Source organism: Miscanthus floridulus, chromosome 1 (assembly GCF_019320115.1).
Source record: "Miscanthus floridulus cultivar M001 chromosome 1, ASM1932011v1, whole genome shotgun sequence".
Taxonomy (NCBI): Eukaryota; Viridiplantae; Streptophyta; class Magnoliopsida; order Poales; family Poaceae; genus Miscanthus; species Miscanthus floridulus.
The window spans coordinates 149577892-149649980 of record NC_089580.1 but is presented as its reverse complement, the minus strand read 5'-3'; the positions used below and the strand labels follow the sequence as shown (position 1 = coordinate 149649980).

At 45.1% G+C, this 72089-nt stretch overlaps 1 protein-coding gene and 1 non-coding gene across 2 annotated transcripts; both read right to left on the bottom strand.

The window, feature by feature from the left end:
* Nucleotides 1-21553: 21553 nt before the first annotated feature.
* On the bottom strand, nt 21554-22000 carry LOC136465262 (uncharacterized). Its single transcript, XM_066464071.1, has one exon. The coding sequence runs from the start codon at nt 21998-22000 to the stop codon at nt 21554-21556; it is 447 nt and encodes a 148-aa protein (XP_066320168.1).
* A 20101-nt stretch (nt 22001-42101) lies between these two features.
* LOC136511320 (small nucleolar RNA R71) lies at nt 42102-42205 on the bottom strand. The gene has a single exon (XR_010772680.1). It is a non-coding gene; the product is annotated as a small nucleolar RNA R71 (small nucleolar RNA).
* Nucleotides 42206-72089: the final 29884 nt, after the last annotated feature.

The window sequence follows — 72089 nt, the reverse complement described above, 5'->3', positions numbered from 1 at the left end:
TCTTGTGCTCAGAGAAAGATATTGAAGTATACTATTGTATAGAATTTTCTCATGATTTATGATTGTTCAAAATCAGAGATATAAGCCAAAGAGTGCAGGCTGCTCCGAAAAGATAGGATAGAGGAAACATAAGGAAACCATAACCCAACTATTTATTGCACTGATCCTTATACCTTAGGCCTATAAATTAAATGAAATTATGGGAACACCCAACAAGATCATTGCGATCATTACAAAGATGCAAAACAAGCATGACAAATCAACAAAGCACTAAAGATGCACAACTCAATCAATGACTCAACTTGTGATATTATCGTTTTATTACATAAAGGGCACAACCTCCTATTCCTTAACTAAGGATCTTGGGTAGTCTAGCATGATTTCTTCATTCGTCAATTTCACCAAATGCTTCTTTAGGGTTGGGTATCACTGACACTTCTTGGTGGTAGTCTGGCAATGATCTGACTCTGGCTACTTCCATGGTATAATTGTTGATTCTTCTGTAGGCAAAATTTAACATAATGTCCTTCCTGTTGGCATTGATGACACCTTCTCTTAGCTGGATCTTTTGTGATGTCATACTCAATGGAATTGTTGCTTGGTGTTTTGTTAGCTTTTTGACTCTGAAGATTCATCTTGGTTTGAGTAATCTATTTTATTGCTTGCTTGGTCTTTCAAGGTTGAAACTCCTTATAGGTGATAGTCCACCCATCTTAGAATACCTCATGTGAAGTAGTTTTAGCTTGATAAGCTTCTAACTCTTTACAGTTTAGATTCATCTGACTAGGGATTAGAGCTAGATGTGACAAATCCAAATATTGATTGCTTCCCAATACTTGCTCTGTTGAGACCCCCCTTTCTCTTCTTGTCCATCTTAGCTTCACAACTCTAGTTCACCTTAACTTCCCTCTTATTAGACTTGTCATAAAAATAGGGAAAACCATAATGTTTATAGCATTGACATGGATCCTGACTTCCAAGAGTCTTGCTATGAACACCCCAATTGGACATCATCTTCTTCCAAGCTTCTGCCACTTATCTCTTCACTGGTCCCTTTGGTATGTTGGTTTGACCTTGTAACAAGCACTGTTGAAAACTCCTATGTTGAGTTATTCCTTCTAGTACTTGTTGTTGCATAGCTACAAGCTTCTCCTTGTTGAATGCAGTCAAGGACAACGTAGCTTGATCCTCCTGATCTCTGATGCTAGTGGTTTCTTCATTACGACCCATCTATTTAGACGAAAAGAGACGATTTAGAATAGAGACAAGGTTTTCATAACAGAACAGAGGCCGAAGTGAGCTTAACTTTTAGCAAATAACAAGGTTAGAGAGAAAGCAAGAACTAAGCAAAGGTGAAAGCATGCTAAAACATCTAGTTCTATCTATGCTTGCGTCCTACAGTCAGCATTGCTCTGATACCACTTGTAGCACCTGGTTTTAAAGACAAAACAAGATACACACTATATGTGAGCCTAGGAAGTCAAATCTCACGTATAGCCACAAATAAGGGTAATATCAAAAGACAATACTTATTACATAACATATTAGTTTAAGGAATATAACCTCAGAGTATAGACAGTGGAAAGACAACTCGGGTTCACCTTAACTTCCCTCTTATTAGACTTGTCCTAAAAATAGGGAAAACCATAACGTTTACAGCACTAACATGGTTCTTGACTTCCAAGAGTCTTGCTATGAACACCCTGATTGGACTTCATCTTCTTTCAAGCTTCTGCCACTTGTCTCTTCACTGGTCCTTTTGGTATGTTGGTTTGACCTTGTAACAAGCACTCTTGAAAACTCCTATGTTGAGTTATTCCTTCTAGTACTTGTTGTTGCATAGCTACAAGCTTCTCCTTGTCGAATGCAGTCAAGGACAACGTAGCTTGATCCTCCTGATCTCTGATGCTAGTGGTTTCTTCATTATGACCCATCTATTTAGACGAAAAGAGAGGATTCAGAATAGAGACAAGGTTTTCATACCAGAACAGAGGCCGAAGTGAGCATAACTTTTAGCAAATAACAAGGTTAGAGAGAAAGCAAGAACTAAGCAAAGGTCAAAGCATGCTAAAACGTCCAGTTCTATCTATGCTTGTGTCCTATAGTCAGCATTGCTCTGATACCACTTTGTAGCACCTGATTTTAAAGACAAAACTAGATACACACTATATATGAGCCCAGGAAGTCAAATCTCACATATAGCCATAAATAAGGGTAATATCAAAATACAACACTTATTACATAATGTATTAGTTTAAGGAATATAACCTCAGAGTATAGATAGCAGAAAGACATCTCCAATCTTTAGGTGAAGACTCCAAATCCATAGGGACAACTGACTGGTTGACCACAAGCCTAACTCCTCCAAACTAGCAATCTAGTACCCATCTGGGATTTTTATCCAAAGTATAGAAAAGTAAAGCAAGTGTAAGTACATATCGTACTCAGCAATATAACATGGGGTTTATGAGGCTCAAAAGGTTGACACTGGTTTACTACAATTAGCTTTTAATAGGTCATCTTTTTTTAGCAATTGAGTAGCAACGAATTTATCATAAGCCCATAACCACATGATCAGGTAAACATGAATAATGAACAGCATAAACAATTAACCATTAGTGCTCATCTCTATTCCATAAGGGTTCCAGGACCACTCGTGTCTGTGAGCACGGCTGATATACTAGTTTTACATTCTACAGAGGTTGTACACTTTCACTGTGAGTCATGATTTACCCTTTCGCCTGAGGTGATCAGCCTCTTGACCCACTACCAAGGAAGGTCGGTAGGGTTCACTATTAAGCCTTTCAATGGTTCATCTAACAAGTTAGGGCCGCTAAGGTTTCCCCATCAATAAGCATAAACCCCCCCTCCAAGGAGTGACTAACAAAGAGCACCCTCTTGGTAGGCCGAGATCATACCTGTCGGAGCCCCTCTTGCGCCATAAAGGTAACCAGTAACAAGCTAGAAAAGGTCCTCATACTGAGCTAAAGCCAGAGCCATATAGCTTTCATAGCTATACTATAAGTCCTAGATGATCACTTACAGATAAGTCCTTAGGGAGAGGAATCTAGAGCATTTAGAAATTAGCTAAACACTCCAGCCCCCTGTTTCCAAGTCGCTAAAAAGCATCTTTTAGTGTTTATTGCATATACCACTAGTCAAGTTACAAGATCATGGTTGTAGTTGAGCACTAGCAAAGCTACCCAATGCAGTACCCCAAAGGTGTCAAGGTACAAGATGTCAAATATCTAGGATATCCTTTTTGGCAACAAGGTATACACATGCAATATGAATTAAGTGATTAAAGGTGAATAGGTAACAAGGATGGTCTCATGCTATACTTGCCTTAAACTCTGATTAGATCTTTTTCTGGTCCAAATCTTCCAAGAACTGCTTCTGGACTCCTCACGTATAGCTCACCGACTGGACTTGATCATAGAACACCACACAAGCATCCAAACAGACATGCGTAACATACATACATAGCCATATTAGGGCAATACACCAACTAATGGAAAAATGATTTGAAATAGATTTACGTATTGCTACGAACACACAGACACGGGAAGCATGCTAATCGGAGCTACGGTTGAAAAGATACATCTACCAGAAGATTTTGCTTATAAAACGGAAAACCATAATCTTTATTTATTTTATTTTATAAAAGCATGTATATGATATTTCAGAGAAAATACTTAAGTTGAATTAAGTCAAACTTATATTTGGTTTTCAAAATCGAAGTGGAATTTATTACATTTTATTTTTAAATCTAGTGACATAATTATTATTCATGTTGGGATTTAAACCATGAAATTCCTGAGATTTTGACATAGAAAACATTGATACTAATGCGTAGGTCACGTCGTTATGAATCCAACGCAACTTGTACGGACTATTTCAGAGTTAAAATGAATAAGTCATGATTTAAACAAGTTTTCCTTTAGTTAAATAATAGCTTAAATCTACCTATGAATTTTAAATATTGAAAACAAGCCTAACAATAGTATAAACACGTAGAAAACATAAATACAGTCCTAACGCAATTCAAACGGGTCAAATCAGAGTTAAAATGATAAAGTTATGGCCTAAACAAGTTTGATGGCATTTCTATAATTAAATGAACTCAAATTTGAATTTAAACTAATTAATTCTGAGTTTTAAATGCTAACTAGACTGCGGGTACTAATACTGAAAACTATAGGGGCTAAAATAGAAGAAAATAGGACCAAAAAGAAATTACTTTGAGCTGGCATGGAGCGTGGGTTGATTTCTAGAAACTACAGGGACCTAAGCACAAAAGGCGCGTAGCTGATTGCGGGTTGACCCGTCGCAGCTAACTAGGCACCACGCGGCAGCCTCTGGTTGGCGTGGTGTGCCACGCGTGTGGCGGACTCGCTGACATCAGCGCGGTGCACCGTGTCCACGGTCCACGGTGGACCGGTTACACACCGAAACGGTGCGATCTAATCCTGGCCGTCCATCCAAGATCCGACGGCGCAGGTGTGTGCGAGTGATCCTCCGGTGGCTTCATAGCGCCTTTGGTGAGCCCGCCATGGCCAACGGTGAGGCAAGCATGGTGGTGGATGTCAGGATGGTGATTCCGACCATCCCACTCGAAATCGAACACATGAAAATGATCTACTGGCGCTTGCGAACTCGCTAGGGTACCGAAATGGGGACAGGGAGCACGTCGAGGCGATGGTCCCCATGGTAGCGCCCTTGCTGGCATGACAGGAGCTTGCCAATACGGCGTTCCAGGGCATCGTTCAACAAAATGGAGGCACGGGGAGGTGAAGAAGCTCACCACGAATCCAACGACGGTGGTCGTGGCGTCCGAGAGGGCTCCGAAGGCATGGGTCGATGGCGATGGTGACTAGAGAGAGAGATAGAAGGCGCGGGTTAGGGAAATCCAAGCGATGGTTGACCAAAACAAGAAATTGATGGTGCCTACGGCTCCGGTGAGTGACGGTGGATCTCTGAGAGGCGTCGGCGATGGCGTTTGGGCTCAGGAACGGTGGATTGAAGGGTGGCGGTGAGTGAGCTCAAGCACGGACAAGAAAAGGAGAGAAGGAGGGGGTCTAGCTCGGGTTTTGTAGGCGGCTGGCGCTGTGGTAGAAGGAAGGGAAGCAGGAGGCGGGCAAGATTGGTCACCTTCGATGCGGGCGTAGTGGCTCGGCGGCTTGCTGTGCATGGCATGCACCATTGTCGGGGCGAAGGAAGGAAAGGGAGCACGGGGGAAGAAAAGGAAGGCAAAGGAAGGGAGCGGGGTTGGCTGACGAGTGGGGCCAGTGACGTAGTGGGAGGGAAGTGGGCGAAGCGCATGCGGGCGTGGGTGCATGGTGAAGGGCAAAGCGGGCCACGGCGCCGAGTTGGGCCGCGCAGTGAGCAGGAGCGCGCGTGCGGTGTGGAGGAAGGACGTGGAGCGGGCCGTGAGCGGGAAGGCGGGAAGGATGGGAGGCGCGCGGGACTGGGCCGCCAGCAGGCCAGGCCGGGAAGGGGAGCGAAGCAGACTAGAGGAAGCAGGGGCCTTCGGGCCAAAATGAGAGAGAGGAGGTTTTTCTTCTTTTTATTTTGTTTTCTTTTATTTCAACCCACTTTTCAAACTCATTTCAAAAGCATTTGAATTTGTTTTGAATTTTGATCAAAACCACATATCACAATAAATAAAATGCAACAGCATGTATGCTCACACATGTTACTACCTTATGATAAATTTTAATTTAATGAAAAATTATTATTTCCTATGTTTTCATGAGCACCAAATATTCATAATTAAATCATCCTAGCTATATTTTCAAAGGAGCAAATTTTAGGGTGTTACACTCACTCTATCTCTCTATCTCTAATACAAGACTAGATCCTATTATGGACTAATCTTCTCTTGATTGCTAGCTCTAATCCTACTGTAGATATGGATTAGGGTTTCTGGCTCCTAGGCTCTCAGGATCAAATGCCAATTCATGACCTAGAGGGGGGTGCAGGCGGATATATATAGGCCAAAGCGTCAATCCTGAGCCATCGGATCAAACCAACTTGAATAAACGGCAGAGATGCAATCCTTAAGGTGGTGGAGAACCGACATAGCAACAAGGGGCTGCTAGGTGGACCCCACAGGCCAGCTAGCCTACAGGTGGGGCCAGCCGGCCCCACTTGTCAGTGGCTCAGGCTCCACTTCGGTGATTCACCTCCTGGAGTCTTCTAGAGTCTTCCCACGCTATTTACGCGGCGGAATTTCATGATATTCTTTGACGAATAGGTCCTTGGCGGTTTTTTGATTAAATCCTGCTGACAATACAGATTCACCAAAACTCGTGGAATTTGTCAGTTTAAACCCCTAGGTCTATGTTGGTGATCCATTTTAATTATTTATGCAAGGTAGATTGACGGTTTATGATGAATGTTAACTACCGTCAACAAACTCCCCCACACTTAGGCTTTTATTCATCCTTGATAAATGGATGGATTACTTAGGACATAACCTTAAGTCAAGACATCAACATAAAACCATTCCTAGTCATGCATGCATTGCGGGATTCAAAGCATCTACCATGAAACTTTGGGCGGTTGAAGAATATAACAGCTTGAAATAGATTACCATCTTCCTTTAGTCAAGTAAATTGGAGAAACATTTAAGATTTTTCAAAACAAAACATAGCTTACCTTCTCCTTTTGTGGTTATCTCAAATCACTCAATATATATAGTATTTTTGGATCCTCACCAAGGCATTAATGACTTTGCCTTCTTTTTGCCTACTTCTAAAAGATTATTTGGACCTCAGGTAGGGATGAATATGAAAACATACTTTTTATTGCATATATTGTAAAGTCAAAACAAGGATCCAAGGAGAAAAATGTCATACTCTTAGATCAAGATGCGCATGTGTGTGGATATGTATATGGTGGCTATCCTAATTCTACTATGCTCCTTGAAACATCTCTCTCTTGATTGAAACTTGAAAATACTTTGCAAGAAAACATGGGCTATCTTATTCATCTCTTTGTTTCTTTAGGCGGGCATCTAAGTACCCATTGTTTTTTATATCTCAGACACTTGTCCATTTTTTCAATACTTTTTCTTTCATGAATAACTTTTGCATAGCCCATGCCTCTTTTTCTGCAATTGAAACTTTTCAAGAGAGAATTTTACAAGAACTTGGAACATTTATCCTAACAAACTTATTTTTGTGTCTATTCCCAATGCAGGAGTAGAACATTTTTGGGTGGATGGAAAACATGTTGTTGCATACTCCTAGCATTGGAGCAACAAATATATGTGGTGTATATGATCTTGATCTTGAGAGCATGATAAGTTTCTCAACAAGGGTCACAGGGTTTTACCAAACTCAAAACAATAACAAGTAGCATATGTAGAAGATTTCCTAGTCTATCATATCATGTTTGGCTCTGGTGGGATATTGCTTACCACAAAGGAGAGGTGTAGCTATTCTTTTTACTTTTTGAAATAAAATTCTCCAATTAACGAGACATCAAGAATTAATTTCTCATTATTCTACTATATCTCATTCCATAACAACTTAAGTAACATGAGGTCCCTAAAAATAAGTTCCCAATAGTTGCAAGACTTCTAGGAAAAGAGTTATGTGAGTCTATCCTTTAGTCATGACTGAAATAATCTTTCCTCATGTTTTAAAGTTGTTTTATCAAGTGATTTTCAATTAGGTTCAAAACGGAAAGTGAAACTTGTGAAAATAGAACATATTGGGCTCAAACCTGACCAAGGACAAAGCTTGGGGTGAGGTGGCACCGTGATGGGCTGTTTGGACCAAAGAGGAGGCCGGGCGGCCTGCTCCAGGAGCTGCTCCAGGCCCTCTTCATTGCACATGGTCCTTGGTCCATTACTTCCTAAATTTTGCAATTTTCTCAATCGAATTCCACCTTGTTGTCGCGGTGTGCTTCCCCCACACTTGTTGTCTATTTACCTTTATGGACAACATGTGGAGACAAACACATATCCAAAAAGAAATAGAGAGTAGGTAATAATAACAAGATTCCATTGATATCATAAGACACTTTATTACACAATCAAAACTAAGCACAAACTTTTGACTAGCTAACACAAACTTCAACCACTCTAACAATCTGAGCTAAGCGAGTAACCTAAACATACTATCTTTAAACACTTGACCTAACCACTCGTGCCTTATCAAAAACATATCTCTCTTTCACTTCCTAGTCTTGGCAATAAAATGATTTAAAGCATTTAAATCTTGTTGTAAGCTCTTGTGATAAAAGTGTTCTTTGTCCATCCTCTATTCTGAGGTATATACCACATCGGAGAGATCTTCAATCTTTTTCTCCAAGAGTGCAATAGTCATCCATGGATGCTTCTCATCATTTTCTAGAACAGCTAGTGGCGCCTTCCTCTTCTTAGGGGGGACAACCTTGATTTGCTCCGGCGCAGCGCAAACACCATCTATGCTCAAATGAGGGGTGACCGACTTGTACTTCGCACATGTGACATTTCCAAATTTGTTGGTCTTCACCCCGGTCAGCGTCTCGTTCGCCCATGGAGGAAGAAGGTTGATCTCCTTTGGGACCTTGATTGTCGGCAACGTGTTAGGTTGACATGGCTTGTCCTTGAGAAGTAGACGTGGTGGTAGCGGAGCAAGGACTAGACGACGGATGGCTTGGGCGAAGTAAGATTGGTTGTTGGAAATAGGAGCTACTCCTCATGGCGGGGTGATGCTTAGTGGTATGGGTTCGTCGACTCCGTAGGCAACAATCTCTCTTCCGGCCATTGGAACTAGGGAGGAGGAGATCTTTGCTGCTGTTGGAGAAAGGAGGCTTTGATGGGATGGCTATGGAAGCAGGCAGGGGCTTGTTTATATAGGGGGAATAACTTGCAGCAGGGGTCAAGATCTATCTTTTAGAGGTCTCGTAACGAAAGAAAAATGATTGCATTGAAAAACTATGGGATTATGGAGGGGAAGAATCTAAAAGACACAAGAGAATTGATCGAACGCAAGGGCACTGAAAGGTGGGCTGGCCGCCTATAGGTGGGGCTGGCCAGCCCCACATGTCATCTTCTTGCGTGGTTTTTCTCGCAGCGGTTTCTAATCCCTATCTAATCCTAAAAAGTATATTTATGCATTACGAAACATAAAGATGATGGCAGAGGTGTAAATCTATGGTAAAATTAGAAAATCTACCTCATCCAAATCCTTAGGTGGGTTTTTAGGTTCTAGAAAGATCTTGAGATGGTGACCATTTACCTTGAATAACGTACTTTCATCATTTTGAAGTGTTACCGCTCCATGCGACGAGCTACTTATAACCATGAATGGTCATTCCCATTTGCTCCAAACTTTTCCGTGCACAAATAATTTAACCCTAGAATTAAAAAGTAATACTATCGGTGTTTCGAGTTACCACCAATGAGTAAATTTCTAATATTGCGTGTTTGGCTCGGATGGTGTGCTTAGAGGACACGAGGTTTATAATAGTTCGGGCAGAATGTCCCTACGTCTAGTTTGTTGCTGCTGCTCGTGTTACTAGCACTAAAAGTTTGCAGTAGGGGTTACAAATGGGCGAGAGAGGGAAAGGATCCCAAGTCTCTAATGGAAAGAGTGAATGGGTGCTGAGAGCTCGATCGCTTCTCAGCCGTGTGGTCATGTCGTGTTCTTGTGTGTTTATCTGGCTTGAATCAGATTGGGGTGATTCGATTAGGTCTAGTCCCCTTCATGGGACACCCTGCTTTCCCTTTTATAGGCCAAGGGAAAGCACAGGTTATAGCGGAGGAAGAGAGGAGAATGAGAGAGAGAGAAGTCCTTTAGGATCACTGGGTCCTTCTCCTTCAGCCGAGTTCCACCGACCCTGTAGATGTCAATAGGGATGGTGCCACATCATGACCCTGTCCGTCAATGGTGCCATGCGTAGGCATCACCTGACGGTCATGGTGCTCCACTCTATCCTGGTGAATGTTGTGGTGAACTGACACACCTGTCTATATTCGTACGAGGGGTAGGCAGAATAGTACCGGTACACCCAACGTTGTTCTTGATGTGAACCCTCAGGTATGGCCCATCATGACCGTGGGTTACATCAAGGCGTGCCAGTCTCTTCCCTGATATCAGAGTTTTGACCTAGGCCCATACGCCTAGACCTAGAGTGGTTGGCAGCGGTATAGGACCCCATCAGGTGAGACGGAGCCCGCACCCGAGGGGTCGGGTAGGGTGGAGCGCAAACCCAAGGGTCGAGCGAGGTGGTGCCCATGACCTAGGGGTTGAGCGAGGCAAAGCCTGCCACCTTAGGGTCAGGTGAGGTGAGGCCCATAGCCTCGGTGTCAGGCGAGGCGAAGCCCATGGCCCCGGGGTCAGGTGAGGCAGAGCCCTCTCCTAGAGGGTTGGTTGGAGTTGTAGTCACACTCTTAACTATCGGATGAATCAACACAGATGACCATTAGCTTCTCCTCTTTGGGTACCCTAGTATTGGTCCTCGATAGTAGCCCCTAAGAATGTGGAGGACTAGAATACTCCTTTAGAGGTTTTTCTGAATGGGAGGACTCTGAGGGCCTTGGCCTTCTTTTGTCACCCATGGCGTGACCTAGTGACGGTGATTCCCTTTTGTCAAGATTGGACCCTTTGGGGGTATAGCCATGAGATTTGGTGGGTCAGAAAAGGTCTTTTCCTGATTTCGACCCCTATGGGGGTCTATTGTTCTACGACCATGCGTTTGGTCTCTGTGCGAGTCCAACTTTCCTCAAGCCCATATGTGTAGCGATTATCTGGTCGAGGGTCAATTCGTCTTTACGATCGTCTCCCTATCCGTGGCTTCCACAACCAGAGGGGTTGAGCCATGCTATGATTTTCCTCTATGGATGAGCCATGGTGCTCGGTGAGTTGTTAGCTGGCTCGTCCAAGTGGGGCCCTAGCATCCCTTTGGTGTGGATCTAGCTTGGGTCAGCTGGTGACCGGCTCTAGATTCTCAGCCATCAATCCATATAGTTCTTGGGTCCATTCGATTAGTCTCGAGGGCTCTCTGCCTTTCTTCATGGAAAAACCATGGACCGAATTTGACCGAGACTCGAACATGGGCTGGGATGCCCACGGTGCTCATGTGCTTGGGTACTAGCCACTAGCGAGCCCATCTTTTTCCTTCCCTACACTAAAGGTGCCTGAAGCGGTTGTTGAACCCGTCGGTGGGCCAACCTTCGAATTCCTAGGCCTAGACGGGTCGTAGAGGAGTCTTTAGCTCCATATCCCTCTTACCCGTGGTGGGTCGTGGCCCATTCAAAAAGGCAAAACATCTAGTGAGTTTTCAATGGGAACGGACATAGGTTGCGTGCGCACGCCCCGTGGTGAGACATGGTGGTAGGTCATGGTAGGTGCGGAGATCTAGGTGGATGGTTGGTTTCCTCATGCCCGTCGCCCCTATAAAACCAAAGGGTTAGCACCCCCAGGTTCCATATGTTGCATCCTTGCCTCCACTGCCACATCCACCGCCATCGATTAGGTTTCCTGCCTCTATATCTCCACTGTCGTTGAGCCCGCATCCATCTGCCCCCACCTCTAATGGATCCGTGGTGCCGTTCCCACATAACCTTCCAGCGCATGGAGGGCCTCGTCCATCATGGTCTTCTCCGCACATGGACCTCGGTCGAGGAGTGGCTGCTGCCTAGCGAGGATGATTTGCTGTTGCTGCCCGATGGCTATGTGGTGTCGTTCGCCCACTTCCACGAATGTGGGTTCATGACCCCTGCCCACAAATTTCTTTGGGGGCTCCTGCACTACTATAAGATTGAGCTATAGCATCTCAATCCCAATGAGATCCAGCACATGGCAGCGTTCATTGCCCTATGCGAGGGATTCCTAGGGATCAGCCCCCACTTCAACTTGTGGAGGCACTTTGATGTCACCCTCTAGAAGAAGAGGAAGAAGAGCGGCAGGCAGGAGCTGCACATGCCGATGGGGTGCACCGGCATCCAACTTCAGAACAATCGGGTCAGCGAGTATCTATCCATGTAGCTGTCAACATCCAACAAGGGGTGGCACTCGCAATGGTTCTATCTCATGAACGACGCTGCCGCCCCTCTACCGGAGTTCATCAGGCACCTGATCGAAGAGGCCTCAGAGCAGTAGAGGAAGTGGGGCATCTCGGAGAAGGACAAGAAGAAGATCTAAGACCCCATTGCCTCCATCCACATCTTAAAGGAGAATGGCCTAAAGGGGTCGGGCATCATTAAGGCTTACCACACAAGGAGGGTGGTGCCATTGATGACGCGTGCGCACCCGCTGTATGCGATGGCGCCCAAGGCATCATTCGATGGAATGGCGCTCACCGAGGGGATGCTCCCCAAATTCAAGATCGCGCAATGCATCAAGGAGGCGATGGAGCCTCAGCGGGACGATGTGGGTGCCACCCTTGACTTCATCTACCTAGTGCCAGGTCATCCTTCGATGCGGTTGGAGTCAGGCTACTTTGTGTTCATAAGTCCCCCTTTCTCCTGCCTTTTCTTTAATTGATTTTCTGACCCCTTGAGACTAACTTTGAGAGGGGTAGGTCTAGCCAAGGGACCTCATTCTCATGGATCACCCGATGCCGCTGCCGAGGGATTCGGCCGTGAGGACGGTGAATCGCACAGAGGGCAAGTAGCTGAGGAAGGCAAATGAGGACAAGAAGAGGGAGAAGCAGCAGAAGCTATAGGCGTAGGAATGGGGGAGGACACCAATAGTGATGACAATGATGACAACAATGAGGTAGCCGACAACATCGAATGGGACAACCTGTAGAACAAGGATGTGCTGATTGATATCGATTCATCCTTGCAGGCATCGAGACCCTTCTCGTTCCATGGAGGGGAGGGTACGTCTAGGGAGCCGACAGAGGCGGAACGTACCGTCAGCCTACCCCAGGAGCCAATAGAGGTGGGTGGCTCTACCGTCATGCTCAAAACGGCCTTGTTCTAATGAGGCAGAGTGAGGGTCAGGGGGCTCACCCCCCAAACGCATCTACTGCCTGACGGCGCTGAGGTGAGCTATCGGTTCCTCTGTGTTTTTTTCTATTTTGGTTAGATTTCATCGTGACTTATGTTTTTCATCCCTTGCAGTGTTTGCAGGCAACGTAATCCTTTGGCGCTGGTGCCAAAGAAGAGCGTCACCTTCCAATTGAGGCAGCAGCCATTGGCTAGTGTCGCACCCGTTTCGAGCAGGAGCGGTGCTAATGTGACCGCGTCGTAGGCCGATCAGGCGCTGCCCATGGTGGTGCCCATGAACTCGATGGGATGGGTGGACGTGGGGGCTCAAGGGGCGCCTTCAGAGGTCGCAGAGCAACCGGTGATGGCTGTGATACCGCTATCGACGGTAGGACAGATGGGGCTACCAACCGCGATTATGGCACCGCCCAAGGCAGGCGCGTGCGCAGCCGGTCATGACGCCATGATAGATGGGTCACAGCCGAGCATAATCGCAGCGGCGCTAGAGGCACCAGCATGACCCATGCCATCGGTGGCCCAAGCAATGGCGCCAGGCGTGGGCCGAACGGAGAGGGGCATGACCAAGGGGTCCTCGGGAGTCATGGTGCTAGGAGAGATGTCGGCGTCCACACCGCTGACCCCTTTCGTCGCTGGAGGGGGCATCCTAGCAGGGACGTCATGGCGAGAGTTGTCTACGGTGCTTGGAGCTAGTAGGGAGTCATCCCTAGCCCTGTCGTCAGTGGGCAGTGGCTCGCCCTTGTGGGGCGAGCCCCTACTCTAGTGGATGAATCCGTAGGATCTGGTGTCGACGCTCTTCACCTTTGATGACGCCGCTGAGAGCATGGAGCGGGAGAGCCTCGATGTAGGGATTGCATCCATGCTTGAGGACCTGAACCATGCCATGGGCACATTGCGGGACATCGTTGTTCCCTTCGGTCGGGTATTGTTTCATCCTGCTTCTTGCCTTTATCTTCCTTTTTCTATTTTTTGTATCCTGATCATCATCTTCCTGCAGTCCCTCATAGCTCGTAGCCGGGGGAAGTCTCGGTTCCTTCATCAACAGAAGGAGACCTAGGACTACCACATCAAGGAGTCATAGCTACATGGGGAGGTGACCGCTCAGCTTGTTGCCGCCCAGCAAAGGGTAGCTGCGCTGGCTCCCCTCACCGAGGAGGCGGCCAATCTTTAGTCACGGGTGGTGGAGGCCCATTGGGATGCTGATGAGGCCAAGAAGGCTTTTGAGGCCCTATCAGTGAGGTCACAGAAGGAAGAAGAAGAAGTCGTTAGGGTCAGGAAGGAGTGGGATGAGCTGCTCCGGAGGGACGCTGAGACCCGCCAGCGGATCCTTGACCTTCTAAGCAAGGTTGAGAAGGAAAGGGATCTAAAGCTAGGGACCAATGAGAAGCTCACGGTCCAAGAGAAGAGGGTGAGCCTAGATGCCATGGCGGTCACTTGGCTACACAAGGAGCGGGATGAGCTACTCCAAACTATGGAGAGGCTGCGCACAGAACATGGCGGGGCTCGCGAGGAGCATGACAAGGCTTTCTAAGAGCGCAATCAGGCCTACCAAGAGCACAATGATGCACAGCAAAAGGTCAGCTCCCTCTAGGCTAAGCTCTAAAGCATGATGACCCAGAAGCTGGAGGCCGAGAGCATTTCTGCTAGACTGTCTATGGACCTCACTGAGGTGAGGAGGAATCTTCAAGCGGAGGGTGACGAGCTCGGTACCCTGAGTGCCACCCTTGAAGTGGTCTACGATGACCTTCAGGTGGTGCAGTCAGAGGGGACCAGCTCGCTCATGGCTCATGCCATTGATGTCATGGCTTGAGTGCGCCAGCTTGAGAGGAATGCTCTTCACACCGGGGTTAATCAATCCTTTGTGATTGCTCATTCTCATTATGGAGACAACATCGACCTAGAGATGATGAGCCATGGCTACGCGCCTGTCTATGAAGTCCATGAGCTAGAGGAGATGGAAGCGGCGATGGCTCCCCTTTCACAAGACCTGGCGGACATGATAGAAGACTTAGTTCTCCCTCGGAGGGGCTAGTTAGTTAGATTGGTTGGATGATTATTTTTGTAATAATCAGACAAGTTTCGACCCCTATGTTTTGTTCAAACAAGTCTGTACTTTATTTTGGTGTGAACAAATTTGTTTTTTCTCTCTCTTTTTATGTGTGAAAAGGGGTTAATGCATTTCGACCCTTCCGTTTGTTAAGACCATAGAGCTCGGGGTATGGGTGAAATAACTCTGATCACGCTAGTGAGCAAGAGTGCCGTAGCCGCTAGGGTGTAGGTTTCTTGTAGTCCGACCAGCCTTACTCAGTTGTTCATTTCCACAAACCTTGACACTAGGTTTTTTAATATGAGGAAGGGGTCAGGCACGATGATTGTTTTAGAAAGGGTATATATATACCCTTATCAGCCCCCGAGTGAGACTCGACCCCTTGCTATTGCTGGGGTTAGGTGTTACTAAAGATCGAGGAGAGGATAGCGAAACTAGTAGGACAAAAGTGTCTCTTGTTTTAGAAATGTCATTCTTAGTTTTCATACATACCCCCTCCCTAGGATCTAAGCCATCATTCTATGACCGTGCATTCAGTCTCCTTGCGAGTCCAACTTTCCTTGAGCCCCTGCGTGTAGCGAGGGTCTGGTCGAGGGTTGGCTCGTCTTTATGATCGTCGCCCCATCCATGGTTTTCACAACTGAAGGGGTTGAGCTAACGTCACTTGCCTCGATGGCTCGAGTGACATGCTCGGTTAGCTCGCTAATAGGTATGTCCGAGTGGAATCCGGGTCCATCGTTCGTTAAGGGGTCGGCATAGCCCTCATGTGGCATTACATTGCTCCTTAACCCGCCTCCTGGTAGATGCCTGAGTCATTCTAGAGACCGACTTAGGTGGCCTGCTAGCCTCCCCTCGATGGAGATTCTATGGGCTCAGCTCGAGGTTAGGATCAAATGAGAAGGTTGAGATGACTCGGTCTGCTTCTGAGCAGGTCAGGCAAAGGCCACTTGGGCTCATCTGTGTTTTCTTCCCTCGCTCTCTTCGACACGAGGCGGCCTCGAGCCCTTCATGGGCTAGCCTTCGAACCCTGGTCAGTTGGATTCCTGAGTTAGGGTTGGACAGCTCGAGCCCCCGAGTCCCGTTGGGCTTGGTAGGGGTCGGCCAAATTTCATGCATCACCCCGTCTGCGGTTTCCGCAACCGAAGGGGATGAGCTAATGACACTTGCCTTGATGGCTCGAGTGTCGCGCTCGACGAACTCGCTAACAGGCATGTCCGAGTGGAATCCGGGTCCATCGTTCGCTGATGGGGTCGGCATAGCCCTCATGTGGCATTCCACTACTCCTTAACCCACCTCTCGATAGATGCCCAAGTCGTTCCAGAGACCAACTCAGGTGGCCCACTGGCCTCTCCTCGATGGAGATTCTATATGCTTGACTTGAGGTTAGGATCAAATGAGAAGGTTGAGATGTCCCTATCTACTTCTTAGAGGTGTCGAGTAAGGCCACTAGGGCTCATCTGCATTTTCTCCCCTGGCTTTGTTTGATGCAAGGTGGCCTCAAGCCCTTTGGGGTCGGCCTTTGAACCTCGGTCGGTCGCCACTCATATTGAATGAGACGACTACCGCTTCATGATGCAACGAGAAGCGTTGTGATGCAATAATTGCATATGTGATGCTTGGATGTATGGGATGAATGTATGTATGAATGAATGTATGAATGCATGCATGGGAATGGATGAATGAATGATCATGTACTGGAAAAGAAAAGTGGGGGTTGGTAAAATTACCTTGATGGCTCAAGTGACGGGTACGGGGAGCTCTTACCAGATATGTCCATGTAGGGTCTAGATCCATCGTTCATGACAGAGTTGGCATAACCTATATGGGGCATCCCACTGCTCCTTACCCGTCTCTCGGCAGCGGCCCGAGCCATCCGATTGACTTGGGTGACTTGCTGGCCTCTCCTCGATGGAGATTCTGTAGGTGGGCCCCTCCAAACCCATCCTAGGAAGGCGAAGGCTAAAGCTCAGGGTGCGGGAATAAAAACTCTGATCATGCTGGTGAGCAAAAATGCCATAGCCGTTGGGGCAAAGGTTTCTTGCGGTCTGACTACTTTTAGTCAGAGTTTGTTTCCGCACACCTTGCCTCTAGGTTTTAGTGTGAGAAAGGGTCATGCATAGAGAATGTCTACCAAATAGGCACTCTTGCTAGCCCTTGAGTGAGGCTCGACCCCTTGCCTTTGCTAGGGTTGGGGGCTCAATAGCGAAATTAATAAGAGAAAACATGCATAAATTAAGGGTGACCCATCTCTCGGCAGCGGCCCAAACCGTCTGATCGACTTGGGTGACCTACTGGCACAGGACTTACCTCGACAACATGAGTGATGGGTTTGGGGGGCTCTTACCCAATATGTTCGAGTGGAATCTAGGTCCATCGTTTGTGATGGAGTCGGCATAACCCACATGGGGCATCCTACTGCTCCTTACCCATCTCTCAACAGCGGCCAAGCAGTCTGATCGACTTGTGTGACCCGCTGACATAGGACTTACCTACGGAGATAGAGGATGAGATCATCCCCTAAGAAATTAGTTAGGCAGATACGTTAGGCGGTGAACTTGTATTAAGTGGACAAGCTCTTAAATTCTGTTATGGCCTAACAGATTTTTAGCCCTTCTCCCCTTTTTGAATAAAAAGGTTAGTGCGTTTCGACCCTTTCTATCATTAAGGCCGTAAAGCTCGGGGTGCATCTGAACAAACTCTGATGACGCTGGTGAGCAAAGGTGCCGTACTCGCTAGGGCATAGGTTTCTCGTTGTCTGACCAGTTTTACTCAGTGTTCGTTTCGACAACCCTTGCTTCTAGGTCTCAATGTGAGAGAGGGTCGGGCATAGAGAATGTTTGCCAGGTGGACATACTCTTAGATGCATACCGACTCTTTCCTTAGTCAAGGCCAAAAAGCTTGGGGTGCAGGTGAACAAACTCTATTCATGCTGGTGAGCAAAGGCGTCATAGCCGCTGGGGCGTAGGTTTCTCGTAGTCCGACCAGTTTTACTCACTGTTTGTTTCTAGGACCCTCGCTTCTGGGTCTTAACATGATAAACGGTCAAGCATAGAGACTGTCTACCGGATAGATATGCTCTTATTAGCCCTCGAGTGAGGCCCGATCCCCTGCCATTGCTGGGGTCAGGTGTCACTAAAGATCGGAGAGTTGATAGCGAAACTAATAAGAGAAAGTGTGCGTATATTAAGGGTAAAAACAACGTAGCTGCTCGATGTTCTAGGCATTGACGAAGACTACATTGTTGATGGTCTTGAGCTTGTAGGCGCCTGGTCAGAGCACCTCCGCGATGATGTATGGTCCCTCCCACGGTGGAGAGAGCTTGTGGTGGTTCTTGTTGTTCTAAACGAGGCGGAGCACTAGGTCCCCAACATTGAAGGCTCGACCCCACACTCGATGGCTGCGGTACTAGCGCAATGCTTGCTGGTACTTGGCCGAGTGGAGGAGGGCGACGTCTCATGCTTCATCTAGCTAGTCCATGGCATCTTTGAGGGATGCCTTGGCTCCCTGTTCATCGTACACCCTAACCCTTAGCACTCCATAGTCAAGGTCGACCGGGAGGATAGCCTCAGAACCATAGACCATGAAGAATGGTGTATAGCCGGTGGCCTAGCTAGGGGTCGTCCTCAGGCTCTAGAGCACCATAGGAAGCTCCATGACCCATCGTCCACCAAACTTGTTCAACCGGTGGAAGATCCTAGGCTTGAGGCCTTGTAGGACCATGCCATTTGCGCGCTCGACCTGTCCGTTCATGTTGGGGTGCGCCATAGCGGCCCAATCGATGTGGATGTGCTATTCATCGTAGAATCAGAGGAACTTCTTTCTGGTGAACTATGTGCCGTTGTCCGTGATGATGGAGTTTGGGACCCCAAAGCGATGGATGATGTCAAGGAAGAACAGCACGGCTTGCTCGAACTTGATCATAGAGATCGGTCGAGCCTCTATCCACTTTGTAAACTTGTCTATGGTGACAAGCAAGTGCGTATAGCCCCTGGCTACCCTCTTGAGAGGTCCGACCAAATCGAGCCCCTAGACCACCAATGGCCATGTGATGGGGATCGTTTAGAGTGCTTGGCCCGACAGGTGGGTCTGCCGAGCATAGTACTAACACCCTTCGCAGGTGCGCACAATATGTTCAGCGTCAGCTGCCATGGTCGGCCAGTAGAAGCCATATCGGAAAGCGTTTCCGACTAGGGTTCTAGACGTGGCATGGTGACCGTAGACCCCACCGTGGATATCACTCGGCAACTGCTTCCCTTGCTCGATGGGGATGCAGCGCTGGAGGATCTCGGTGTGGCTTCGCCTGTAGAGTTTGCCATCAACAATGGCAAAGGACTTGGCACGATGCGCGAGCCACCAAGCCTCTATCTTGTCCGTCGGCAGTGCCACATGGAGGAGGTAGTTGAGGTAAGGCATCCTCTAGTCGGCCAGAGGGTCAAGCTCTATCGCTAGATCCTCATCAAGCTCCATTACCTTAGGGGTAGATGGAGCTAATAGCTGGTTAGCCCCTAAGACTAGGGCAAGTGGCCCATCACTGGCTTGTTCCGACTCCTTGTAGCGGACCAAGGGCTTGTGCTAATCACTGGCAAAGAAGCCTGTTGTCATCGGTTCTTGGCCGGACGCTGGTTTTGCCAGTGCGTCGGCTGCCTCAGGATGTGGTTGAGCTCAAGAACATCGAACTTGTCCTCTAGCTGGTGGACTTCTCGGCAATATGTAGCCATCTTGGCGTTGTGGCAGCTCAACTCCTTCATGACTTGATCGATGACCAGGTGGGAGTCACCCCGGACATCGAGGCATCGGATACCCAACTTGATGGTGATGCGTAGGACGTTGATGAGTGCCTCATACTCAGCCACATTGTTGGAGGAGGGGAAATAGAGGCGAACCATGGACCTCATGCATACCCTAAGGGGCGAAACGAAGACCAATCCCACACCGGCGCCTTTCTTCATCAGTGATCCATCGAAGTACATCATCCAGTACTCTTGGTCGATGACCACTGGTGGCATTTGGACCTTGGTCCACTCTGCAACGAAATCAGCCAGCACTTGGGACTTGATGGTCGTCCGGGAGGCATACGAAATGCCTTGACCCATCAGCTCGAGTTCCCACTTCATGATTCTTCCCGTGGCATCCTAGTTTTGGACAACCACACCAAGGGGGAAGGACATCACAACCATCATCGGATGTGACTCGAAGTAGTGGTGCATCTTCCTCTTGGTGATGAGGATGGCATATAGGAGCTTCTAGATTTGGGGGTAGCAGGTCTTGGAATCAGACAATACTTCTCTAATGAAGTATACGGAATGCTACACTTTGAGGGCGTGTCCCTCTTCTTCTCGCTCTACTACCAGGGCGGCGCTGACCACTTGTGTGGTGCCATAATGCAGAGTAGAAGCGGTTCCCCATTGGTCCGGGGACCAGGATCGGGGCCTTTATCAGAAGCTGCTTGATCGTGTTAAGTGCCTCCTAGGCTTCGGGCATCCATTCAAAATGATTGGCCTTCTTCAGGAGCTGATAGAGGGGGAGACCTTGTTCATCGAGGTGTGAGTTGAAGAGGCTAAGCATGGTAAGGCACCCCGTAACTCGCTGTACCCCGTTTATGTTCTGAATTAGGCCCATCCTTGTGATGGCCAAGATCTTCTCTAGGTTGGCTTCGATGCCATGCTTAGAGATGATGAAACCCAGCAGCATACCCCTCGGGACCCCAAAAATGCACTTCTCGGGGTTGAGCTTAATGTCGTTTGCTCGAAGTTTTGCGAAGGTCTGCTTAAGGTCGGCTATGACCTAGTTAGCTCGTTTGGACTTGACCATGATGTCATCCATGTAGGCCTCAATGGTTCGGCCGATGAGGCCCCCAAAACATTTGAGCATACAACGCTGGTATGTAGCCCCAGTGTTCTTCAGACCGAATGACATTGTAACATAGCAGAACAATCCAAATGGGGTGATGAAAGATGTCGTGAGCTGGTCGGACTCTTTCATCATGATTTGATGGTACCCGGAGTACGCATCAAGGAAGCAAAGGGTTTTGCACCCTGAGGTTGAGTCAACTACTTGGTCTATGCATGGCAAAGGAAATGGATCCTTTGGACACGCTTTTGTTGAGACCCATGTAGTCAACACACATTCTCCATTTCCCACTCTTCTTTTGTACAAGAATGGGATTGGATAACCACTCGAGGTGGTATACTTCCTTGATGAACCCGACCACCAAAAGCTTCGTGATCTCCTCACCGATGGCCCTGCGCGTCTCCTTGTTGAAGCGACATAGGCACTGCTTCATCGGCTTGGAGCCCGGCCTGATCTTCAAGGCATGCTTGGTGACTTCTCAGAGATGTGTGGCATGTCTGAGGGTTTCCATGCAAAGATGTCTATATTGGCACGAAGGAAGTCAACGAGCGTGCTTTCCTATTCGAAGGAAAGTGTGGTGCCAATGCGCACCACTTTGCCCTTGGAGCCATTAGGGTCTACGAGGACCTCCTTGGCCCCCTCTATAGGCTCAAAAGACCCGAGCGACCGCTTGGGGTCAGGTGCTTCTTCGATGACCTCCTTCTTGATCACCGCGAGCGCTTTGGAGGTGACAATTGCCATAGCATGTTCACAACACTCAACCTCACACTCGTAGATGCGCTGGAAAGAGGTGCCCCACATGGTCCCAGCATCTTCAGCTTTAGGTAGGTGTAGTTATAGACGGACATGAACTTCACATAGCATGGATGTCCTAGGATGGCGTGGTAGGTTTTGTGGATCCTGACCACCTCGAAGGTGAGGGCCTCTATCCTATAATTGGACAGATCACCGAAGGTGATGGGTAGATCGATCTGCCCAAGTGACACGGCCTGTTTTCTAGGCATGATGCTGTCGAAAGGTGCCCTGGTCGACCGGATGCATGCTCGGTCGATGCCCATGGTGTCGAGTGTTTTAGCATACATGAAGTTGAGGCCGCTGCCTCTATCCATCAGTACCTTGGTGAGCCGCTTTGTGCCGATGATCAGGTCAACCATGGGTAGATATCATCTCAGCTATGGGACACATTCTGGGTGGTCAGCCCAATCAAAGGTTATGACAGACTCCAACCATTGTAGGAAGGTAGGCACGGCTGGCTTGGCCGTATAGAACTCGCGGCGTGAAAGCTTCTGATGGCGCTTAGAGTCATAGGATGTTGACCCTTGGAAGATCATGAGGTAGCCATCCAGCATCGGAAAGTTGTCATCCTTCTCCTTAGTGTCGTCCACGATTGGCTTGGGGTCCCCCCTATGCTCCCCCCTATTGGAGCCTCCAGACAAGAACTGCTTCATGAGGCCATAGTCCTTGTAGAGATTCTTGATGAGGAAGGCATGGTTCAGGCATGGCCCTTTGAGTAGCTTCTCGAAGTGATTTAGGGTACCCTCGGTGGGTTTCTGAGCCCCCTTGCGGTCAGTGGCGGCCACGAGTGAGACCTCAAGCTGCTGCTTGTTCTTTGTCTTGCTAGGATGGTTGGAGGCTCCTTCACTGACGTCCTCATCCCGCTTCGCCTTGCCCTTGAGGCGGCCGAAGATCGCTCCAATCGCCTCCTCGCCCTTATGTCCTAGCTTGTGAACTAGGGACTCATAGGTGGTCCTAGACAGGTTGGCCCCTATGATGTCTCCATCGACAATGTTGGACAGCTCGTTGCACTGCAGGGAGAAGTGCCGGATTTACCCATGAAGGGTTTCTCTAGACTTTTGTCAATAGTTTTTGAGTTCTCAGGGTTCCTAGGATGTGCGTACGTGCCCTAGAAGTTCCCACAAAGATCTCCTTCAGGTCCACCCAACTCTGGATTCTATTGGGTGAAAGGTGTTCCAACCATGTTCACACTAAATCGGCTAGGAACAATGGAAGGTTGCGGATAATGAAATTGTCATTATCTGCTCCACCAACTTGGCAAGGAAGCCTATAATCCATGAGCCATAGTCTGGGGTTTGTTTCCCTAGAGTACTTTGGGATGTTCATCGTTGGTCGATACCATGGTGTAAAGGTGGCGTTGAGGATGTGCTAGCTGAAGGCCTAAGGTCTCGGAAGGCTGGGGCTTAGGCTTTGGTCCTCACTGTTGTCGTAGCATTCGCCACGACGAGGGTAGTAGCCATGGTCAGCCCCCTCCCTCGCATCACCATGGGTACGTCTGTGGGCATTGAGGGTGTCATGCGCATCATGGTGGTGGCCGAGACACTCATGTATCGGGACCGAGGTGCGCGGCCTACCACCTTGCAGCGCTAGGTCTACTGATGTGTCCTTGTTAGGTCACTCCGAGGGTGTGCGCTGGCTAGCGTTGACCTCGCATCATTAGGACAGTGAGCTCTCATCTTGCTATGAGGTAGCATGCTTGAGTAGTGTGTGAATCTCACGATGGGCCTAACAATCCTCGGGCATCATGGGCCTCGGTAGCCCCCGGAGCAAGGCTACCATAGTAGAGATGTTTTGGCTTGCCCGGGTGAAGTGTGGGAGCACTTCATTGACCTCGATGATCCTCAGGTTCACATCGTGGGCCATGGCATGCCCGCGCCCACTATCTCCATGACACTTATCTCTTGCTCGAGCTCCATGCATTCCTGCTCAAGCTAGAGTCATGCTTCCTCGAGCTCTTGGTGCCGAGCCTTTAGTTTCTCCACCCGCAAGCATGGTGGGGCCCCTGCATCCCTCTCAACCTCGTCGTCGAGGTTGTTCATTGGGGTAGCCTCTTCCTTGTGGATGCTTTTGACATGTCCCTTGGGGGTACCTACCATGAAACATTCATGAGAGGGGTGATGGTTCCCCTTGCTAGAGTTAGAGGTGGAGGGTGACTCCGTTTCTCTCACGAGGAGGTCGTGGAAAGATTCTACAACATATTCGGTCATCCCCATGAACTCATCGTTTGTGGGGGATGGAGGCGTGCGTTGTGCCACAAGGTGGCCAATGGTCTCTGAGGCATTGCAGAGACCGAATGGGAGCGCTGTCGGGGCACTTTGGATGAGGTATTCTAGGGAGAGGGGCTCTCCTTCGGCAAGTTGTGCCATGACATTGCCAAACAAGGAGAGGTGGTGCTCTAACCTCCCGTAGTCGAAGCCAAGGAGCTAGTCACTCCTGGGGGCATGGGCCTCCAGTGTGTGCAGCTGCAGCTCCTCAAGTGCCTCGGCAATCACATCGAGGCCGGTGAAGTGGAGAGGCTAGACGATGATGGGAGGCCGCACCAACTATCCCTCCATCGTGATGATGAAGTCTAGGCTCCCGAAGTGCATGTGCGCGCTCGGGACCGAGCTGACATTGTGACTAGCCATCTGAGGCCTGGTGTGGATGTCGAGACACGCAAAAGGCTCCTACCTAGCACACCAACTGTCGGTGTTTCGAGTTACCATCAATGAGTAAATTTCTAATATTGCGCGTTTGGCTCGTATGGTGTGCTTAGAGGACACAAGGTTTATACTAGTAAATTTCTAGTTCGTTGCTGCTGCTCGTGTTACTAGCACTGAAAGTTTACAGTAGGGGTTACAAATGGATGAGAGAGGGAAAGGATCCCAAGTCTCTAGTGGAAAGAGTGAATGGGTGCTAAGAGATCGATCGCTGCTCAGCCGTGTGTTCATGTCATGTTCTTGTGTGTTTATCTGGCTTGAATTAGATCGGGGTGATTCAATCGGGTCCAGTCCCCTTCATGGGACACCCTGCTTTCCCTTTTATAGGCCAAGGGAAAGCATGGGTTACAATGTAGGAAGAGAGAAAAATGAGAGAGAGAGAGAGAAGTCCTTTGGATCACCGGGTCCTTCTTCTCCTTCAGGCAGGTTCTGTCGACCCTATAGATATCAATAGGGATGGCGCCACATCATGACCCAGTCCATCACTGGTGCCATGTGTAGGCGTCGCCTGCCAGTCATGGCACTCCACTCCATCCTAGCGGATGTCGTGGTGAACTGACACGCTTGTCAGTATCCATATGAGGGGTAGGCAGAACAACACCGGTACGACCAATGCTGTTCTTGATGTGAACCCTCAGTTATGGCCCATTGTGACCATGGGTTACATAGAGGCATGCCAGTCTCTTCCCTGGTGTTAGAGTTTTGACCCAGGCCCATACGCCTAGACCTGGAGTGGTTGGTGGTGGTATGGGACCACATCAGGTGAGACGGAGCCCACACCTGAGGGGTCAGGCGAGGTAGAGCACAAAACAAAGGGTAGGGCGAGGCGAAGCCCATGGCCTCGGGGTTGGGTGAGGCGGAGGCTATGACCTTTGGGTTAGGTGAGGTAGAGCCCCTAGCCTCAAGGTTGGGCGAGGCGAAGCCTGCCCCCAGAGGTCGGGCAAGGTGGAGCCCGTAGCCTTGGGGTCGGGTGAGCCGAAGCCCGCCCCAAGAGGTCGGGTGAGACGGAGCCCTCGGCCTCGTTGTCGGGTGAGGCGAAGCCTGTAACACCCTCGGTGTTACACTGTATAGTCTTTTGCTAAAACAATGCATGAGCATCAAATTTATGTGTGAGTGTATGAATTATAGTGTGTAAATCAATTTTTGAGAATCGAAACGTTCATCAGAAATGCAAAACGAATGTTATATTTCATGTCGCGTTATATCACTTAGGGTTCTAAATGAATTTTTATTGAACAACAATGTTATAGAACGCATATACGAAACTTTAATAAAGTTGGTAGTACAAACTTTGTAGGTGGCGGTGAAATACTTGCGGTCGAGCACATGATTCACTAGCTAGCATACTTAATAGCTTGGAAATCGAATTTGACGCGAAACCGATCAAGACAGTCAAATTTCTTATGTCGGAAAACGCTTTGATGAAGCTAAGTTTGGCAATTTTTGTAGAAGAATCGAGTGAAGTAATGGTATGGTATTAGGGCTTGTTTTAGTAGCCTAACATGCCATCTCGGGTGTAAAATAGGTGGTTTAGCAATCAAAGCATCGAGATGGATTTTTGGGGTGCTTTAAAAATCGTGCATGGCACGTTCTCGGACTGCTTTAGCATTTGGATGCGGTAACCATTGCCTTGACTTGGTGCGCTACGTTGGTTTGCCTGACGCGCAAGTGCACACACACCCACATGTGTGCCACCGCGTTGGCTGGGCCTGCCGCTGGCTCCACGCTGTTGGCCACTGCCACCTGCTGCCGCGCCCAAGCACGCACTCACGTGTGCCACCACGCTGGTGTTGGCGGCCCTAGACACTCTACTCCGCCGCTGTCATCTATCTTGCTAGGTCCTCGTGCAACTGCTAGCCTCAGTCGCAAGCGCTGGGCCAACGTGTGCACTCTCACCGCCAGCATCGCATCCGCCTGCATCGCTGCGCCATTGTCCCGTCTCCGTGTTCCTGCCGCCCACTTTGTCGTGTCGCTGCCTACGTTGTGTTGCGTCACCGCGCTACTGCTAGCCATGGCTGCGAGTGCTGAATCATCCACGTGCATTGCACCACTTGTGTCGCATCCGCCAGAGTCGCTGTGCTGGCACATGGCCATGTCGCCGTCGGCTTGCAAGTTAATGTGTTGTAGCCGCTCGAGCCATGCCAACTCATACGAGCACGTGTATCTTCCCTAGTAGGTTTGGGGTGAGTCGTTAATGCCTATTCTTGAGCTCGTTTATGTTGTCTGTGCCTTGGCTCATGGGAATGTGGCCGCCGTCGTAGGGAGGAGTCCATCATCGTGGAGGGAGCTTAGGATAGCATCTCCGTTCACTGCTTCATCGTACAATGCTTCGAGTTTGCGCCTAGGTGAGCATCGGCTCACTATTGGGGGCGAGGCGGGGCTGGTATGGCCGGCGTAACCACCTTGTGCCAGCGCCGCTACGCCGGTGTGTGTGCGGGTGCCTGAGGGTATCGCCATTATGAAGATAGATTGTTTCAAGATCTTATCTATGAAGTAGCTGACTGTAGGAATAGTGCCATGGATATTAGGGTGATTCGCTTATAGGTTAGGGATGTTTTCGCAAAATGGCCGTAGCACTTGGGCCTTCCCGTCGTGGGCCAGCGTCGCTCGGCTGGGTCACGCCCCCACATGGGCCATGCTGGTGGAGCACGAGTGTGCTCGTGCCGCGCGGACATGGGCCACGCCGCGAGTAGTAGGCCACGGTTTGAATTCAGTTTTTCATTTTCTAGTGAATTAGTAAAGGTTTATTCAATTCAGTTTTTAGTTGATCTTTGGAAAATGATAGTAAATGTTGTAGATGTCCAAAAATAGTGAAACAAAATTTGTTAGGTTCATAAACATGCTATCTATCTGTTGGTGTAGTTAGTTTACAGTTAGCTATGATAATGATAGATTCATAAATTAAATTTAGAAAGCTTAGTTTTACTTAGCTTAATATTTGTAGGAATTTTTGTGGCAAATCGGTGATAGCTTTAGCCATGAAATTTTTATAGAAGGCTCATTAGATTATTGCGTGCTCACTGTAATTTTTGTAGCACTAGAGTAGGATGATAAATAGAGTCGCTAGTACTCCTTGTTTTATCATATATAGAGTAAATCGGTATTAAGAGTAAGAATACCTTTAGTTGCTAAGATAGTACATGTCATGTTTCTTACTTGTTAGTGGTAATAGTAGGTAACTTAGCACCTTAGTCAGTAGAACTAGCTTAGTAGCTTGACAGATGTATTCTTATTTTAAGAGTTGCTGTTGCCATATTACTAAGTGTTGCATCATCATTCCATGCATGTAGATCATGAGTTAGTAGAGTTCATGCCTATAGATGAACAGGACTACAAGGAGATTATTGAGGAGTATGAGGAGGAGGTTCTCGTATAGGAGGGAGCTCTAGAGCCATTCGTTGCTGACTTTGTTGACACCCCGCCTACCCAAGGCAAGCCCCGATGCATAACCCCTATTTTTGAATGATCACTGAATATATATGTGATGTGCATTTACGTTATAGGCATTTTATGAAAACTACATGCATAAATATACTTACCTATGAGTCCTACTAGTATAGGTCGAGTAGCTGCTATGCTTAGGGTATCGGTAGCATGAGTAACCTGCCGTTACTCACAATAGATGAAAATTATGATCACTCATGATAAACTGGTGGAAAGGAAAATGGTGACCAGGTAGGAATATCGTTTGGGTATTGGTGGGCGTAAGAGGTTGTGTTCAGCAGCCAATAGGGAATAGTTTGGTTACACTTTTTTCCCTATCTATGTCGGTTAAGGACTGGCCATTGCATTGGGTTCTAGGCAAGTCACAGACTTATTATCCCAAGCACATACTTGGGTATGGGCGTAGGAAAGACTTGTTGCTCTCCTATTGTGGGTTCTGGCTCTTTCCGGACCAACTGATTGGAGGCGGGCATGGTGGAGGTCCTTGCACCGCACTAAGTTTGGGACTCAGGAGTGGGGGCTTGGAGTCCAAGTTTGGGCAGGGACCTGGACCCCGTGATAGGAGAGTGATGGGTTAGTCCTGTTTGTGCCTAGGGTACAAGCGAGGCATGTGTTTTTGGGGAACCCAGCAGGGGGCATTCATTCACGAATCGTCGGGCAATCCGGTACGGCTTGTCTACATTCTAGCACCATAGTAAGAACTAAAAGATGAAAGGTGATGAAATGGAACTGATTGCTCAACCCTTGCTTGAAAGTAGAACATGTGCTTACATAGAATGGCTAGATAAAGAATTAATCATGATGGCTAATAATAACATAAATAAGGATTCACTATTAGCATTGCTTTCTATGAAAAGAAACCCAGCAAACCCTAAAGCTTTGCATATCCCTTGGAGTCGGGAAATTATTCCCACGAGTTGGATAAGTCTTGCGAGTACATTGTGTACTCAGGGTTTATTTACCCCTATTGAAGGTTAAACTTGAGGAGTACCCGTTGTGTGAAGGATTCTTCTGGTGGGCATAGATGGATCCTTGTTCATTATCGATAGATGTTTATTATCATTCCGCTGTTTAATATTCCGCACTCTAAATTTAGCAATGTAATAATGAATTTCTAAGAACTCTGGATGTATGAAATGGATTAAGTATTGTAACTCATTCTCATTATTGGATCCTTGGGGAAAAATGTGGACTATTCAGGCTCTCCCTTGGGGTGTGCCTGATGGAACTCGCCCGCTGTGGCGTGCTTTCGGGGGTGCTTAGTGTCTGGTGAAAGATGAGCGCCTCTGTAAGTGCATTATTTTGGGCGGTTCTACCATAGTTGGTACCAGAACCAATAATGAGTTTATGAGTTCATCACTCTTTTCCAAAACTTAAAATTTGACCAACAAAAGTTTTGCGAAAAGTAGGATGCGCTAAAATTATCTAAATAAGTATAAGCCCTAGCAACTTGGTCTATCTAGGACAGCGGCACTGGTTTTATCTAATCAGTTTTCTATAGGTACATTGACTTACGTTGCATAAGAAATCGCTTAGCATACGGAAAGTGAGTGTGCGATGTGTCAAAAATTTTGGGAATATCACTATATTCGGCTTGAGTGAGCGTATAGGCTGATGCATGCATCATGATAATAGAATATGGCTAAAACTAAATCCCCCCTACACATATAATTGGATTAGTAAATTGGTAGGATAAATTAAAAGAATGCTTTAATAAACATCTTATCATTTCTCTAATCCCTTGTTTCTGATCTGGAGGGTTGTCCTAAGTGGTTAGTTCCTATCTCTTACAGATGAACCTAAGATCCGGTCACAGGAGCACCAGTGCTGGGGCAGGCCATGGTCTTAGCAAAGGCCAAGGTGAAAGTGGTTGGGGCAATGAGCATGGAAACAGGGAGAGCCATGAGGCTCCACGCCTGGCTCCTCCTCCTCCTCCACCACTGCCTCCGATGACTCATGCGAAGATGATGGCAGAGATATTGGTTGCTCATCATGAGTTAGCCCATGCCATGGAGTTGCTGGCACAGGCTATCGGTGGCTTCGCCCATGGAGGCCACGGGGGCAATGGTGGGAACAGAGGTGGTGCCCGCGGTCCTAAGGGACCTTGCTCTTATCAGGATTTCTTAAAGATGCACCCACCCATGTTCACGTTGACGGCTAAGCCTCTAGATGCGGAGCATTGGCTTCGTATCCTAGAGCAAAAGTTTCTGCTGCTCACCATAACTGATGAGCAGAGGGTGCGCTTTGTAGTGCAATGGTTGTTGGGATCTGCGAGTGCATGGTGGGCTACATTCAATGCCATGCAGCCGGCGAATCATTAGGTGACTTGGCAGGAGTTCACTAAGGCCCTCAGAGAGTTTTATATTCCTGCTGATGTTCTTAACAGAAAGTTGATAGAGTCTCTGGACCTTTGGCAAGGGAGTATGTCTGTGATGGACTACGTCAACAAGTTCAATCACTTGTCATAGTATGCTAGGACTAATGTTGATACAGATGAGAAGAAGACGGACCACTTCTATCGTGGCCTCTCTTGCAGCCTACAAAAGGAGCTATATACTAGGAACTATCAGACCTATGGGCGATGATGAATGCTGCTATGGCCATGGAGGGCTTGCAGAGGTACTCTCAGGCAGAATGGAAGCACAAGCAGGTGGCTACTGGGTCTTCTAGTCATCCCCATGCCTAGAAAGTACAGGTTGTTAGGCGGGTGCCCTATCAGTCCTCGGGCGGGCATTCGTTTTGATAACCTCAGCAGACTTTTTAGGCTCCTTCTTCTGAGGTAGGATGTCTCTTCTAGTACCCTTAGATCCAGTCATACCTATTGCTACTCATGCTGAAGCTTCTCCTAATCTTGCCTCTATTCTGGTAGTATGTGAGTTCCTGGATGTTTTTCCTAAAGATCTGCCTGGGTTGCCACCGGACAGAGATGTGGAATTCTCCATTGAATTAGAGCCTGGTACTGCTCCTATCTCCTGATGCCCGTACCGCATGGCCCTGAAGGAATTGGCTAAAATGAAGAAGCAGTTGGAAGAGTTGTTGGAAAAGGGCTTCATCCATCCAAGCTCTTCACCTTGGGGTTGCCTAGCCATTTTTGTGAAGGATGGCACTCTTTGGTTGTGTGTGGATTATCGCCCTCTCAATGCGGTAACCATTAAGAACAATTATCCTTTACCTTGTATAGATACTTTGTTCGACTAGCTAGCTGGTGCCAAGGTGTTCTTCAAGATTGACCTTCGTTCAGGCTATCATCAGATCAAGATTTGACCACAAGATATACCAAAGATTGCTTTTTCTACTAGGTATGGGCTGTATGAATACCTAGTCATGTCTTTTGGTCTCAATAATGCTCCTGCATTCTTCATGTACCTAATGAATTTAGTTTTTATGTTGGAGCTGGACAAGTTTGTATTGGTATTCAATGATGATATCCTGATATATTCCAAGAATAGGGAAGAGCATGCCCAACACCTTCGGATAGTACTGACTCGATTGAGGGAACACAAGTTGTATGCTAAATTCAGCAAGTGTGAATTCTGGTTAGATCGAGTGCAGTTTTTTGGGCATGTTTTGACACCTGATGGTATCTTCGTTGACCCTAGCAAGGTGCAAGATGTGCTAAATTGGAAGTCTCCCAAGTCAGTGCACCAGATTTGTTAGTTCCTTGGTCTAGCTGGGTACTATTGACGTTTCATTCCAGATTTCTCCAAGATAGTATAGCCGATGACCAAGCTGCTCCAAAAAGAAGTCAAGTTTGATTGGAGCCCAGCCTATGAAGAAGCCTTCCAAGCTTTGAAGAATTTTCTGACCACTACTCCTGTTTTGGCACAACCAAACATTGATAGACCTTTTGATGTATATTGTGATGCCTCGATGATGGGGTTGGGATGTGTGCTCATGCAGGATGGGTGTGTGATAGCTTATGCTTTGCGCCAACTGAAAAAGCACGAAGTAAATTACCCCACCCATGATTTAGAGCTGGCTGCTATGGTCCATGCTCTAAAAATTTGGAGGCATTACTTGTTGGGCAACAAAGTACATATTTTTACAGATCATAAGAGCCTCAAATATATTTTTACTCAATCTGAGTTGAATATAAGGCAAAGGAGGTGGTTGGAATTGATCAAGGATTATAACTTGGAGGTACATTACCACCTAGGAAAGGCCAATGTGGTAGCTGATGCCTTGAGCCAGAAGTCACATCAAGTTGAAGAAACACCTCTATCTCTCAATCATGCTAAGGTGCTAGCTCACATTGCCTTAGTTTTAGAATTACTTGAGCCGATTGTTCTAGAGCAAAGGCAAGATACTTTAGAAATTCCTCACATTAAGAAATTGATTGCCGAAGAGCGTGGTCCTTAGTTTAGTATTGATGAGTAAGGTGTAGTGAGGTACAAGGATAGATTGGTGGTCCCATCAAATGAGGAGCTAAAAAGGAAGATTTTTAATGAAGCTCACCATTCCAAGTTGTCTATCCATCCTAGCAACAACAAGATGTACCATGATTTGCGCCACTTGTACTGGTGGTCCAACATGAAGCAGGACATCACCCAGTATGTTGCTGAGTGCGACACTTGTGGGAGAGTTAAAGCAGATCATATGCATACTCTGGGATATTTGCAGCCCTTGCCCATTCCTGTTTGGAAATGGGAAGATATCTCCAAGGACTTTGTGGTGGGTTTGCCCAGCACATCCAAGGGTATGATTCTATTTGGGTCATTGTGAACCGTCTCACTAAATCTATTCATTTTATCTCGGTGGACACTAGATATACAACCAAGAAGTATGCTCAAATATATTTTGATCGGATTGTGACCCTACATGGAGTTCCCCTTACTATCATCTCTGATAGAGGGTCAATTTTTGTCTCTCATTTCTCGGAGCGACTACAACAATGTCTTGGTACTCATCTCCTCAGAAGCTTAGCTTATCATCCACAAACTGATGGCCAAATTGAAAGGGTGAACTAGGTACTCGAGGATATGTTGAGAGCTTGTGCCATTTCTTTTCCTAAGAAGTGGGATGAATGCTTGAAGTTAGCTGAGTTTTCTTACAACAACAGCTATCAGGAGAGCATTCGTATGGCACCATTTGAAGCTCTATATGGAAAGAAATGTAGGACACCACTTAATTGGGATGAAGTGGGAGACCATGGATATTTTGGGCCAGATTTCATCAAAGAGGCTCGAAAGCAAGTAAGCATTATTCAGAGTCACTTGAAGGTAGCTCAAAGCCGACAGAAAGCTTATACGGACAAGTGAAGAAGGCCCTTGCAGTTTACAGTTAGGGATTATGTGTACCTCAAGGTGTCTCCTATGAGAGGGGTGCATCGCTTTGGTGTCCATGGCAAGCTAGCCCCTCGATATGTGGGTCCTTACAAGGTTTTCGAATAGTGTGGCCTAGTTGCTTATCATCTCCAGCTTCCCAATATTTTATCGGCGATACATGATGTGTTTCACGTCTCATAGTTGAAGAAATGTATGTGAGTGCCTGATGAAGCTGTGGAAATTGAAGGGCTTCCCCTCTAGCCAGATTTGACTTATGTTGAGCACCCTGTTAAAATCCTGGATGAAAAGGAAAGAGTGACAAGGAACAATGTGGTGAAGTTCTACAAGGTTTAGTGGTAGAACCACTCAGAGGATGAAGCCACGTGGGAACACGAGAGCTATATATTGAAGCATTACCCCCACCTTCTCTCTGGTTTAGATAGGTAGTTGTTTACATTGAAATGTATTTCCTATCTCCTTTCCCACACTAGGCACATGAAATCTCGGGTCGAGATTTGGTTTTAGGGGGGTAGATTTGTAACACCCTCGGTGTTACACTATAAAGTCTTTTGCTAAAACACTGCATGAGCATCATATTTATGTGTGTGTATGAATTATAGTGTGTAAATCATTTTCTGTGAATCGAAACGTTCATCGGAAACATGAAACGAATGTTATATTTCATGTCGCATTATATCAATTAGGGTTCTAAATGAATTTTTATTGAACGAAAATGTCATAGAACGCATATACAGAACTTTAATAACGTTGGTAGTACAAACTTCATAGATGGCGGTGAAATACTTGCGGTCGAGAACGGGATTCACTAGCTAGCATACTTAATAGCTTGGAAATCAAATTTGACGCGAAACCGATCAAGACTTAGTCAAATTTCTTAAGTCAGAAAACGCTTTGACGAAGCTAAGTTCGGCAATTTTTGTAGAAGAATCGGGTGAAGTAGTGGTATGGTATTAGGGCTTGTTTTAGTAGCCTAACATGCCATCACGGGTGTAAAATAGGTGGTTTAGCAATTGAAGCATCAAGATGGATTTTTGGGGCGCTTTAAAAATCATGCATGGCACGTTCCAAACGCTTTGCCTCAGCTCAACGTGCTACGCTGGTTTGCTCGATGCGCATGCGCATGCATGCTCGCACGCATGCCACCGCATTGGCTAGGCCTGTCGCTGGCTCTGCGCTACTGGCCACTGCCACCTACTACCGCGCCCAAGCATGCACTCACGCGTGCCACCATGCTGGTGCCGGCGGCCCCAGTCACTCTGCTCCGCCGCTATCGTCTGTCTCGTTGGGTCCTTGCGTGGCTGCTATCCTCAGTCATGAGCACTAGGCCGCTCGCGTGCGCTCTCACCACTAGCATCGCATCCCCCTACATTGCTGTGTCACCGTCCCATCACTATGCTGTTGTTGCCCACTTTGTTGTGTCGCTGCCTGCATTGCATCACATCACCGCGCTGCTGCTAGCCATGGCCGCGAGTGCTGAATTGCTCATGTGTGCTGCACCACTCGTGTTGTGTTCGCCTAAGCCGCTACGCCGGCACATGGCTGTGTCGCCGTTGGCTTGCAAGTTAATGCGCTGCGGCTGCCCGAGCCATGCCAACTCATACGAGCACATGTATCCTCCCTATGTGTGCCCTTGTTCATTGCATTTGCATGGCGAGCATCGCTCTACGCCCCCGGTCATCTCTACCATTAATGGTGTTGCGCCGGAGTTGCCGAGCCATGCCAAGTCCAGCTCGCTGCACCGGTCAAATCCATGCAATTGCATGCGCCAAAGGATTGAGTAGGAACCTATCTATGTGTCGAACCCTCCCACTATTGCTGCCAGCCAATCTTGAGCCCCAATTTGCGATCCCCCACCGTCGGCCACCTTAAGACCCCACAACAGTGCCCGCCCAATTCACCTCGCACCATCCACCTCCGTCCAATTTGTTAGCACTGTGTCTTCGCCCTATTCCCCTCTATCCCGTGCACACCCAAATTTGCCCTGCTACTGCCTGCTCAATGCTGCTAACATAGTCGTGCCACCGCCGCCATTGTGAGGCTTGCCGTGCGCGCGTGGCTGGACTCACTCGGACCGTCTCCGGTCAATCCACCACGTCTGGTAGGTTTAGGGTGAGTCGTTGATGCCCATTCTTGAGCTCATTCACGTTGTCTGTGCCTTGGCTCACAGGAACATGGCAGCCATCGTAGGGAGGAGTCTGCCGCCATGGAGGGACCTTAGGACAGCATCTCTGTTCACTGCTTCGCCACCCAACGCTTCGAGTTTGTGCCTAGGTGAGCATCGGCTCACTATTGGGGGCAGGGAGGGGCTAGTTTGGCTGGCACAACCGCCCTGTGCCAGCGCCACCACGACGATGTGCACGCGAGTGCCCGAGGGTATCACCATTGTGAAGATAGATTATTCCAAGGGCTTATCTGTGAAGTAGCTGACTATAGGAATAGTGCCATGGATCTTAGGGTGATTCACCGATAGGTTAGGGACGTTTTCGCAAAATGGCCATAGCGCGCGGGCCTTCCCGTTGTGGGCCGGCATAACTCGACTGGGCCGCGCCCCTGTGTGGGCCGCGCTAGTGGAGCATGAGCGCGCGCGCGCCGCACGGACGTGGGCCGCGGTTTGAATTCGGTTTTTCATTTTCCAGTGTATTTAGTAAAGGTTTATTCAATTTAGTTTTTTAGTTGATCTTTGGAAAATGATAGTAAATGTTGTAGATGTCCAAAAATAGTGAAACAAAATTTGTTAGGTTCACAAAATTACTATCTATCTGTTGGTGTAGTTAGTTTATAGTTAGCTATGATAATGATAGATTCATAAATTCAATTTAGAAAGCTTAGTATTACTTAGCTTAATATTTGTAGGATTTTTTGTGGCAAATCGGTGATAGCTTTAGCCATGAAATTTTTACAGTAGGCTCATTAGATTATTGTGTACTCACTGTAATTTTTGTAACATTAGACTAGGATGATAAATAGAGTAGCTAGTACTCCTTGTTTTATCATATATAGAGTAAATCGGTATTAAGAGTAAGAATACCTTTTGTTGCTAAGATAGTACATGTCATATTTCTTACTTGTTAGTGGTAATAGTAGGTAACTTAGCACCTTAGTTGGTAGAACTAGCTTAGTAGCTTAACAGATGTATTCTTATTTTAAGAGTTGATGTTGCCATGTTACTAAGTGTTGCATCATCATTTCATGCATGTAGATCACGAGTTAGTAGAGTTCGTGCCTACGGACGAACATGACTATGAGGAGATTATTGAGGAGTACGAGGAGGAGGTTCTCATATAGGAGAGAGCTCTGGAGCCATTCGTTGCTGACTTTGTTGACACCCCGCCTGCCCAAGGCAAGCCCCGATGCATAACCCCTATTTTTGAATGATCACTAAATACATGTGATGTGCATTTACGTTATAGGCATTTTATGATAACTACATGCATAAATATACTTACCTATGAGTCCTACTAGTATAGGTTGAGTAGCTGCTATGCTCAGGGCATCGGTAGCATGAGTAACCTGCCGTTACTCACAATAGGTGAAAATTATGATCACTCATGATAAACTAGTGGAAAGGAAAAATGGTGACCGGTATTGGTGGGCGTAAGAGGTTGTGTCCTATGGCCAACAGGGCATAGCTTGGTTACACTTTTTTCCCTATCTATGTTGGTTAAGGACCGGCCATTGCATTGGGTTCTAGGCAAGTCACAGACTTATTATCCCGAGCACATACTTGGGTACGGGCGTAGGGAAGACTTGTTGCTTTCTTGTCATGGGTTCTAGCCCTTTCCGGACCAACTGATTGGAGGCGGGGATGGTGGAGGTCCTTGCACCGCACTAAGTCTAGGACTCAAGAGCGAGGGCTTGGAGTCCAAGTTGGATGGGGACCTAGACCCTGTGATAGGAGAGTGATGGGTTGGTCCTGCTTGTGCCTAGGGTACAAGCATGGTGTATGTTTTGGGGTACCCAGCTAGGGGCATTGATTTGTGAATCGCCGAGCGATCTAGTATGGCTTGTCTACAGTCTAGCACCGTAGTAAGAACTAAAAGTTGAAAGGTGATGAAATGGAACAGATTGCTGAACCCTTGCTTGAAAGTAGAATAGATGCTTACATAGAATGGTTAGATAAAGAATTAATCATGACTGCTAATAATAACATAAATAAGGATTCACTATTAGCATTGCTTTCTGCAAAAAGAAACCCAGCAAACCCTAAAGCTTTGCATATCCCTTGGAGTCAGGAAATTATTCCCACTAGTCAGATAAGTCTTATGAGTACATTGTGTACTCAGGGTTTATTTACCCCTGTTGCAGGTTAAACTTGAGGAGTACCCATTGTGTGAATGATTCTTCGGGTGGGCATAGACGGATCCTTGTTCATTATCAATAGATGTTTATTATCATTCCACTGTTTAATATTCAACACTCTGAATTTGGTAATGTAATAATGAATTTCTAAGAACTCTGGATGTATGAAATGGATTAAGTATTGTAACTCGTTCTCATTATTGGATCCTTGGGGAAAAATGTGGACTATTCGAGCTCTCCCTTGGGGTGTGCCCGACGGAACCCACCCGTTGTGGCATGCTTTTTGGGGTGTTTAGTGTCTGGTGGAAGACGAGCACCTCCGTAAGTGCATTATTTTGGGTAGTTCTGCCCCAGAGCCCATAGTCTTGGGGTTGGGAGAGGCGGAGCCCATGGCCCTAGGGTTGGGCAAGGCTGAGCCCTCTCCTAGAGGGTCGGTTGGAGCAGTAGTCACACTCTTAACTGTCGGATGAATCAACGCTGATGACCATTAGCTCCTCCTCTTCCTTTACCGTAGTATTGGTCCCCAACAAATACCTTATCTCTAGGGATGAACTCCTTCTTGATCCTCTCATCATGCCATCTCTTCATTCTCTCCTTGTATATCTCGGTGTTATGATATGTTTTTTCATGCCATTCATCAAATTCAGAGAGTTGCATCTTCCTCTTGGTTCCTTTGGCTTCAAAATCCATGTTCCATCGTTTGATGGCCTAGTGAGCCTTAAATTCTAGCTCAACAAGTAGATGATAGGTTTTCCATAGACAAGTTGGTATGGTGACATCCCAAGTGGTGTTCTATAGGCTGTTCTGTAAGCCCATAGTGCATCAAATAGTCTATCCTTCCATGCAGTCCCCATCTCATTAACCGTCTTTTTGTAGAATGTTCTTGATTTATTTATTTGATGTTTCTACTTGGCCACATGTATGAGGGTGGTATGGAGTAGCGACATTGTGACGGATCTCATGTTTTGACAAGTATTTGTCAAAATTCTTGTCAGTGAAGTGAGTGCATCTATCACTAATCACCATCCTCGGAACTCCGAATCTTGGAAATATTGTCTCTTCAAACATCTTCTTGGAGTTCTTAGCATCAACAATTCTACATGGCATGGCTTCAACCCAATTGGAGACATAGTCAACTACCACCAAGATGTATTCATAGTTCTTTGACTTCAGAAAAGGTCCCATGTAGTCGATTCCCCAGACATCAAAGAGCTCAATCTGGAGGTTGGTGGTGAGTGGCATGGCATCTCTTGAATTAATATTCCCATGCCTCTGACACGCTCCACATCTCCGGATGAAGTCCTTCATATCTTCATACATGGTTGGCCAGAAGAATCCACTTTGATAGATCTTTGAATAAGTGCTGAATGCTCCATAATGTTCTCCATATGGTGATGAGTGGCATCGCTCGATGATCTTGATGCCTTCTTCTGTTGGTACACATCTTCTGAGTAGGCCATCAGAGCACACTTTGAAGAGGTACGTCTCATCCCATATGTGGAGACGGCTTTCATAGATGAGCTTCCTTTTGTTTTCCCCTGGTGGTACATAACCTACAACCATAAAATTAACAATATTTGCATACAAGGGGTCGGATTTCGTGACTTTAAAGAGCATGTCATCCCGCAGCAAATCATTGATGGGTAGTTCCTGCGAATTCTCAAACAACATTCTGGACAAGTGATCGGCAACAAAATTTTCTACTCCCTTTTTATCTTTTATTTCTAAATCAAATTCTTAGAGTAACAAAATCCATCTTATAAGTCTAAGTTTAGCATCTTTCTTAGTGAGCAGGTATTTCAAAGCAGCATGATCAGCATAAACAATTACCTTTGCTCCTACTAAGTAAGACCTAAACTTATCAATAGCAAAAACAATAGCCAGGAGCTCTTTTTTAGTTACTGCATAATTAAGTTGAGGTCCTATCAAAGTTTTGCCAACATAAGCAATTGCATGATACTTTTTATCTTTTATTTGTCCCAAAACTGCCCCACAGCATAATGACTAGCATCACACATAATTTCAAAAGGTAGCGACCAATCAAGGGGTTGAATGATTGGTGCAGAGATGAGTGCTTTCTTAAGAATATTAAAAGATTTCAAGCATGCATCATCAAATTCAAAGGGAACATCCTTAGCCAAAAGATTTGTATGTGGTCTAGCAATATGTGAAAAATCTTTTATGAAGCAGTGATAAAATATCACATGACCAAGAAAACTGTGGATCCCTCTGATATTCATGGGAGGAGGTAACTGTTCAATTACTTCAATTTTAGCTCTATTTACCTCAATCTCTTGTTCGGACACCAAAAGTCCAAGCACTATGCCTTTTCTAACCATGAAATGACATTTTTTTCTAATTAAGGACTAAGTGCTATTCCTCACATCTTTGCAAAACCTTGTCTAAATTTTCAAGACAATCATCGTAAGTTTTTCCATAAATAAAAAAGTCATCCATGAAAACTTCCATGATTTCTTCAATCATATTAGAAAATATAGACATCATGCATCTTTTGAAAAGAAGCTAGAGCATTACATAATCCAAAAGACATTCTATGATAAGCATAAGTTCCATATGGACATGTAAACGTGGTTTTTCTTTGGTCATCTGGATGGATCAGAATCTGGTGATAACCTGAATACCCATCAAGGAAATAGAAGAAAGAGTGATTTGTCAGTCGCTCTAACATTTCATCAATGAAGAGCAACGAAAAGTGATCTTTCTTTGTTGCCTTGTTAAGTTTTCGGTAATCAATGCACATCCGCCATCCTATGACGGTTCTTTGGGAGATTAATTCATTCTTTTCATTTTTAACAACAATCATGCCTCCCTTTTTAGGAACAACTTGAACAGGGCTTACCCATTCACTATGAGGTACGGGATAGATGATCCTGGCATGCAAGAGTTTCAAAACCTCTTTCTTAACAACCACTCTCATTGCATTGTTAAGCCTATGTTGGGGCTCCCTTGAAGGTATAGAATCAAGATCTATAGGGATGTGATGGGTGCAAAGAGCAGGGCTGATTCCCTTAAGGTCTTGGAGCGAGTAGCCAAATGCAAAGTGATGCTTTTCTAAGATAGTTATTGTTGACGTAGTTAACAACCATTATAAACCATCAATATAACTTGTATAAGGGCATAAATATAATCACAAATGAAGGTCTAGGGGTTTAAACTAACAAATTCCATGAGTTTTGATGAATCTGTATTTTCTACAGGGTTTATCTAGAAAACCATCAAGGTGGACCTAGATGTCAGACTTAATTGCGCTTATCCATAGCGAAAACAACCCCAGAAGGTTCTAGAAGACTCGAGATGACACCACACCAAAGTGGAGGGTGAGGCACCACTAGGTGGGCTCGGCTGGCCCCACCTATAGGATGGACGGCCCCAAGGGCCCACCTGTCAGCCCCCCGTTGTTATGTTAGTTCTACACCGCCTCCAAGATTGCATCTACGCTGTTTATTCAAGTCAGTTTGATCTAAGGTCTTAGGGTGGACGCTCTGGCCTATATATACCAGCCCCTGCCGCCCCTCCAGGCATCAGATCATCAAACCCTAATCAAGTCATTTGAGGAGATAGAAATCCTAATCATCCTCAGAGCTCCACCATATTCTAGGGCATAGCTAGTTAGGCTAGGTCTAGAGGGAGGCAAGAAAGGTTTCACTTGGATTCCTGATCGTGTCAAGAGCATGGTTTGGTATAATTTTTGTACCCCCTCTCTTTTGTATCTCTCATTACTTTTATGTGTTTGCTACAATTGTTATGACAATATTACTCATATCATTTATGTTCCTAGTTATCATGTTCATGGTCTACTTTGGTTATATACTTAGTTTAGCTAGATTGTCATTATATTCATGTATAAGTTCATATAGTGCTCGCTCTGGTGTACACGGGGTGGGTGGTCGACATTGTGTAAGCATGGTGCTTATACGTTGTTTATCTGCAGATACACCCTATATTCTAGGCCATGTGGTAGATCGCGGATGTGACACTCCCATTGAGTCCTTTGTAGTCCACTCCCCGAATATAGGTATACAAGTAGGATCTAGTCACGAAGGAAGACAAGCTCTATTCTTAATCTTTCTTAGTAATATCCCTTATGTGTAGATATGAAGTTAATCTTAGCCATGATTACTAGGTGTAATTGCACTAATCAATGTGTGCTTTGACTTGTAATTAAGAATGACTCAGGAATTATTCCTCTAAAATTCTACTTAACCATGCTAATGTCATAGAAAGGAGTACTCTGAGTGATCAATGATTAGTAATTATGCACTAGAGCCAAACTTAAGAAAGTTCTAGCTTTAGAATCGAAAGACAACCAGACAAGGCGAAGCTTAACACTAGAATTTGAAGTCATGGCTAACAAGACTCTCTACGAATTCTCTACTCCAACTATAGCCAACATCCGTACTAGACCAACAGTCGATGTTGGAGATAATGGATTTGAGCTCAAACCAGCTCTCATCAATATGGTGCAAGCAAGCCATATTTGTGGGAAGGCACATGAAGATGCAAGTGCACATCTCCAACACTTCCTGAAGATTTGTAGCACTTTCACCATCAAAGGAGTGACCAAAGATGGCATACTACTTTGCCTCTTCCCATTCTCACTATTGGGGAAGGCAAAGCAATGGTTCTACGCCAATAAAGATAGAAACACTACATGGGATAACTGCTCCACTGCCTTCCTAGCCAAGTTCTTTCCCACAGGCAAGATCAATGCTATGCGTGGGAGAATTTCAAGTTTTCAGCAGCAACATGATGAATCTATCCCTAAAGCATGGGAATGCTTTCAAGATTACATTACAGAATGTCCTCAACACGGGATGGAGAATTGGCTACTCATGTAGACTTTCTACCATAGGTTGACCAATAGTACCCATGAGACTATGGATGCTACTGCTGGAGGTGCATTCCTATCACTCACCATACCAGCTGCAACAGCTCTTGTGGAGAAGATGGCCTCCAACCAAGGTTAGACTGAAGAATGTCTTCTGACCCACAAGAGAAGTGGGGGTATGCATCAACTCAAGGTGGTAGACATGTTGTCTGCCAAGATGGACCTGCTGATGAAGAAGCTCAAAGATCGAGCCAATAAGAAGCAAGAAGTCATGCATATTTATGATTCCCACATGACATGTGAAGAGTGTGGAAACACTGGGCATTCAAGGAACAACTGCCCTGAAACCCATGATGATGTGAACTTCGTCAACAACAACTACTTTCGTCCTCAATAGAATCAAGGATGGAATCAACAACAAGGCCAAACTACCAAGGTAACCCTCAAGGTAATAATTTCAATAATTTCAATCAACCACCCTTGAGAGAATTAATTTCTGGCCAAACAAAAATTACAGAGGGCTTATCTAGAAAAATAGCTTCCAATGATAGAGTTCTAGAAAATGTAAATAATAGAATGGATAACCTCTCCTCTGCTATTAAAAACCAGCATAGCTTTAATAAAATGATAGAATCACAAATAGCTCAGCTAGCTGTTGCTATTCCTCCGATCGATAAAGGTAAGATTCCGAGGCAACCAAAAGATCTAGAAACTACAAATCTTGTTAGTATTCACAATGCAGCAAATTACTATATACAACCATCGAAGGGAAGGTGGATAGATTATACCTTGCCTAAAAAGAAGAGCAATCTAGGAAGACCTATCATTCCCATCGCCATTGGACCTCACATTTTACAAGAAGCTGTTTGTTACTTCGAAGCAAGTGTCAACATTATGCCTAAGGTAATTTATGATCAAATTAATGAAGATATTTTCTTGTACACAAACATGCATTTGCAGCTTGCAGATCAGTCACTCTGCTGCCCTAAGGGAGTTCTTGAAGACGCCATTATTCGAGTGGGACAATCATATGTACCCGTGGATTTTGTGGTTTTGGAAATGAGTGGAGATGTAAGGGAACCCATTATCTTGGGCCAACCTTTCCTAAGCATCACAAAAGCCATCATCTATGCGGATAGTGCCAAGATCTACTTCACAATCAAGGATAAAAAAGAGAAGTTTTCTTTCAAGAATTGTATCCTACAATCTCCTAGACATCCGCAGACGCCGTACCCGCCCGAAGAGACAATAGTGACCAAGAAGAAGAACAATAGGAGGAGGAAGAACGAGGTCATGCAGTCACAAGAAGAATTAGTCAACATGATCAACACACTCAGATCAGAGTATGACCACCTCCTCGCCTCACCATTCCTTGCTAATAAGGATGATCCAGGTGTACCCACAATCGAGTGTACCATTGGATAAAGAATCTTCCACAAGACTTTTTGCGACATTGGGTCAGGTGTTAACATAATGTCTAAGGTAACATATGAAAACTTATTTGGTGATGAACCTTTGTTCCCTACATATATGTAGTTGAAGATGGCGGACCAATCAATCCAATTTCTAGAGGGGATAGCGAAAGATGTCATGGTATGAATACATGATCACTATGCCACTACTGACTTCATGGTTCTAGACATGGGTGAAGAAGAAGATGACACACCCATCATCCTTGGAAGACCGTTCCTCAACACCACAAACGCGATCATCTATGTTGGATCTGAACAAGTGCACTTCCAATTCCCTAGAGAGAAGCTACGCTGCTATTTCAATAGTTATACTACTTATGAACAACCAAAGAAGATGTTGGCCCCTCGACTTGAGAGTCCTTAGTGCATCCGTATTTGTGCCAGGATCATGCACAAACATTTTGTTCAAGCCCATTACTTTTGCTAATGTTGGTGGAGGTGGTGGGGGTTCCTCCCCTTACACTGGGTCATTTCCAACATTTTGCTCAACTTCTTCATCATCTTCTTTAGGTACGTCTTCTATATTTTGGATGTTATCCTCTTGCGGTTGTTCAAGCCCATGCCTATGATTACAATTGCCTCTATTCTGCCTGTCTCTATGTCTAGGTGCAACTAGCTCTTCTTCCTCATGAACCTATCTTTCGACGGCCCTTTCACAGTGATCCCATATCCTATCAGACCTTCGTTCCATTTGTTGCCATGGAATGACAAAGATGAGAAGACATCCTCTAGGATTTGGGTGTAAAGAAAAAAATAAAGCAAGCAAAGGCACATGTGCACAAATAAACACACAATGCATCTATCACACAAATAGTCATACATATATGATACATGGATGCATCATACAACAGCTGCTAGGGTGATTACTATGCATCTACTCATACTTCTAATGACATTGAAGCAACTCTAGGCTTACTACTACTCGGGTACTAGACACTACTACTTGCTACTATAGTTCTCATTATTTATTTTACAAGAACTGCATCATCCAAAGGTCCCATCATGAGGTCCACATGCATGTCCCTTAGCATCCATTCCTGAGAATTTAAGTGGGTCCAATGGTGTTTGCATCCCCAGCAGTCTTCTTGCTATTGTGATAGTTTCTCCCTCAGTAGGTTCTCCTTCTTCTTTTCCTTGTCTTCGGGCACTTGAGGGCTTTCTGTAGCTCTTGCTTGTATTATTCCTTTTCTTCTCTCATGGTTGACAGCTATGAGTTTAGCATGAGTAGCTCCTTCCTTAATGCTTGAACCTTAGCTTTTGCTTCTTTGAGCTTGGTGTTCTTGATCTTTGACTCTATTTCCTAGTTCTCATAGAGGGTGTTGAGGGCATGTAGGTACTTGGCTGTAGTCATGAGTGTGTACTCCGGCATTTGTGGCTTCACCTTTTCTAATGCCTTAATCTTCTTGTGCCAAACCAAAGAAGTCTGATCCATCAAGGGGAAGAACTTTGCATGGGTGTTGATGATTTCTGCTTCATTTTCCTGACAAATGTTCATGAGAGCCTGTCATGCTACAATCTAACATGTGTCACTCAATTCTCTTCCAATTTGCTAGGATGCATCTAACCCTGAACTCAGTGTTGGTTGGATGCTCGGTAATATACAGGTGCATCTCGCACTAAAGTACACCTTCCACACCCCAAGCGCTGAAGTGTCTCCCAAAGGAGCGGTGGGACTCCTCCAGCGGTCAAACAGTCCGAACATTCCTAAAATTTACCACAAGGGTTAGAACATTTTACAACAAAATGCAAAACAACAATGAGAAGCGTTTGTTGCCTTTACTACTATTAGGTTTGTGGTTATTCCTATTGCTATAAAGCTATCTAGCGTGTTCCAATCCTAGGGCTTTGTCCTACGGTCAAGCTCGGATCCAATACCACTATGTTGGCCCCTCAACTTGAGAGTCCTCAGTGCATTCGTATTTGTGCTAGGATCACACACAAATATGCACTAATCATAGGTATGGTACACAGATATATATAATAAAAGGTTTTGAGCTTTATTGATATCTAAAATAAGGTCTACAATAGTGGCCCAAGGGGCTGTCATAGGCTTCATAGCTAGCGGAAGGCTACGACCGTGAAACGACATTATTGGTGGTCTCTAAAGCGGGATTATAATACAATGAAACGGCATCCTATTCCTTAGGCAACTTGAGCGCGGATGAAACCCTAGCCTCGATGTCACATTCCTATAATCGTATCTCCTTACAGGAAACCTAATCCTCGTGGTACGCTTCATCTTCGAATTCATAGTCTTGTTCTATGTCGAGGTCTATGAGTCAACAACGGGTGAGTACATACGTACTTAGCAAGTCCCAACCATAGGGTGGAAATAGATGTGTAGTGGTGGTTATAATTATGGGTTGGGTCCTAGCAGAGTATTACCATTCCCACTAGTGCCCAGGTTAGCATCAATTCCATTACCAGTTTCATTACACATAAAAGTAAAGCTAATCATAGTATCCCATCCTAGCATTTGCCCATTCCAAGGACGTGGCTATTCGAATAGATTTAATAAACCCTGCAGAGGTGTACAAATTTCCCCACATGATAGGTGCAACCCCATCCATGATTAGTGGACAAAATAGACCTAATGAGATCCCGTACCTGCTTGAAAACTAACCTAGATTTCTATATAATCTCTACCACGGTTTCTCAGGAGTTGGAGACACAAAATTGAGAAGATACCAAATCCCCCAAAATGTGATGATACCAAATCATCACAAAAGAAAACATGGCTTGAACATGGCCAAGAAAACAGTGGCTCAAACGCGACCTAAAAACCTAAAGCTTAATGTGGAAGATAACATAGCATCCACGCCAACCGGACATGGAAGAAAACCTATCCCCCATATTAGCTCTTGATATTCCACTGCCTACACTAGCCTCCAGGTAGACACTATACTTCTATCTAATGCGGTGTGGGATCAAGCCTACCCATATAGACATGTGGCTGTACGAAAATATCTCACTAGGCGACAGGGACTACAAACCCGTCCTTATGTGACCGAGGCGAGTATCTCCCATAGGAACCCTATCCAGGCATCCCTGCCATGATAAACTACCTCCATAGTTTAACACTACTCACACCATGTCGGGGTTTAGTTCAGGTTTAGCAAGTTTTAAGTTCCATTATTATCCCTAAATCTAGTCATGGTGTGGAGCACATAAAGTAACAAGATAACCCTTTATCTTAATTATATCGCATTAACCAAACTCATTCCTATGGTAATAATCTCATAGTCACGTTTTAGCATTTTAGTGGTTTAAAGCAAGATGGTAGGGAGGGGAGCTAGGACTTGCCTTCATCGTTTTCACCTTCCGACACGTCTACGTAACTCGGGTCTTTGTCCGCCTAACGATTACCGTCGTCTACCGGACGTATCGGTCTATAAGACTACCACTATCCGCAAAAGAAAAGGCACAAGCAAATATAGAACTATATGGTGGCACTAGGTGCATATGGTAGGGTTTGATTTTAGATGAATTTTAGAAATGGTTTCATGCGAAATGGAGTTATGATTTAAAAGTTATGAATTTTAGAAGTTTATTTTATAGCTAATTAACTAGGTGGAATTTTATATGCATTTTCTAGTGCATTAAAATGGGTGCAAACTACATGGTTAATTTCCTTAATGCATCTAGTTTATTTACAATTTTTCTAGGAATTTTTCTAAGTTAGGAAAATGCATTTCTAACCCTCTGTGCACACTAACCGTGTGTACCCAGTGTTTTCTAAAGCGTACCCCATGTTGTGTGTGTAATGTGTGTGTGTGTGACAAGTGGGCCACCTGCTTGCGTCAGCAGTGATGGCGGTGTCGGTGTTTAAGGTCGTGGGCCCGTATGTCAGTGAGGGAATGGGAGAGAGTGGGGAGACAGATGGGGACGGAGGGGAAAGGCGACGCTGTTTTCTTCTAGTCCCACCTGGCGGGGATAGAGAAGGGGGAGAGAGGGGGATGACAAAGGATGGAGGTGACCATGTCGGTGTTGGAACAGGGGAGGAGGAGCGAGGCTTGCCAGAGTGGCTTACGCCGGTGGCGTTAGTTCTCGGGAGTGGTGAATGAAGGGTGGACAGGGTCCACTAGGCCATGCCGCAGCCGATGGTGGGGTCGCCGTCAGTAGCGGGTGCCTATGGCAGTGGTAGTGGCTCGCTGGAGAGGTCACGATGGCACGGTGCACTAGACTCAGCCCTAAATGCCCTAATCTACTCAATTATCTACGTGAATGTGTGTGTGGGTGTGTGAGAAGTGTAATGGGGGTGATGGTGTGCCCTGGGGTGGCTTCGCTAATGTTGGACGATGCCCATGGTGGCTCGGTGGAGCAGGGCTCATGTGGGTAGTGCTACATAGAGAACTATACTACCTAGCAACTATAGTAAAAGAAAGCGGGGAAGCTCAGAGACTCATCAGTCACTCCAATCGGCCAAAGACACAGCAGAGAAGAAGGAGAGGGCGGCGCTGATGGCGCTGGTGAACTCCAGAAAGGGAAGAAGTGGAAAAAGAGGGGAAAGTGGAGGGGAAAGGGGAAGAGGAGGGGGATATGGAGTGTTCCCGACCTCGGCAGAGTTGGTGGTGGAGAGGGCGAGGCGAGAGCTCTACCGACCAGGCCTGTTTATAGGCCGGCTAGGCTGGTGTCCCGATGGTGAGATATTTCTCGTGGCCATGCTTATCCACCTCTCGACCATGTAGTTGGCCTTGTCAGGTCACATAATCATGGCTGGCGCTTGCTCATGTGCATGTCGGAGCTACATTGGTGGCTACTCCATGGCTCTACATGGCGGCGACCTTGGCGCCGACCATTGACACATCCACAGTGAGGGGGAGAGGGGAAAAGGAGGGTCTCGTGTGTCTGGCCATGTCGCCGTGTTGCCATTGATGCTTGTTGGCACTGGGGTGGCGCTGGTGGGTGATGATGATGTGGCTGTGCTGCGTATGGCTGCCGGCTCGAAGGTGGATGATGAAGCTGATGGGCAGGGCTCATCTGTCAGTGGAAGGCAGAGGGAGAGCGATAGGGAGGCAAGCTGGGCTGGGCGCTAGGCCACGGCCACTATGGTGCTACTGGGCTGGCTTGCATGGGAGGAGGAGGGGAGAAGGGAAGGGAGGGAGTGGGTTGCTATGGGCAAAAATGGAGGGAGGGGAGCAAATGAGCCCAAGTGGATTTTCCTATTTTCTATTTCCTATCCCTATATGCATATGTTTAAATGATTTCAAATTTGAATTTGAATGCTTTGATGTGTAAAAGGGTGCCACCATAAGTTTAACAAGCCAAGCAAACATTCACACACAAAGTTGCACACATAAAATTTTATGTTCTTGTGTTATTTTATTTGTAAAAATTGTTTAGGTTGGCTATATATATTATTTCCTACGCAAATTTTAAAAAGTTCAAATTTTTAGTGATTTTTTAAACTAGGTCAAATTTTTAGGGTGTTATAGAAGACCCACTCTAGGAGGAGACATCGATCATCCCGATGCCAAAGGAATCAACCCCCAAGGAATGAATAGGAAGAAGAAGAAGGACATGAAGAAGTTGTGAAAGATGAACCTACTCTGCCTAAGACCAATCCACAGACGAAGCAGATGTGGAAAGAAAAGGTGACATCATCTGAGTCACCATCACTAGAGGTGCAACCATCAAGGTCTCCATCCCCAGGACCGACAGATGCACCAAACGAATGAACAAGATAGGAGAAGAGTCTTGTCCGGAGGACTTAAAAATCCAAACCCTTGCCATGAGGTAGTAACAGTAGTTATTCATATTTACTTTCAAGTATTGCATGAATTCTTTTCGCTTTAGCATATTTACTTTTTTGCATTAGCATTACATTTATAAAAAAAGACAAAAAGTTTCATGACTACATTTTATCATTGCATTATAAATCCTAAGCCCCATGTGAATAAATCTATGGAGTAAATACCCATGGGAATATTCGCTGTGGTGGCATAAAAATTAACAATACCATGCATACATATTTTTCTGTTCTGCGTAGCATAAATAAGAAAATCCAAAAAAGTATATTAGGTAAACATCTTGCTAAAATTCTGCCAATAAGGAAATATTTCTAACCCTCAAGAAAAACTAATCTCCATATGGCTGACCGCTAACCCTTTATCCTAATCCGTTCCACGAGTTTTGATATTTTTGTTAGTATTTTGCAGGATGACACATGATCAAGAGCAAGTTCACCCGGTCGTCTTCATCTCGCTCCATTCATGGACAAGAAGGACATCCATTGGCAAGACTACTCTGAGAAGGATCACTCAACTTTAGCATTCGACCACTCCAACATCCAGCTTGGGGGAGGAGCATCCCCCATGTATCTAGCTAAGTATTTCTTTCCCTTTGGTTTTACTACTAAGTGAGTTTGCTTCATGAGAAAACAAAATAAAAAGTGTGTGTCTAGTTTTCTGTTTTTTAAGAGCTAAATAAATGGACTCTAAGGATAATCTCCTATAATGGAAATGATGATAGTTGCTCTGTTGTAATTCCTTTCAAGTACCTACTTTTCAGCCTTGAATTCTCCTGAGTTTTGGATACGACTGTTTTGGTACAAGAATTTACTCTAAAATTGAAACTCGTGGGTAGCATATGCTTGATCTAAGTCTAGGTAATTGACGGATATGATATGAGAAGGTCTGAGTTGCTGTTTATATTGTTCCAAGTGATACTAAAGTTCTAGAGATTTATCTTTTGAAAAACATGAAAATGCTACATGATGAGTTCCTGTATGACAAAGCTTGAATTTCTGCCAGAGCCATATATGATATTTAGAATAGGAAAACTTCCACTCATATATGCTATTTGTTTTGCATTGAGTTTAGTTAAGCTTTGTTGACCCTTATGAGAGGTTTGTGATGCTTTTAAAATCAAGATCACCTACACACCACCCAAATACACACTACTCCTACACTGGGAGTAGGCGCAAAAACATGTCATTCCATCTAGATCCACCCAAAAATATTTTACTCCTACACTGGGAGTGAACACCAAAAATATGCTTGATAGGATAAATGCTCCAAGTTCTTGTTGCTATCTCTCAAAAGTTTTATTACAGAAAAGAAGTATGGGGCTTTGCAAAAGTTATTCATAAAAAAAAAGAGATGAAAAAATGGGCAAGTGTCCTAGATATTAAAAATAATGGGTACTTAGATGCGCGCCTGAAAAAAAGAGAAAAGAAAAAAAAGGGATGAATAAGATAGCCCATGTTTTCTTGCAAAGTATATTTCCAAGTTTGAAAAGAGAGATATATTTTCAAGGAGCATAGTAGAATTAGGTTAGCCACCATATTTATTCACCATATATCCACACACATGCACATCTTGATTTGATTGTATGACTCAACTCTTGGATCCGAGGTTGGACTTTACAATATATGTATTACAAGTATGCTCTTTCATGCTTCTTCCACTCCTATGAGCTCCACATAAGCCTTAGTTGTAGGAAGAGAAAGGCATAACATCACTTTTGCCTTGGTGACGATCCACAAATATCACATATATTGAGAGACTTGAGAGTGTCATACAAAGGATGCTCTGAGTTTTATTTTGAAAACCTATAAAAACTCCGAAATAATGGTTGATCAAAGAACTTAAGACATTGTGCTTGACTTGATCATTCTATCTTTCAATCAATCAAGACCCAAGTGAAGGCTAAGAAGCCCCATGATTGAAGGTAATATGGGTAAGTTTGAAAGTCAGATCGGTTCTTCCAATCCAGAGGAGAATTCTTGTTTGAACGCATGTGTACTTTTGAGGAGTGAAAGCATCGATGCAACTCCTGATCTATTTACTGAGTTTAGCTTTGCTTAGGGACAAGCAAAGGTTAAGCTTGGGGGAGTTTGTTGATGGTAGTTAACAACCATTATAAACCATCAATATAACATGTATAAGGGCATAAATATAATCACCAACGAAGGTCTAGGGGTTTAAACTAACAAGTTCCATGAGTTTTGGTGAATCTATATTTTTCTACATGGTTTATCCAGAAAACTATCAAGGTGGACCAAGATGTCAGACTTAATCATGCTTATCCATAGCAAAAACAACCCCAGAATGTTCTAGAAGACTCGAGAGAACACCACACCGAAGCGGAGGGCGAGGCGCCGCCAGGTGGGGCCGGCCAGCCCCACCTATAGGCCGGCTGGCCCCTGGGCCCACCTATCAGCCCCTCATTGTTATGTTGGTTCTCCACTACCTCCTAGATTGCATCTATGCCATTTATTCAAGTTGGTTTGATCTGAGGGCTCAGGATGGATGCTCTGGCCTATATATACTAGCCCCTACCAGCCCCAGGCATATCAGATCATCAAACTCTGATCAAGTCATTTGAGGGGACAGAAACCCTAATCATCCTTAGAGCTCCACCATATTCTAGGGCATAACTAGTTAGGCTAGGTCTAGAGGGAGACAAGCATGTTTTGCTTGAATTCCTGATCATGTCAAGAGCGTGGTTTGGTATAATTTTTGTACCCTCTCTCTTTTGTATCTCTTATTACTTTTATATGTTTGCTACAATTGTTATCGTTTATGTTCCTAGTTATCATGTTCATGGTCTACTTTGGTTATATACTTAGTATAGCTAAATTATCATTATATTCATGCATAAGTTTGTATAGCACTTGCTCTAGTGTACATGGTGTGAGTGGTTGACATTGTGTAAGCATGGTGCTTATACGTTGTTTACCTCTGGATACACCCTATATTCCGAGCCATGTGGTAGATCGCGGATGTGACACTCCCGTTGAGTCCTTTGTAGTCCACTCCCCGAATATAGGTATACAAGTAGGATCTAGTTACGAAGGAAGACAAGCTCTGTTCTTAATCTTTCTTAGTAATATCCCTTATGTGTAGATATGAAGTTGATCTTAGCCATAATTATTAGGTGTAATTACACTAATCAATGTACGCTTTGACTTGTAATTAAGAATGACTTAGGAATTATTCCTCTAATATTCTACTTAACCATGTTAATGCCATAGAAAGGAGTTCTTTGAGTGATCAATGATTATACATTTACCTCTTGACTTACCCCTATTGTGAGTAGAATATTGGCTATAGTTTACTTCTCCATCAATAGCATAAGTTATCAATACATGTCCTTACTAGACCTTCCCTATGGTAAAAATATAAATAGCGATACCTAGAATACTTCTGGGTGAAGGGCTACAATGGTATATTTTTTGTGCACTTGCAGATCCCTTATATATGTATAAATATAATCTTCCTAGTCACATAAAATAATAAAGAACTACTTAGTATTATTCTAGTAGTAATGCTAAGTAGTACCAACAAGCATCTTTGACATCAACACTAGGGATGACAACCTGGTAAAGTAATGTTAAAAGATGTAGACATACATTAGGTGGCTACTAAAACAAGTGACAAGTTAATAAATACCAACAGCTATCAAGCATAGTGATTCTTCTTGAGAGAGTTTATCACTTATAATCATAGGAGAATCCTGGTCATTATTGAGAAAAGAATATCTAAGACCAGAAGGTAGGGGTTTAAGCTCAATGGTGGGCTTAGGTGGTTCCAGAAATTCACCTAAAGGTTCAGGTTCCATAGGATTTTCTTCTTCCTCCTTGATGAAGAATTGGGCATCATCTTTAAGGTTGGGTTCGATCAAGTCATCAAGAGATGCAACCTTAACCTCTTCTATTGGGTCTTCCTCGAGACTTGGCTCACACTCAGCATTTAAAGAATGAGGAATGGGTATAGAGAGCTTAAAGTTTTCCCAAGTCTTACATTCAACTTCCCCGTTTGTCCTTCTTGGATAAGTCTATCGACCTATCAGCAGGTCGAACTCCAAAATATCAAAGATATAGAAGCTCAGATGAACCTTAGTTCCTTTTACTTGGATAGGGAGGACATACAGAATTCCCAAACTTGGGAGAATGTGTCCTGAAAAACTTTTCAATAACTTTGTTGTTGGGGTTAATGACATGTGTTTCAATAAATTATGAGCCAAACATATAGACATGATATTAACACCCACAACTGGATTATAAAGAGCATCGAAAGGAGCTTTGTTAATTTGGCAACGAATGGAAATAAAAGGTGAATCTAGACAAATCACATCAGAGGAAAGCTCTATTTCTTCTAACCATTCATTGCTTATTATGGACACTAGCTCTTTCATAGTCTTTTTAAGGAAAGCTTCCTCAGAAGGGTCTACGTTTTCTTCATTGGATGATGATTTCCTAGGCTTCTGGGGTTTCCTCATAATATGGTAATTCAAGGTATTTCCATATTCGTTAAAAAGTTAATCCTCGAATTCAAGCATAAAGTCCAAAATTGGAGTTTCCTCCTTTTTTGGTGGTTTAGGATCTAGGATAACTGAATCTGGTGATGGGTCTAGTAAGGATTCGGGTTTAGCTATCTAGAATTCCTCCTCTAGTGGCTTCTTTTCTACATCTTCAGGAGTGTTCTCTAGAATTTTAGTAAGAATGTTTCTCCCCGAATTCATAGAGACATGAAAGAATGAACCCCCTAAAGCCATATTAAGATGCTTCGAGGTTTTCCTATCAAGACCCATATAGAAGTGTTGAAGAAGAACATGGTCTTAAATGGCAAGGTTAGGGCCAGTATTAGTAAGAGCATTAAAGCATTCCCATGCCATGCCTATAGATTCTTTTTGTTTTTGTTTAAAAGATAGAATCTCTAAATGAAGGTTGACTACCCTAGAGATGGGAAAGAATTGCAAGCAAAAGCTAGAACACAAGGCTTCCTAATCTCCTTGTCTACTCCCTATAGTAAGATTGTACCAATGTTTAGCTTTTTCCATCAAAGAGAAGGGAAAAGCTTCCATCGTAAGGTTTCGTCTGACATGCCTGCTATGCGTAGCCATGCATAGGTTTGCTCAAACTCATTTAGGTGGGAATAGGGGTTTTCATCATCTTCACCCAAAAAGGGTTGATCCTGAACCATGTTAATTAAACATAGGCGCAACTCATAGCTAGGTGTTAGGATATGCTTTGAAGACTCTTGTGGCTATAGGCATGCTCTCATGGGTGCACCATATTGGTAGATAGGGGTGGATTCTAGATCAATGGTAAAAAGAAAGGAAAAGATAAAAGACAAAAGAATAATGATACAAGGATAAGCTAGGCTTGAAGTTAACTCAACAACCGTTTCCCTGACAACGGTGCCAGAAATGCTTGTTGGTATAAATTAATGCACACGGAATAATCCGCAAGCGCATAGATATTATACCGATGTAGCACTTCACCAGGAGTACCCAATTTTATATCGAACTCGAGGAAGCGTGTGTGAGAATAACCAAATCTAACTTATCCTAACTTCACAATCAAGGCTAGATAATAGGAGCGTAGAGGAGACTGCTAATGTCTTCTAGTTCTAACTTTGATAAGCTTTGTCTTCTATTGTTCAATTCTAGGGATATTACTAAAGAAAACACAGGTAGAGTATGTTTCCTATAGTAACAAGGTCCTGTTAGACCTACTAACGGGAGGTGGACTACAAAGGATTCAATGAGGCTATAAGAGTCACCCTCGCGAGCAACCACTGATCTAGAAAGTAGGGTACATCCATGAGTTACCAACTCTAAGCACCATGCTTACACTATGAATACTACTTTAACCTAGGAGCTATAAGGATTAAACTACTCAAAGAGAGTCGCAAACATGAAGAATAATATGAACAAGATGCTTACTTGAATTAGAAGTTGATTACCAGAGAAATCTCATAAGCAAGCTCAAGAAGAACTTGATTTCGCCACGGTACAAGCCGTAGAGTGAGCACCGATAGGCTAGGACTCCTCCAAACTCTTCCCTCTCACTCTATCTTTCTATCTCTAATACAAGACTAGATCCTATTAAGGACTAATCTTCTCTTGATTGCTAGCTCTGATCCTGGTGGAGATATGGATTAGGGTTTTTAGCCCTCAGGCTCTCAGGATCAAATGTCAATTCATGCCTAGGAGGGCGGCTGTAGGCATATATATAGGCTAGACCATCAATCCTGAGCCATTAGATCAAACTGACTTGAATAAACAGCAGAGATGCAATCCTTATGGCGGTGGAGAACCGACATAGCAACAAGGGGCTACCAGATGGACCCCATAGGCCGGCCAGCCTGCATGTGGGGCCAGCTAGCCCCACTTGTTAGTGGCTCGGGCTCTGCTTTGGTGATTCGCCTTCTGGAGTCTTGTAGAGTCTTTCCAAGCTATTTACATGGCAGAATTCCATGATTTCCATTAACGAATAGGTCCACCTTGGTGGTTTTCTGATTAAGTCATGCTGATAATACAGATTCACCAAAACTCATAGAATTTGTTAGTTTAAACCCCCTAGTTCTATGTTGGTGATCCATTTTAATTATTTATGCAAGGTAGATTGACGGTTTATGATGAATGTTAACTACCGTCAACAACCTACCACATCCTTAGTCTCCTTTGATGACATGCATTGCCAATTCATGACAATGAGAAACATTTGCATCGGCTAGCAGAGTAATACGTCAACACCCTGGCTTCCACCACATTAACTTTATGCAAGAGAATTTATGTTTGGGGACATGCTACACTTCACAATGACCCCACCGGCGTGCACCACTACAATAATCTGTCATCGCTTGACATGCTACCACCTCCCCAACACAAACAATAGGATACACAGGAATGACCGACCTCCTCGAACATTATGCTACGTCACTTTGGACGCTGGCATCAATCATCATACACTAGCATGAGCACGCTAGGCACACAACTTCGGCCTCCATGGCTACATCGACTACATTCACTACTCCTTCGAGTTCATCATCGACCAAACACGCGATAACAAAATTTGAGCTCCGACGATAATGCGTGGCTGCCTCAACATCTCCATCCAAGCAACATCAATAACTCAACCACCTCCAATAGATGGCACCAACACTTGGACAATGATTCAACGTGAGTACGCACCGAGTGGAAATGGGGGCTATGTCACGTGTCCAATATGGACCCCTAATGATGGGCCTAGCAGACCCAACGAGGCCCAACGTAGGGCCATGGCTGACTTAGGGTGCCTCTTGTGCTCAGCTAGATAGGGGAGGGCATGGCCAAGCCACCCATGGAGGTTCCCGACGTCTTAGAAGATCCAAAATGAATAAGGAAGTTAGAAGAATTAATAAGAGATTTTCTTAGGAAAAATAGATTAAATTTTTTAGGGAATAGATAGTTTTGCTTGTAAAGAAAGCAATCCAAATCTTTAAGGACTCTTTCTGTAGTAAGTTTAGGTTGCTTGAGGATCAAGTCCACTAGGGTCTATAAATATAGGGGCATTGTAACCATTCGAATTAAGCGAAGAAATAATATATTCCCCTACCCCGCTGCCCCTCCTCCTCACTCCCATGCTGCTCCCCTGCCCTAATGCCGCCACCTCCCACAAGCTACACCATTGCCCTAGAACACCCGCGCCGCCACTCTAGCACCCCATGCCATCGTTCCCTAGCCGACAAGCCTTCCCTGCGCCCATACACAAGTATGTGTTCGGGATAATAAGTCTGTGACTTGCCTAGAACCCAATGCAACGGCTGGTCCTTAACTGACACAGACAGAGAAACAGTGTAACCAAGCTATGCCCCGTTGGCTATAGGACACAACCTCTTACACCCACCAATACCCAAACCATATCCCTGTCTGGTCTCCATTTTCCTTTCACCATTTTTATCATGAGTGATAATAATAATCACCTATAGTGAGTAACGGCAGGTTACTCACGCTACCGAAATCCTAAGCATAGCAACTACTCAACCTATGCTACTAGGACTCATAGGTAGGTATATCTATGCATGTAGTTTCCATAAAATGCTTGTAACGTAAATGCACATCATATATATTTAGTGATCATTCAAAATAAGGGTTATGCACCGGGGCTTGCCTTGGGCAGGCGGGGTGTCAACAAAGTCAGCTACTGATGGCTCCGAGGCTCCCTCTTGTATGAGAATCTCCTCCTCATACTCCTCGATGATCTCCTCATACTCCTGCTCGCCCGTAGGCATGAACTCTACCAACTCGTTATATACATGCATAAAATGATGATGCAACACTTAATAATATAGCAATAGCAACTCTTAAATAAGAATACATCTATCAAACTACTAAGCTAGCTCTACCGACTAAGACGCTAAGTTTCCTATCATTTCTACTAAACAGGTATGAAACATTTCATGTATTAACTTAGCAACTAAAGGCATTCTCCCTCTTAATACCGATTTACTATATATATAATAAAACAAGGAGTACTAGCTACCATATTTATCAACCTATTCTAAGGCTACAAAATTACAGTGGGCACATAATAATCTAATGAACCTACTATAAAAATTTCATGGCTAGAGCTATTACCAACCTGCCACAAAAATTCCTACAATTATTAATCTAAATAACATAACACTTCAAAATAATTTAATGGACCTTAGCATCCACACGCACATATATATATATATATAAACTAACCATACTATTAGATAGGCAACATTTTTGGAACTCAATAGAATTTATTTCACAATTTTTGGATACTTCTGTGAATTGATATTCATTTCCAAAGTTCAAATTAGAATGAAAAATACAAAGCTATTTCTATCTTCTATAAATTGAAAAGCGAATTTAACCCGCGTGGCCCATGAGCGAGCGACGCGGCCCACTCCCACGCAGCGTGCGCGCGCACGTGACCCATCGACGCGGCCCACGCAACCCACCGGCGAGGCCCATGCAGGGCGTGGCCCAACCACGTGACAACAGCCCGCGATGGGAGACCCACACGCGCCGGTCACTTATGTGAAAACATCCCCAAACAAACTGCTATTCCCCTTACTACTATGTAGCCTATTCCTACAATCAGGACTTAAGCAAACTAGACCACGGAACAATCCCTCTTTACAATGGCCAGGTCCTCGGGCCACCCCCGCGCGCACTGGCGCAGCGGCGATGGCACTAGACCACCACGCCAGCCAACCGAGACCTGCTCCACCATAAATAGCGAGCCAAACAGCACCTACAACCCCAGAGCCTACCCTAGTCGAGTTTATAGGGGCGACAGAGCTTGCAGAAACGACGGCCATGGCACATGGCCATGCACGACGGCGATGCGAGCACACCGGCCACCCTAAGCCACCATAGGGAGAGCTGGCTAACTCTAAAGCTCCACTAACATACCCTAGTTGCTGCTATGGTGATGGTTTGGCCAGGGATTTCTCGAACCGAGCTAGCCACGTGCGATGGTGGGATGCGACGGTGCACTGTGGTGGCACCGTCGTGTCAGCGACCAAGGCGGGCTAGTAGCAGCAAGGCTGAGGTGCGCAGGGTGGAGGAATGACCTAAGCGAAGGTAATGGTCCAGTTAATTGGGCAGTGAGTGATGGGCGAGCGAGTTGTCCACGCCCATAGCCAAGCGCGGCCTTAACGGCTTGCCAGGGTAGAAACACCAAATTGGAGCCCAACCGGCCATCATCAAGGCTATGGGTGGCACATGCGGTGAGAGGACAAGAGAGCATAGGTGCGGACGAGGCGAATTGAAGAGAGGTGACTTCTTTCTAGCGTGCTCGTGGGCCCAAGGCGACATCAGCGGCAGAAAGAGAAGCAGGGGCACACGAGCAGATGGGACGGCTACGGGACCTATCAGACATCAACTGGGGCGCGTCTTGGTGGGGTGCGGGTGCCATGGTTGAGGGATCATCGCCCCAAATGCATTGCATGAGCGAGCACATCAGTGATAGGCTGTGGCTCGCATGCTGCGGTGCCATTAATGGCGTCGCGACGGCATGCAAGGCCACACGGACTACACCCACCTGATCAGAGCGGAACAGCGCGGTGCAGACACGATGCGATGCAATGCAAGGCAGCGACATGGTGAAGCAGACCTACCAGGCAGTAGCAGACTAGCTAGGGCATCAGGCCCATGATGGCAACGGTAGGGGCGCGGCCAGGCCAAACGGCCCCCAGCATCCCACCGAGAGTGGCGGTGTGCGTGTGTCAGTGCATGCGTGCACATGTGCATCGGACGGCCAATGCTGTGATGCTGAGTGCCCGAGGCACGGTGACCGCACCCACGTGATGAAACTGGACAGGAACGTGCCATGCACATTTATTAAGCGTCCTAAAAATCAAAATCGTTGATTCAATCACCAAACCACCTATGCTATACTTAAGAGGGCATGTTAGGCTACTAAAACAAGCCCTAAAACCACACCACTCCTTAACCCAATTACTCTACAAAAATTGCCAAACTTAGCTTTGTCAAACCATTTTTCAGTCTTAGAAATTCGACTAAGTCTGGATCAGATTCGCGTCAAATTCGATTTCCAAACTATTAGACCAGTTAGCTAGTGAATCCATTATTTGACCACAGGTATTTCATAGTCATCTACAAGGTTTGTACTTCTAACTTTATTAAAGTTCCATATATATGTTCTATAGTGTTTTCGTTCAATAAAAATTCATGAACATTCGTACTAGATAATTTCATATGTCATGAACAGCCTTTCATTATGCATTTTTGTTGGTCGTTTTAAGTTACATAAATTGATTTACACCCTATATTACATACATTAACACATAAATATGATGCTCATACAGTGTTTTAGTAAACGATTTATAGTGTAACACCGAGGGTGTTACAAATCTACACCCCATAAACAAAATCTTGTCCTGAGATTTCATGTGCCTAGTGTGGGAAAAGAGATAAGGAATACAATTTGATTTAAACAACTACCTCAGTGACCAGAAAGAAGGTGGGGATAATGCTCCAGGATGTAACTTTCTTGCTCCCATGTTGCTTCATCTTCTGAGTGATTTTGCCACTGAACTTTGTAGAACTTTACCACATTGTTTCTAGTCACCCTCTCTTTCTCATCTAAGATCTTGACAGGATGCTCAATATACGTCAAGTCAGGCTAGAGGGGAAGTCCTTCAGTTTCCATGGCTTCATCAGGGACCCGTAAACATTTCTTCAACTAAGATACGTGGAACACATCGTGTACCACCGATAAAATATCTAGAAGTTGGAGACAATAAGCAACTAGGCCACACTGCTCCAAAACCTTGTAAGGGCCCACATATCGAGGGGCTAGCTTGCCATGGACACCAAACCGATGCACCCCTCTCATAGGAGACACCTTGAGGTACACATGATCCCCAATTGCAAACTGCAAAGGGCTTCTTCGCTTGTTCGCATAAGCTTTATGTTGGCTCTGAGCTGCCTTCAAATGACTCTGAATAATACTGACTTGCTCTTGAGCTTCTTGATGAAGTCAGGTCCAAAGTATCCATGGTCTCCCACTTCAACCTAGTTAAGTGGTGTCCTACATTTCTTTCTATATAGAGCTTCAAAGGGTGCCATACGAATGCTTTCTTGATAGCTATTGTTGTAGGAAAACTTAGCTAAGTTCAAGCATTCATCCCACTTCTCAGGAAAAGAAATGGCACAAGCTCTCAACATATCTTCAAGTACCTAGTTTACCCTTTATGTTTGGCCATTAGTATATGGATGATAAGTTGAACTTTGGAGGAGGCTAGTATCAAGACACTCCTGGAGTTGCTCCCAAAAGCGGGAGACAAAGACGGACCCTCTATCAGAGACGATAGTGAGAGGAACTCCATGTAGGGTCACAATCCGGTCAAAATACAGCTTGGCATACTTTCTAGCTAAATATCTAGTATCCACTAGGAGAAAGTGAGCTGACTTTGTAAGGCAATCCACAATGACCCAAATAGAGTTATAGCCCTTGGACGTGCAGGGTAAACCCACAATGAAATCCATGGAAATATCAGGCAATCCACAATGACCCAAATAGAGTTATAGCCCTTGGACGTGCGGGGTAAACCCACAATGAAATCCATGGAAATATCTTCCCATTTCCAAATAGGAATAGGCAAAGGCTACAAATATCCTAGGGTATGCATGTGGTCTGCCTTAACCCTCCCACAAGTGTTGCACTCTATGACGTACTTGGTGATATCCTGCTTCATATTAGACCACCAATACAAGTGGTGCAAATCATGGTACATCTTGTTACTGCTAGGATGGATAGACAACTTGGAATGATGAGCTTCATCCAAAATCTTCCTTCTAAACTCCTCATTTGATGGCACCACCAATATATTCTTGTACCTTACTACCCCTTGCTCATCAATACTAAACTGAGGACCACGCCCTTCGGCAATTAATTTCTAGATGTGAGGAATTTCTGAAGTGTCTTGCCTTTGCTCCATAATAATCTGCTCAAGTAAATCTGAGACTAATGCAATGTGAGCTAGCACCTCAGTATGGTTCAGAGACAAAGGTGTTTCTTCAACCTGATATGACTTTCGGCTCAAAGCATCAGCTACCACATTAGCTTTTATGAGATGGTAATGAACCTCCAAGTTATAATCCTTGATTAATTTCAATCATCTCCTTTGCCTCATATTTAACTCAGACTGAGTAAAAATATATTTAAGGCTCTTGTGATCCATAAAAATGTGTACCTTATTTCCCAACAAATAATGCCTCCAAATTTTTAGAGCATGCACCACAATAGCCAGCTCTAAATCATGGGTGGGATAATTCACCTCATGCTGTTTTAGTTGGTGTGAAGCATAAGCTATCACACGCCCATCCTGCATAAGCACACATCCCAACCCCATCTTTGAGGTATCACAATATACATCAAAAGGTCTGTCAATATTTGGTTGGGCCAGAACAGGAGCACTGGTAAGAAATTTCTCCAAATCTTGAAAGGCTTCTTCACAAGCTGGGCTCCATACAAACTTAGCATCTTTCTGGAGCAGCTTGGTCATCGGTTGAGCTATTTTGGAGAAATCGGGAATGAAGCGCCGATAGTATCTAGCAAGACCAAGGAACTAATGAATTTGATGCACTAATTTGGGAGACTTCCAATTGAGCACATCTTGCACCTTGCTTGGATCTATAGAGATACCTTCAGGTGTCAGAACATGTTCCAAAAACTGCACTCAATCTAACAAAAATTCACACTTGCTGAATTTAGCATACAACTTGTGTTCCCTCAATCGAGTCAGTACTATCCGACGGTGTTGGGCATGCTCTTCCTTGTTCTTGGAATATATCAAGATATCATCAACGAATACCACCATAAACTTGTCCAACTCCGGCATAAAGACTGAATTCATGAGATACATGAAAAATGCAGGAGCATTGGTGTGACCAAAAGACATGACTAGGTATTCATACAGCCCATACCTAGTAGAAAAAGTTGTCTTTGGTATATCTTGTGGTCTAATCTTGATTTGATGATAGCCTGAATGAAGATCAATCTTGGAGAACACCTTGGCACCAGCTAGTTGATCGAACAAAGTATCAATACAAGATAAAGGATACTTGTTCTTAATGATTACCGCATTGAGAGGGCGGTAGTCCACACACATCCGAAGGGTGCCATCCTTCTTCTTCACATAAATGGCTGGACAACCCCATGGTGAAGAGCTAGGACAGATGAATCCCTTTTCCAACAACTCTTCTAACTACTTCTTCATTTCAGCCAACTCCTTTGGAGCCATGCGGTACGGGCGCTAGGAGATAGGAGCAGTGCCAGGCTCTAACTCAATGGAGAACTCCACATTTCTATCCGGTGGCAACCCAAGTTGATCTTTAGGAAAGACATCTGGGAACTCACAGACCATAGGAATAGAGGCAAGATCAGGAGAAGCTTTAGCATGAGCAGTAATAGGTAAGGCTGGATCTAAGGGCATAAGAAGAGACATCCTATCCTCCAAAGAAGGAAGCCATAACTCAACAACTCCCTTCTTCAGATCCAAGACTACCCCATAAACAAGCAACCAGTTCATTCCTAGAATTTCATCAATGCCTTGCCCTGGCAGTACCATGAACTAGAGGCGGTAAGTGTGAGTGGCTAACACTAATCCAACTATGTCTGTCCGAGTATTAACGCATAACTGCACACCTAGAGTACTGATTCTATAGGCAAAAGGTATATCCATAAGAGGTATATTGTGCCTGTTTGCAAATCCCATGCTCATGAATGAATGTGATGCACCAGAATCGAACAACACATAAGCTAGATGGGAATCAATGGTAAACATACCCACCATCACCAGTTCATTTTGTAATATCTCTTTAGCCTCTACGAAATTAACCTATCTAGAATGGCTTACTGGTACTTTCTTCTTGATAATTGTCTGCTTGATCAGGCGGGAGTTAGCTGAGGGCTGTGCAGACTAGGTAGGCTGGTTTTGCGGACACTCCCGGACATAGTGGTCTTCCTTGCCACACTTGAAACAAGCACCAGGCTTGTTCCCCTGTCCTTGATGAGGTGGGACCTGCTGTCCCTAAGGCTATTGCTGTTGCACCTGCTGAGTCAGTGCACGATACTAGGTGGAAGGTGCCTGATAGGTCTGCTGAGGCTATCGAAATGAATGCCCACCCGAAGACTAATAGGGCATCCACCTGACAACCTATACCTTTTGAGCATGGGGGTGACTAGAAGACCTAGTAGCCACCTGCTTGCGCTTCCATTCTTCTTGAGAGTCACGCTGCAATCCCTCCATGGCCATAGCGGCATTCATCATAGCCCCAAAGGTCTGGTAGTTTCCTATGTATAACTCCTTCTGTAGGCTGCAAGAGAGGCCATGATAGAAATGGTTCCTCTTCTTCTCATCTGTATCAACGTGAGTCCCAGCATACTATGACAAGTGGTTGAACTTGTAGACATAGTCCATCATAGACATGCTTCCTTGCCTCAGGTCCAAGAACTCTGTCAACTTCCTATTTAGAACACCAACAGGAATGTAATACTCTCTGAAGGCCACAGTAAACTCCTACCAGGTCACCCGGTGATCCACCGGTTGTATGGCATTGAATGTGTCCCACCATGCACTAGTAGATCCCAATAGCTGTTGCGCTACAAAGCGCACCTTCTGCTCCTCAGTTACGGTGAGTAGCAGAAACTTTTGCTCATAATACGAAGCTAATGCTCTGCATCCAGAGGCTCAGCAGTCGGCGTGAACATGGGTGGGTGTGTCTTCAAGAAATCCTGAAATGAATAGGTTCCCTTGGGACCACGGGCACCACCCCCATTCCCACCATTTCTTCTGTGGCCTCCACGGGCGAAGCCACCGATAGCCTGTGCTAACAGCTCCATGGCACGGGCTGACTCGCGATGAGCAGCCAACATCTCGGCCATCATCTTCGCATGAGTCATCAGAGGTGGCGGTGGTGGAGGAGGAGGAGCCAGAAGTGGGGCCTCATGGCCCTCCCTATTGTCGTGCTCATTACCCCGGCCACCTTCACCTTGGCCTTCGCCAAGACCATGGCTCGCTTCAGCACTGGTGCTCCCACGACCGGATCTCAAGTTCATCTGAAAATAGATAGGAACCAACCATTTAGGACAACCCTCTAGATCAGGAACAAGAGATTAGAGAAATGATAAGACATTTATTAAAACATTCTTTTAGTTTATCCTATCAATTCACTAATCCAAATTATATGTGTAGGGGGAGTTTAGTTTAAGCAAGATTCTATTATCATGATGCATGCATCAGCCTATACATTCACTCAAGCTAGAATATAGCGGCATTTGCAAAATTTTCAGCACATCGCACACTCACTTTCCGCTTGCTAAACGATTCTTACGCAGCGTAAGTCAGTGTACCTAGAGAAGATTGATTAGATAGAACTAGTGCATCTATCCTAAATAGACCATATTGCTAGGGCTTATGCTTATTTACATCATTTTTCGCATCCTACTTTTGGCAAAACTTTTGTTGGTCAAATTTTAGGTTTTGGAAAAGAGTGATGAAACTCATAGACTCATAATTGGCTCTGGTACCAACTGTGGTAGAATCGCCCAAAATAACACACTTACGGAGGCACTTGTCTTCCACTAGACACTAAGTACCCCGAGAGCGAGCTACATCGGGTGGATTCCGTCGAGCACACCCCAAGGGAGAGATCGAATAATCCACATTTTTCCATCAGGATCCAATAATGAGAATGAGTTTACATTACTTAGTCCATTTCATATATCCAGAGTTCTTTAAAATACATTATTACAGGACCAAATTCAAAGTGCGGAAATTAAACAACAGAATGGAAAGAAACATCTATCAATAATATACAAGGATCCGTCTGTGCCCACCAGAAGAATTCTTCCCATAATGGCTACTCCTCAAGCAGTACCTACAATAGGGGTAAATAAACCCTGAGTACATAATGTACTCGCAAGACTTATCCGACTAGTAGGAATAATTTCCCGACTCCAAGGGATATCTTTATGGTTTGTTGGGTTTCCTTTTTGCGGAAAGCAATACTAATAGCAAATCCTTATATATGTTTATTATTAGTAGTCATGATTAGTTTATTATCTAGCCATTCTATGAAAGCACTGTTCTACTTTCAAGCAAAAGTTGAGCAAATAGTTTCATTTCACCACCTTTCATCTTTTAGTTCTTGCTACAGTGCTAGACTATAGACAAGTCGTATCGGATCACTCGGGATTCGTGAATCAATGTGCCCAGCTGGGTACCCCAAAACTCATGCCACGCTTGCACCCTAGGCACAAGCAGGACCAACCCACCACTCTCCTATCATAGGGTCTAGGTCCCCGTCCAAACTTGGACTCCAAGCCCCTGCTCTTGAGTCTCAGACTCAGTGCGGTGCTTGGACCTCCACCATCCCCGCCTCCAATCAGTCGGTCTGAAAAGAGCCGAAACCTATGACAAGAGAGCAACAAGCCTTCCGTGCGCCCATACACAAGTATGTGTTTGGGATAATAAGTCTATGACTTGCCTAGAACCCAATGCAACGGCCGGTCCTTAACCGACACAGACAGGAAAACAGTGTAACCAAGCCATGCCCCGTTGACCGTAGGACACAACCTCTTACACCCACCAATACCAAACCATATCCCTGCCTGGTCTCCATTTTCCTTTCACCATTTTTATCATGAGTGATAATAATAATAATCACCTATTATGAGTAACGGTAGGTTACTCATGCTACTGAAATCCTGAGCATAGCAACTACTCGACCTATGCTAGTAGGACTCATAGGTAGGTATACCTATGCATGTAGTTTCCATAAAATGCATGTAACATAAATGCATATCATATATATTCAGTGATCATTCAAAATAAGACACGAACTCTACCAACTTGTTATCTACATGCATGAAATGATGATGCAACACTTAATAATACGGCAACAACAACTCTTAAATAAGAATACAACTATCAAACTACTAAGCTAGCTCTACCAACTAAGACGCTAAGTTGCCTATCATTCAAAATAAGGCACGAACTCTACCAACTCGTTATCTACATGCATGAAATGATGATGCAACACTTAATAATACGGCAACAGCAACTCTTAAATAAGAATACAACTATCAAACTACTAAGCTAGCTCTACCAACTAAGACGCTAAGTTGCCTATCATTTCCACTAAACAGGTATGAAACATTTCAAGTATTAACTTAGCAACTAAAGGCATTCTCGCTCTGAATATTGATTTACTATATATATAACAAAACAAGGAGTACTAGCTACCATATTTATCAACATATTCCAAGGCTACAAAAATTGCAGTGAGCACATAATAATCTAATGAACCTACTATAAAAATTTCATGGCTAGAGCTATTACCAACCTACCACAAAAATTCCTACAATTATTAATCTAAATAACATAACACTTCCAAATAATTTAATGGACCTTAGCATCCACACATATATATATAAAGTGACCATACTATCAGATAGGCAACATTTTTAGGAACTCAACAGAATTTATTTCACAATTATTGGATACTTATATGAATTAATATTAATTTTCAAAGTTCAACTTAGAATGAAAAATACAAAGCTATTTCTATCTTCTATAAATTGAAAAGCGAATTTAACCCACGCGGCCCACGAGTGAGCGACGCGGCCCACTCCCACGCAGCGCACGCGCACGCGACCCGCCGACGTGGCCTACGCGGGGCGTGGCCCAACCGCGCAACAACGGCCCACGACGGGGAGGCCCCCGCGCACCGACCACTTAAGTGAAAATGCCCCCAAACAAACTGCTATTCCCCTAACTACTATGTGGCCTATTCCTACAGTCAGGACTTAAGCAAACTAGCCCTCGAAACAATCCCTCTTTACAACAGCCAGGTCCTCGGGCCACACCCACGCGCACCGGCATGGCGTCGATGGCACTGGACCAGCACGCCGACCAACTGAGACCCACTCTGCCCTAGATAGCGAGCCGAACAGCACCTACAACCCTAGAGCCTACCCTAGCCGAGTTTACAAGGGCGACAAAGCTCACGAAAGTGGTGGCCATGGCACGCGGCCATGCGCGAAGGTGGCACGAGCACGCCGGCCACCCGAAGCCACCACGGGGAGAGCTGGCTAACTCTAAAGCTCCACTAATGTACCCTAGTTGCTGCTGTGGTGATGGTTTGGCTAGGGATTCCCCGAACCAAGCTAGCCACGTGCAACGGTGGGATGCAGCGGCGCACTGTGGCGACACTGTCGCATCAGCGACCAAGGTGGGCTGGTAGCCGCAAGGTTGAGGTGCGCGGGGTGGAGGAAGGACCTAAGCGAAGGTAATGGTGAAGCTAATTGGGCAGTGAGCAACAGGCGAGCGAGCTGTCCGCGCCCACGGCCAAGCGCAGCCTTAACGGCTCGCTGGGACAGAAACGCCAAATTGGTGCCCGACCGGCCATCATCAAGGCTGTGGGTGCATACGTGGTGAGAGGACAAGAGAGCACAGGTGTGGACAAGGCAAATTGAAGAGAGGTGACTTCTTTCTGGCGCGCTCATGGCCACAAGGCGATGGCGGCGGCAGAGAGAGAAGCAGGGGCACGCGGGTGGACGGGAAAGCTGTGGGACCCATCAGACATCAACTGGGGCGTGTCTTGGCGGGGTGCGGGTGCTGTGGCCGATGGATCCTCGCCCCAAACGCATTGGATGAGTGAGCTAGTCGGCGACAGGCCGTGGCCCACGCACTGTGGAGACATTAATGGCGTCATGACGGCGTGCAAGGCCACATGGACGACACCCACCCTGTCAGAGAGGAACAATGTAGCACAACACAGACACAACATGACACAACGTAAGGCAACAACATGGCAAAGTAGAGCGGCCAGGCGGCAGCGGACTGACCAGGGTGTTGGGCCCGCGACGGCAACGATAGGGGCGCAGCAGGGCAGAGCGGCCAGGCCAAACGGGCCCCAGCGTCCCGCTGAGCGCGGCGGTGCACGTGTGTGCGTGCATGCGTGTGTGCGTGCGTGCACGTGTGTGTCGGACGGCCAATGTTGCGACGCCGAGTGCCCGAGGCACGGTGACCACACCCACGTGATGAAACCAGATGGGAACGTGCCATGCACACTTTTTAAGCGTCCTAAAAATCCAAATCGTTGATTCAATCGCTAAACCACCTATGCTATACTTATGAGGGCATGTTAGGCTACTAAAACAAGCCCTAAAACCACACCACTCCTTAACCCAATTACTCTACAAAAATTGCCAAACTTTGCTTTGTCAAACCATTTTTCAGTCTTAGAAATTCGACTAAGTCTTGATTGGATTCGCGTCAAATTCAATTTCCAACCTATTAGACCAGTTAGCTAGTGAATCCATTATTCGACCGCGGGTATTTCATAGTCATCTACAAGGTTTGTACTTTTAACTTTATTAAAGTTCCATATATATGTTCTATAGTGTTTTCGTTCAATAAAAATTCATGAACATCCGTACTGGATAATTTCATACATCACGAACATGCTTTCATTATGCATTTCTATTGGTCGTTTTAAGTTACATAAATTGATTTACACCCTATATTACATACATTAACACATAAATATGATACTCATGCAGCGTTTTAGTAAATGATTTATAGTGTGACACCGAATCCATGAGTATCATATGTAGATATTGGTCCTTTTCGTGTATGATTTAAGATATGTGATCCCTCAATTCCAAAGAGAAGCGAAGTTCAACTCAATGGAAGTTTTAATCATTTCATATTTTGAAACTAGGTTTATAAAACACCGAACTATAAAGAGGGATGTGAATCTCATATACTTCGGGAAGATAAAAGTGTTCAAAAGTAATTTAAAATCTAATGAGAGGCACACAAACATCACTTGAGCACATTGGGTAACCTTAGAGCTTTAGCAACTTCAAAAGTTCCAAAGATGATCGGAAGTTCTATTTTGCACACACCCTTAGTTACTACCCTATGCTTCTTCATAAGTTGGCTATAGGTTCTGATCTTCTGAAGTTCCGAAGATGATCTAAAGTTCATGTTTTGCATGCTCTGCAAGCACTACGCAATTTCAGAAGTTGGCCTTAAGTTTTGAAGTTACAAATATCAGAAGTTGGTTGGAAGTTCTAATTTTTGCAGAAAATGGCTAGTTCAAAGGAGGACACTATATATATGTTTCCTCTCTCCTAGATGTTACCCACTTCATTTACTTTGACCAAACTTTAGCCAAAGCCATTCAAGAGCATTCAAAGCCCACTCTATTCTCCCCTTTGCTTCCCGAGTGAGATATTGCAAAGAGATTGAGAGGAGGTAAGAAAAATTGCTAGAAAAGTGAAGTTTCATCTTTGAGCACTTGATCAATTTGCTCACTAGGACAGTGTGGTTCTCTTTGTTACTCTTGGGTGTTTGCCCCTAGCCGGCTATGTGTCACTTGGGAGCTCCCAACTTGTGTGATGAGCAATGGGAGGTTTTTATTACCTAATTCATGAATTTAGTGGAAACCTCAAGATGAACTTTGTGGTTTTTAGGAAAATGGCACCTAGCAAGGGCCATATGTGATTTTAGTAGTTGATTGACCACATGAACAAATTAACTAATGTGGCTTGCTAGTGTGCGCGGTATTTAGTTTATTTGGATGCAAGGATGGCTTGGACATAGGTAACATGAAGATCAAGTGATCATCACCTCAAGTAGGACAACAGAGCTGCTATTGAAGACCTAGAAGACATGCTAGAAGTCTAAGACATCAAGTAGAAGAAGCCCGAAAGAAAATACGTGAAGAAATGAAACTCAACAGTGGCTGTTGACAGCCACTAGAATTCTCCAGTCAGCATAATGATCGGAGTTTAGGCTTAGTGAACAGGCATTCGGGTAGATGAAGACAGTCTCTACAAGAAGCACCGAAATTATCTGGTGTTAGGGCACCAGAGTAAAGGGGACTACTATAAACTCTATAGAGAAGGTTCTAACCACTAGTAGAGAAACTAGTTGTACTCCCAGTTCTCAACCCCCTTCAGTCCCGGTTTTGGAATCGGGAGCACGAATCCGGGACTAAAGGGCTCCTCCTTTTAGTCCCGGTTCCATGCCCGGGACTAAAGGTCACCTTTAGTCCCGGTTGGTAATACCAACCGGGGCTAATACCAACCGGGGCTAAAGAGGCCTTCTGGCCTAGCCATGTGGGCCGGCCCTTTAGTCCCGGTTGGTATTACCAACCGGGACTAAAGGTTTTCTTTTTTTCTTTTTTTTTGTTTCTATTTTCAATTGATGATTCATTTTGGTTTTCGAATAGGTTTTCGAATACGCATTCTACGCTGCTAATAATATACGTATTCTACACATTTATAATATTCGAACATTTTGTATAAACTAAAGTATGAAACTAACGTATATATTACATGCATATATATATATATATTATATGTTATTTTATGTACATATAATATGCATATATATATATATGTATTATACGTTATTTTATGTACATATAATATGCATATATATATATATATATATTACAAATAAAGCTTGCATTGTATACTCTATCATATCCTTGGGATAACAAATTCACCCCATCTGGTTTGGCTTCCATGTTTCGTTCACATCATTGTAGAACTCCCCCGCGGGGTTTAGGACCTGGTCATTAAGAAATCCTGCTATGGTCTCTTGAATTGCTTTTAGTTGGTCACGTTGTATGACTTTTTCCTTCAACCATAGAGTCTTCAATAAAAGTTAAAGGAAAATTATTAATATATATATATATATGTGTGTGTGTGTGTGTGTGTGTGTGTTGGTCACGTGATTACTTATATATATGAGCAATAAAAGAAATTGTGAATATATGAATATATTTATATAATGTACTTTGAGGTTCTCTTGAGGAGTTCTTTTTTAGTACGCCATGATAAACTCGCAAACATAGTATCCGCAGTAGTTGTTCCCCTATTCTTGCCTCAGAACCCACTTTTACGAGAAAAAAGATCCGGTGAATTGAAAGCATGCATGGTGTTAATTGAATTATATATATATAAATGTAGCTAGTACTTACTTTGTGTGCGATTACATCCAGTGGTGCTTTGTAATGTTTCATGTGGTGTTCCTCAATGAAACTTTTCCAAACACTGCGCCCAATAAAATAAAAAATTAATTTGGCCTTTAATAATTGTTGCA

Bases quoted from the DNA above. Each gene is read 5' to 3' on its own strand.
- LOC136465262 (XM_066464071.1), bottom strand. From the start codon at position 22,000: ATGGTTGACCTGATCATCGGCACAAAGCGGCTCACCAAGGTACTGATG.